Below are 72,089 nucleotides of genomic sequence, written 5' to 3'. Positions count from 1 at the left end.
GCATACTTGGATGAATCACAGAATATCTAGTATTTTAATGCAGGACCATGAAGTGACTAAAACACATAATATCTAGTAGGATTTAGGGAGGAACTAGCCGATAAATCACTAGGATTAATCTTAGCCTGGTTGTTAGCCTGCTCCGGAGCAGGCTAGCTGCAAAGTGTAAATCTCCATAGTAACTTAATGTAGATTAATTTAGCCTCCCTTCATGCAACCGAGTCAGGGCTATATTCAGCCAGGATAACTGGAAAATCCCAGCTTAATCCCTTATCTTGCTTTTGTGCAATACCCCGATCAGACTACATCTAAATACAACTTATATGAAATATATAAACCATAAACGAGTATAATAAGAATAATACGATTAAACAAAGTTCAATTTGAAGCAAATTATATTTGAATATCATATAAAAAGTGCATTGTATATACTCAATATATTTCTTTCAACAAACAGTGATTTATTTTTCCATAAAAAGTTCACGTTTATTTTCATAAACTTCATAATTTCATTTGCATCTGATTAATACTCCGAGATATGTCACAATGTTTATGATATCAGTTTCTTGATCTGCTGGATCTGATGTCATAAAGCACAACAGCGACAGTTGCCACGGCCACCAGAGCAGAGAGGACCAATCGGATCACAGCTTCAGTAGGACCACAGCAATGAACATGGACTTCTGAGAGAGAAAAAAGAAATGATACAATAGGATTGTGATGTTCAACAAGCTGGCTTTGTTCGGAAAATAAAAATACAGATTATGTCAATATGTCGAAAATAAGATCCATGACGTTGGTGGATAAAAATAAAATTAAAACAAGCATTATACGACCACAAATGCGGGAAATTAAAGCAGTAAAAGTACAGATGTAGCTTACAATGTAGCCTTCTCATGTAAAAGTTTTGAATTTTTTTTTTATAAAATCTACTTAACTACAGTAACGTGAGTATTTGTTATGTTAGGCTACTTCACACCCCTGCAAATTACATGCAACATTAATTTATTTAACTTACACCATGTTGTGTTGAGAAGTACACAATATGCGATGTTCAATTCATAGTAATTGCGTACTATGACACATGTAATGTGGAACTGCACCACTAGGGGCTCTAGAGGAAAATTGTTGAGTAATGCAGAAAAAAGAAAGAATAAAGTTAGAATGTTAGGCCCTGTCCCAAATGGCGCCCTTCATGTGGACTTTTGGTCTTGTGGACTTAAATTGCGCGTGCTCGCCGAGTCTACGAGTCCACGAGTCCGTAGGCCGTCCCATTCAGCATACAAAAAAAACTAAGTCTGGACTTTTATGGAGCTTAAAATATGACAATATGATTTGAATTTGAATTATGTAAATTTGAATTATTTACAAGTGAAATCTAACAAAATTTTAATTCAATCTCAAAAATTCAAACTCGAAAATTCAGATCTTACAGAAAGTAGCTCACAGGTCATCCACAGGGAAGAGTAAATGATCTCAGATAAGTCGAACAGAGCATTTTGGCTGCACTGCAGTAGTTTTCTGCCGCAAACGCGGTGGTGGTTCAAGATAATCCGTGTATCTTTCGTTCAGTCGTTTTTTAATTTAATATTAAGAGTAGAAAAATGAGAAAACAGCTTGAGTATTAGATTTCTAATATTCTAGTAATAATAGTGCTCCGCTGCTGCAGTTGCACGGAGCTTAGTAAACTTAACGCGTGTAGGCCAGGTGTAGGCCTATTGCAACAAGGCTACATTTCATTTTCTCATCAAACAACTAGACTAACGAATGGCTCGGTACAACAGAAGAGCCTAGACCAGCAGTTGGTCTGAATTTGCAATAACCTATAGGCTACTGTAGCCTATTTTTCGGACTGTAGGCTAAGTCACGTTTTATCATGAAACTCGCTGTGATTTATTCCAAAGTGACTCGGGCATAATGCATTTAAACTTAAATAATCTAAATGTTGACTTTCAAAAGTAGGCGCGCCAAGAAGGCTATTCACTGTATTTTGGTTCATTTTTGGTGAGCGCCAGCAAGATCTTGAAGGAGACCGAGACGCGCTAAAGCAGCGCATCATGTTGTTTTATTTATTTTTCAATGGCATGATATTTTGTAGTCATTTTGAATGTACACAAATAAAAATATAAATGTTACTGTTTCGAATGATGTCATATTATCTATAAATAACAGAGTATTAAAGGAGAACTCCGGTCAATTTTAACATTGAGCTAATTTTTTTGTACATTTGGAGTGCTGTCAATACAGAGAACAACGACAAAAATCGGTGTTCCCTACACCGAGTTATTCTATTTTTAAAATTTGCACCCTGTTGACTTCAATGGGGCAAGTACTAAACCTGCTTTTAGCCTCTTAACATCCTTGATGTGTCATTACAAGTGCACAGCTAATGTGAGTGATTCCTTCAGAGTGAACACGAGTGAATCTGACTGCAGTAGATGTGAAAGATATGAATAAAAATGATGTTATTTCAGCCAGCGCAAAAACCTGTTTACATCCTGTTTTCAGTTGAAATCCATAGTAATCGATTGCCGAGTTCACGCGCATAGGTTTAGTTACCTATGATCACGCTCGTGAACTCGGCACTTTAGTACTTGCCCCATCGAAGTCAACAGGGTGCAAATTTTAAAAAGAGGATAACACGGTGTAGGCAACACCGATTTTTGTCGTTGTTCTCTGTATTGACAGCACTCCAAATGTACAAAAATTTGAGCTCAATGTTAAAATTGACCGGAGTTCTCCTTTAAGTTATTTCCAAGCAGTGGAACAAATCCAAGTGATGGCGCAGGCGAAGCACAAACGAACGAGACTATTTTGGGTGAATTTGGAGCATGTGGGGGGGCTGAGTGAGCTCAGAATGACCTAAAAACATTCTTTTAATATCTAAAAAACCGAAACAGCACAAACTAAACTTTTTACAGCACAAACGATTGAGCATAGTTTGACGACGTTTTGCGTTGGGTGGGGGGCCAACTTCACGCAGGTAATTTACCTGTGTTTGAAGACCAATAAATTTAATAACAATAGCTTTAAAAGCATGTCAGTGGGCAGTATAGCATAAATTATTTGTCAAGCAGATAACAGATTCTAAACAGAATGAGGAAACATGTTGAAATGAATGATACACAGTACAAAATGGAAATGCTAAATGTTTCTGCTTATTGTTGACAATACACAATCACATATTCCAAACAGGAATGGCCTGAAATGAGAAATCGTTCAAGGATTATTTTGCATAGATGTTACATTTCAATCAAACACCAGTCTTTTTGTGTCCAGAGGTAAATTAGCAATTTATATATTAGCATTAAAGATTGGTTTCAGGCACTTGTTTTTGGCACTAATCAGGGCCGGGTTTCCCGATAACGATGTATCTTAGCTCTTAAGAGCGCTTTCTACGTGCAAGGTTATGAACGCTCGCAGCACTTCCACGAGCGTTTCCCAAAAATGCACTTAACATGAACGCGTGAGAACGTGCTACTTAAAGGGATAGTTCACCCAAAAATGAAAATTCTGTCATCATTTACTCTCCCTCAAGTTGTTCCAAACCTGTATGATTTCCTTTCTTCTGCTAAACACAAAAGAAGATATTTTAAAGAAGGTTAGTAATTAAACAGTTGCTGGTACCCATTGACATCCATAGTAATTTTTTTTTCCTACTATGGAAGTCAATGGGGTCCATCAGTCGTTTGGTTACCGACTTTCTTCAAAATATCTTCTTTTGTGTTTAGCAGAAGAAAGAAAGTCATACAGGTTTCGAACAACTTGAGGGAGAGTAAATGATGACAGAATTTTCATTTTTGGGTGAACTATCCCTTTAAGAGTCGCTGTCCATTCGCAAAGTTCTGAAATATAACCTTATATGGAATCGTATTCTGAACGTTTAGCCTTGACCTAATAATCGTCAATTGTGGATTAGCAATCAAAACAAGTCTAAAGTCTACATTCAGGCGGAGATAGCCTACTGACAAAATGTATGAACAAAAAAACAAACAAGAAAAGATACCTTTCCAAAAAGATGAAATTAATGTAGGCCTAATTTTATAGGAGATAGAGTGAAACAAAGATGTTATTTTTAACAGATTTAAAGGACACCATACAAATAAGGGAAAACAAAACATCTGGGTGGACATTGCAAACTAACTGCAACCCGGGGTGTTCAAAGATCAGGGAAGGTGGTCTACAAGAAATGCCCAATACATGGAGTCATTGACAGATTTTTTTTTTATTCATCCATATTTTGCCCAGTCTTTGAAGCATATTTCCCACATTGCTTCGTTCTTTTATGATTTTATTTTGTTAATTCATTTAATTTAGTTCCCTTTTTTTATTATTTAATTTATACATTCATTTAAACAAAAAACAAGAACAATAAAGTGTGCAATAAAAAAAGTACAATCAAAACCTTATATTTGTATTCATTTTGCAGTGTAATCTGTTAAATCTAGATAAAAGTGTAATCTGCCGGTTGTCCTGCAGGTGTCCTCTACGATGCACTTGGGGATGTACGATTACTCCAGAGCACTCGTAGATCTACGAAGATTTTCAAGTGCTACTTAAGCTACGATGTTTTTGGGAAACAGACCGTAATATTAAGATCAGTCGTATAATCGTTTTTACGATCAATTAGGCTTACGATGCTTTTGGGAAACGCAGCCCAGTTCAATTAAATTTAAATTGTTCACACTTGTCACCACCTACTGGCTTAATGATGCAAGTTGCGCAAACACAGACAAGCGGAGTGATACAAATGGTGAAAAGGCTGATACTGGTGAAATGTTCGAACACATTGGAGGACCATACAAAAAAAAATTATATATATAATCATTATACAAAGGAAATAATATTACAGATCTAGACAAATTGGGTTGCTTGAATGTCATGAACGATAATTTAGGCTAGATGTATATTTCACATTTTTGGCCACAAAATATATGTATATTTTTTATGACACTAGTCAATTTTGATGACTGCAATATTGATAAAATGTTAGAATATTAATAATGGAGAATGAGTAGGGCTACGCCAAAATGATTTGTGTTGCCTACAAAGGAATGCAAAAGCCCCGACATAGAGTTTTGACTCAGCTTTAATCTCACTTTTGATTATTTCAATACTTAATTGATGACAGAACACGACTGTACATGCTCTTAGTTTATTTTGCGTGATACAGGGCCCGCCGCACTTGCGCGTGATATTGAAGAGTGCGCGACACGGCATGAAGTTCGTTTTTCTGAGTTTTACTGAGTTTATAAAAAAAACACATATGTCTTTATTAAAGACAAAAAATTGATAAACATGTATTTGGAATGGAATTAAATAGCCCAAGTAGGCTTTGGGTGTCTTGTGCATTATATTTATTTTCATATAAAAGCAACAGTATTTAAATTCCATCCAGTTTATTAGCAACACTGTGCACGAGCGTGAATCCCGTGATATCCATCTTTGATCTCACAGGTGTCAGCATAGATATCATATAGGCTAATAAAGGATAGATGTCTCGTCCGCGCTGCTGGCCAATGGAGGTCGACGTCCGCACACGGCGGCCATCTCTCCACAGGGTGGGAGCTCGCTCACTCGTAACATGGTGCATGTTCTTTTAAATAACCATAACTTGCTCAATTTACTACCGATTTTCAAACGGTTTGGTTTGTTATAAACGTCAGAGATGTAGTTATGACACTGACTGCATACATATGAATAATTGTAACAATGGACTTTCATATGAAAGAATTATAGCCACGTTAATAACGTTTGTAAGAAACCAACCCGTTTGTAAATCCGTCAAGATTTCAGCGAGATAAGAGGATTACGACTCGACTACACTTCAGGCGAGGCAAGAAGCATCTCAAACAAGCATATAGTGAAACGCTGAAAACACCACGAGTGAGTCACGCGTGCTTCAGTGTGTGTGTAACGTTAGTGGAGCACACATTGAGCGCTCATTCCCAGACGCGTAGAACAATTACAGTCTCTTTGAGCTTTAACCCTTTCATGCATGAATTATGATATCCTCAGTCAGGATTTTTTTTCCTATGTGTTTTTATTGCTCTTAGGGCATGAAAAACAAGAATTGATTTTTATTTTGTTTTTTTACAAAATTTTCAAAGAGATCTTCAGATGTCCACTTGAGTGGACAGCATGCGTTTATGGTTTAAACTGAAGATATACTGTATTAAGTAAGACAATAATCAAAAAGATAAAGTATGTGAATTTAACAAACTAATCAATACAATTATATCAAATCATATGAAAACTATATATATATAAAAAAATATAAATGCAAAATATTGCAAAGGCTTCATACAGCTTCATACAAGTTGCACTTCGCGTATCTTTGATATCAGAACACGAGGACGTGATTCCATCAGAATTTTCTAGAGTCTGTCAAGGTACAACTGTGGAAACCACTCAGATGCTCCCTCCAGTGCACCAGAGTATGGAGATTTACCCTTATTAGCTGATAATTCTGATTATGTTCAAGATGGACATGCACATTTCTATCATAGCCCTCCTCTGAGAAAACCTAGCGATACGTTTTTTCAATCTCATCTGAAATGATCAGTGTTGGGGGTAACACATTACAAGTAACATGCATAACGCATTCAGATTACTTTTTTGATGTTACAACAAGTAAAGTAATGTGTTACAAGTAACATGCATTACCTAATCAGATTACTTTTTGATCTAACAAGTAATTAACTACAAGTAACATGCATTACCTAATCAGATTACTTTTTGATCTAACAAGTAATTAACTACAAGTAACATGCATTACCTAATCAGATTACTTTTTGATCTAACAAGTAATTAACTACAAGTAATGTGCATTACCTAAACAGATTACTTTTTGATGTTACGAGTAAAGAAACGCATTACAAGTAGCATGCATTACGTAATCATTACTTTTTGATGTTATGAGTAAAAAAACGTATAACAATAACGTGCATTACGAAATCAGATTACTTTTTGATCTAACAAATAAAGTAATGCATTACAAGTGTCATACATATGTAATCACATGACTTTTTTCTATGTCAATGAAAATTACTTTCTAATAATACAAATACATTTATTTACAGTAAAAAAGTCACTGCAGATTAAGTTTTTAAGTTTTAAATTTCAAAAACAATATTCACATTATAATTATGAATTGTATCTGAAATATAGCAGTTGATGCATGACGTCCACTACAGTGGACATGTGATTAATCAGAGTTTTCTCTCAATCTAAAATCAAAACTGGGAAAATTTTACTGTGATATGACTCATTTGATATTGCTTGATGCTCCAATATTTTTTTTTTACCTACAAGAGTCTCCTAGGATAGAAGGAATGGGTGGATATTCTGGAGCAACTTGGCATGTCTGACTGACCCTTGGCCATCTTGGTTTGGAGGGGGAAAAAATCGAAACACAAAGGCTTGCCACTTGGTTGCAGTTTATAGGATGATGCACCAGGGTCCAATGAAGAGATTGATGTGCAACTTTGCCATAAAAACCCGTGCAAATTCAAGAAAATGCTTTTTTAATAGCTGTCCACCGTAGTGACCACTATGTGTGAAAGGGTTAACATTCACAGACACTAGTCCATATCGAGATTTGATTCATTATAAAAGCCTACTTTTTATTTAAAAAATGGCCAAATTTCGTGACGTTCTGCTTTATACACCAAGTTCCATTTGTGACTGGATTCCGCGATTCGATCCGTCGCTTCGCAAACACAGACGGGGTGAATTTATGAATAAAAGTGTGAAAGTTCTGACACTAAACGAAGTTGTTACGTATCCTCACGCTTTTTAAAGTGGGTATACCGTATACGGAAATCCTTGGCCTTTCCTTGTGGGTAGGCTATACAACACCACTGCCTAAATGTATTAATAGAGCCACTACTGTCAATAAATGTGAAGAACTTAAAATGATCTCTACTCACCATAGACAGAAACATTGAATGTTTTTGATGACAGTTCAGATGCGATTATCTTTACTTCATAGAGTCCAGCATGTTCAGTTCTGATGTTTGTGATGGTCAAAGATCCAGTTTGATTGTCCAGCTTCAGTCTGTCTCTGAATCTCCCATCAGGAACATCATCATATGTGGAGAAGATTCCAGAATCTCGGTTTATTTTAGCTATCAGAGACTCTTCTGCTCCAAACTTCCACAGTATGTCGTCATGTGTGTGTATTTCAGTAACATCAGTGTGTAGAAGCACAGATTCTCCCTCCATCACTGACACTGACTGTATTTCATTTGTTTCAACAGCAAACACGCCTGAAGAACACGAACAAGAACTGATTAAGTCTATGTTGGTTTAAAAAGCCTGGCGTCAGTTTTGTAAAGTTTAAATGTGAACTGATACAAAAAGTGAAGAGAAATGCAAATTCATTATAGTCATTTCCATTATTCAGATCTCATAAGTTTAATTTGATTCATCTGATTCATTAATTTGATTCATCAGAACAATAAGTTTAATTTGATTCAAGAACAGCAAATAAACTAATCCTAGCTTGTTACTGATATTAAGCCATAAAAAAAATCATAACTTACAGATCATAAGCCACCAACACAAACAGAACAAAACACGAATTTGAACCATTTTCTTCAGTTGTTCAGTGAGAAGATCATCCACTGAAAACACTCAAGCTCTTCGTCTGATGTGTGAATCCTCCCATGACACACACACACACACACACACACACACACACACACACACACACACACACACATCACTTCCACTGAACTCATGTTATAAATGTAGTTAGGCGTCATAAATATTCTTCTGACTCTTATGGACTTCAACTTCTGAGAAGAACTGAAACCTGTGGTTTGGTTTCTTAAGAAATGTTTTTTTTTTTAATCTGTTAATCAAGATCAAACATCTTGTGCAGGAGAGTGACCATTTATGTATGTCTTTTGTAGGTGAAAGTCTTCTTCCTGTCCTGCTATTTATGAACATCACAGTTTGACAGCGAAATCACCTTCTGAATCATCAGAGCATGTTTGGCAAACAGTCAAATAAAAGTCAGAGGTCAAACTCTGAACAGAAGTATATCCATGGATGCTTTATCGGAAGATACAAACTGCAAAAGTTTTTCTTTTTCCATGTTCTGTTCTTGCATAACCCAAAAACAGTGTTTTGTGAGGAGTGATTAACTGATTACAAATGTGTCCAAGCATGGGTTTGACTTATGATGTCATGTTAACTTAAATCTTGAAATAGCCGAACTGAGACGGCGGCTGCTTTCCCTCGACTGTGAAGACTAGGTTGCTGATGACACTTAATGCTCATTGGCTTAAACAACCGTGATGTATTGTTTTTATCAAAAAAAAATATAATAATAATAATAACAAAATAACTCTATCATTTTCTTTGTGTATAAATTATGTGTGAATATTCCCAAACTCTGACAGTGTGATCTCGGATACAATACAATACAATATTTATTTATAAAGCACAACCAAGGCTGACCAAAGTGCTGTACAGAACAGAAAAAAATCACTAAAAATAAAACAACCAATAAAGAAACACAAAACAATAGATAAACAATAATCGTATCTGAATCAAGGAGTATTAAAAGCCAAAGAAAATAAATAAGTCTTTAAAGAAGATTTGAAGGTGGAAACAGAGGGAGCTAATCTTATGTAGAGAGGTAAACTGTTCCAAAGTTTTGGGCTTGCAGTCGCAAAAGCACGATCGCCTCGTTTTTTAAGTCTGGATCTAGGCAATGAATAGACAATGATCACTGGATCTCAGAGTTCGAGAAGGAGTGTATGGAAGAGCAGATCGGTCAGGTACTGAGGGGCCAATTTGTTTAGAGCTTTATAAAGAAATAATACAATTTTAAAATCAATTCTAAATTTGACAGGTAGCCAGTGCAGTGCGGCTAAAATAGGGGACATCGACTCATACTTGCGGGTCCCAGTGAGGAGTCGCAGCTGCGGTTTGCACTAGCTGTAGACGGGAGAGGGAAGACTGAGAGACACCAAAATAAAGTCTTGTCGAATTGTTACGAAAGCATGAATCACTGTTTGGAAGTTTCACTTTAGAGAGTTGGCGAAGGTGAAAAAAAGCATGATTTTACAACAGTACTGATCTGTTTCTCAAATTTTAGGTTGTGATCAAACAGAAAGCCCAGATTTCTAGCGCATATAGTTTCATATGGGGCAAGAGAACCACGGTCAACATAATTGCACACAGTTTTCCTTAGGCCCAAATAGAATTATTTCAGTTTTATTTTCACTTAAATTTAGAAAATTACTTGAAAGCCAAAGCTTAGGTTCATTTAAACAGGCTAACATGAGTTGTAAAACCATTTTTATCATTATGTTTTAGGAAAATATCATCAGGGTATAGATGCAAGGATACTCCGTATTTATTAAAAATGGAAGCCAGAGGTAGCATGTACAGGGTAAACAATACCGGCTCGAGGATTGATCCCTGTGGGACTCCATAGTTTAGAGGTACACTAGCTGTCTGGGAAACTTTCAGTTATTAGATCATTAGGGACCCGATGTCACACAGAGACTCACATCGGCCGAGTTATGTGGATCTCACGAACACAGACTCGTCAGTTCTCATCTTTGAGTCGAACACATTTGAACATTTTTGAGTCGAACCGCTCCATGCTTGTTCATACAAAAAAGTAGTTTTCTTAGTCACGATGCTACAACTTGCTAAGTCAGTGATAGACTGATACCAAAAGGTCCCACATGATGTGCCACATGCTCCTTTCATTGGGCCTTGTCACGGTTTATAAATATTCACTGTCTCCTCTCTCGTCTTGTTGTTGAGTGTGTGTGTGTGTGTGTGTGTGTGTGTGTGTGTGTGTGTGTGTGTGTGTGTGTGTGTGTGTGTGTGTGTGTGTGTGTGTGTGTGTGTGTGTGTGTTTGTGTGTGTGTGTGTACGGGCGTGTACGATTGTTGACTGAAAAGTATGATGTAATACAGCAGGCTCTTGTAATGAGTCATCAACTGATTATTATTCAAAAATGTGTCCAAGTGTGCCGACTATGGGAAGCCCTTTTAACATTTAAAAGCTAAGTTTGACTATCCGGAATTAACATTGAAGATATCAACAATGTATTTCTGACCAGTTGTAATTACTTTTTGGATAGTTGGAATTGTCATTCAAGATATCTGTAACATAATTATGACTAGTCAAAACTAATTAAATCTGTAATTTAGTTTGAGGCAAAACTGGATTACAAATATCTGTAATGACATCATTGAAAACGACACTCAACTCGTCACACATCTTAAAGCTGCCGTCGGCAAGTTTTTTTTAATCATATTCACTGAAACCAACACTATGCTCCGACAGAACAACATAAATCAGCTGGTTTCAGAAAAAAACCCTGAGCTGCTACCTCCACCTGGAGCCTGTTATTTGTTTTGCAAAAACCCACCGCTCCCGGTTCTTCTGGTCCAATCAGCGCAGGGCTGTGTGAGATCTGACTGTCAATCACAGTTCGTGCACACGCCACAGATCCCCCCTCCCCCCTCACACATGTTACAGTATCACATGCACACACCTGAAGTTCGCAGGTGTGTTGGATTGTAAGAAGCATGATGGCAGAGAGAGAAAATCTACTAACAAGCTTCCAATTGCTACCATTAGAAGATATAATTAGGAAGCATGTAATTAGCTTTCACTGTTATGCCGACGATACTCAGCTCTATATTTCTTCACGAATTAACGAAAACTACCAATTCACAAAATTAACGGAATGTATAGCTGATGTAAAAAACTGAATGACTAGTAATTTCCTACTTCTAAATTCTGAAAAAAAAACAGAGATTCTAATTATTGGACAAAAAACTTCCTCACGTAATAATCTAGAATACTGTCTAACACTTGATGGCTGCTCTGTTAAGTCTTCGTCGTCGGTTAGGAACCTGGGTGTGCTCTTTGATACCAATCTTTCATTTGAAAGTCACGTGTCTAGTATCTGTAAAACTGCATTTTTCCATCTTAAAAATATATCTAAATTACGTCATATGCTCTCATTAACAAATGCAGAACAATTAGTTCATGCGTTCACGACCTCAAGGCTAGATTATTGTAATGCTCTACTGGGTGGTTGCCCTGCACGCTTAATAAACAAACTACAGCTGGTTCAAAACGCAGCAGCTCGAGTTCTTACCAGAACCAGGAAGTATGACCATATTAGCCCGGTTCTGTCAACACTGCACTGGCTCCCTATTAAACATTGTATACATTTTAAAATATTGCTGATTACTTACAAAGCACTGAATGGTTTAGCTCCGCAGTACTTGAGCGAGCTCTTAACGCATTATAGTCCTTCACGTCTATTGCAATCTCAAAATTCCATCCAGTTGATAATACCTAGAATATCAAAATCGACTGCTGCCGGTAGATCCTTTCCTATTTAGCACCAAAACTCTGGAACAGTCTTCCTACCATTGTCCGGGATGCAGACACACTCTGTCAGTTCAAAGCAAGATTAAAGACACATCTCTTTGACCTAGCATTCACATAACACATTATAGACTTCTATAATTCAACGTTAGGCTGCATAGATAAGGCCAGCCGGAATCGGGAACACTTCCCATAAATCCTGATATACTCGTTACATCATAGGAAGAATGGCATCTACGCTAATTTTAGTGTCTTTGTTTATCCCGAGGTCTTCCCGCAGCCTGCCGGATCCAGGCCATATCCAGATCTGACGAAGGACCTTCGCCTGGACCCAATGACAACGCAGTGCTGAAGTGCCAACTAGTCTCTCCCTATGGAGGATCCCTTTACCACTCTACAGATAAAGCGTTGTCGGGAAAATTCAGTTCGCGTATCTACCCCAAATTGATTCAATTCTGTATCAAAAATGTTAAGGCCAGACAAGAAGTTTTTTAAAGCTTGGTTTGTAGGGAATTACAAACCTGCGCACATATATTCAAACGCGCATACCAATAGACTAAACTCGTAATACGCATGTGCACGCCATCAGCGTTCTCACAGGTTTCGCGTTTAAAGCCTGTGTAGAGTTTCCTGTTAAAACGGTGTCGTGTTAGCGGCCCCTAAGTTAATAACTAATGATCGTTGCGACGGAAGTGAATCAATCAAATTAACTTTAGCTGGAAAATAACTTTATTCAAGAACTGCTATAAAGCCAAAACAATCTCTGTTACTTTAAACTATCCTTGTATCACTGTAAAGCCGCTTTGGAACAATCTACATTGTTAAAAGCGCTATATAAACGAAGATGACTTGACAATTCCTTGGTTAACAACCAGAGCTAGGAGGTCCAAAACAACCAAGAAAAAGAAAATGATGCTTCGATTCTGAAGAGAGGGGTACATAATAATGCAATTTACTGTGCATGTCGTTGCTCTATTTTAGATATCCATAAATACGTAATTTCCCCTCCCCAAAATCAAAGAAGAACTGGGTTCACTTCCTTATTTCTATGAATGGAAGAAAAAAGAAGCAGTCATGGTGTTGGCAGTAATTGAAAAAAAAACACCAGTAAATGTTTCCATGTTTCCAGGTCTCTCAAAAATATTGGCAACATGCAATATTTGGCATGCATTTATATGTTTATGATCATGCTTAAAATTACCGTAGGTTATTGTTGACGTAAGATTTATGCGTGACAGAGATTCACACTAATTCACTTTAATAAAGATGCTGACATTAGGTTGCTATTCTTGCCATGGAAGTGCAATAACATTAACTTCCTTTTTTTCACAGTAAAAAGCCATGATAGCCTGTATTGATGGTTGAAACAGTAGCTAACAGCATGAAAAAGATGATTAAAAACTCCTTCGCCCTCTGGCTACTCCAACATGTTGCTAATCAGTGCTAATTACAAGTTAACAGTTAACAGGTGCTATGTGATTTTGATGATCTGAACAACAACACGCTCTGCTCCCGCCTAAAGTGCAATGCGGGCCTAATTTGCATACTTTCAACATCTTTTCGCCTAGTCAAAACTCTAATTTAAGATATCAGTAAATACATTTTGACTTGGCAGAATGAAAGTTACAGATATCTCAAATTTCAGATATCTCTAATCAAAATTCATTTCAAGATATCTATAACTTGATAATAGATATCTACAATTAAATTATGACTATAAAAACTATAATATGTAAAAACTATATGACAAAACTCCAGTTACAGATATCTACAACGCCATTTTGACTAGTCAAAACTTAATTTAAGATATCTGAAAAGGAACATGTAGATATCTTGAATTGAAGTGAATTAAAGATATCTTGAACTGGAGTTTTAACTGGTCAGAATCAAATTGTAGATATCTCAAACTGGAATTACAGATATCTACAATTCAGTTGCAGATATCCATAATTCACATAGTGGATATCTGCAACTGAATTGTAGATATCTGTAATGGAGAAAAAAAAGTAAAATCAGATCCAAAGCACACACATCCAAAGCAAAGCAATATGTTGCTCAAATTGTGTTCTTGACGAGAAAATTAATAAAAAAGGGGAAAAAAAGTCGGCACACCATGGCTCCAAAAATGTGAAAAAATGTAATAATAGACTCACACACATGTGGTAACATTAGTTATCTGTAATGATAAACCCCATACAAATGAATGGCAAAAGTGGCGTCATTTGTCCTATGAAGAATCCAGTTGCCGATATCTGAAATGTTCTTTTTGACTAGGCAAAACTGAATTACAGATATCTGCAACACATTTCCAGTCTAGCTGTTAAATGTTAAAATGGCTTGCCATATGCCGACTTCCTGTTGCCGTGCCAACTTGTGCCAAACAAACTGAGGCGGCGACTGCTCTCCCTTGACTGTGAAGACTATGATGATGGGAAATTACGTACTAACGACACAGTTTAACGCTCACACGCTTAAACGGTATTGTTCTTATCTAAAAACGAATTGATTTTGTAAAATGTTTTATGTTTAAGAATAAATATGGAGACAAAAAAGTGTTTTGTTAGTTTGTTCGTAGTTTCTGAGTTCCTCTTGCACGGTAAGACATAATTTATTTATTTATCTTTTTATCATCAGCGATTAAAAACAATGAATCGTTAATATAGTTTCCTGCTCAAACCAGATCTAGACAAAGACCTGTCAGTATGGCAAGCCGTTTTAGCTTAAATTGTACCCAGCGTTACTCGTCGTAATTGCATTTTTTATTGTAATTATTCAATTAGAGAGTTCTACAATTCAATTCTTAATAGTAGCAATTACAATTAGAGAGCTCTCTTATTCAATTATTACTAGAAAAATTACAATTAGAGAGCTCTACAAATTAATTTTTACTAGTCATATGTCTCTATTGACTTCCATTCATTTTTAATTACGGAGCTCTACAATTAGTAAGAATGCAGTTACAGAGCTCTGCAATTTTACATATATTGAATTCGTTTTTTTACTAGTAAAATTTTAATTAGAGAGTTCTCTAATTGGAATTGTTACTAATAATAATTGAATTAGAGAGCCCTCTAATTGTAATTTTTCTAGTAATAATTGAATTGTAGAGTTCTCAAATTTAATTCTTACTAGTAAAAATGCAATTACGACGAGTAACGCTGGGTACAATTTAAGCTAAAACTGCTTTCCATATGTCAGTCCAATATGCAATATAAACTTTTCATTTATGGAAGAACAACAAGCTAACAAACTTTAACTTTGAGCTCACAAAATAAAATAATTATATAAAAGTGTAAATAAAAAAGTAAATACACTTTATTGAACACTTAAATATTATTTTAGTTGTAGGCCTATATTTATGTCAGGTTGCAAATGAAACATGACTGTCGCATAGAACAGCCAATCAGAATCCATCTGCTTAAAAGAGTACGAGCATTTAAAGCGGCAGATGATAAAACTAGAGTGTGCTTAAAGGGGATGTGTAATGCTATCTCATGCATTCTGACTAGTTTACACTGTTTAAGAGTTGGATTCTCAATTTCTCATGCTAAACATGTCCAAAGTTTCAAAAAGTTAGTTAGATGTACGACTGAGTATTTCTATGTTAGGGACCGTTCGGTATTTATGGAAGGGGCCACCGGAGGAAAATAGGGGAGGGTCATGTCTTTTTATTCTTTGTTAAGGGGAGGGTCATCCAACTTTTTTTAGTCTAGGGGGAGGGTCACCCAACTTTTATATTCATGAAAACAGCAACATTTCAAAGTGGCTTGTTTGGTGCTATTTTTTTCCATTTAGCTCCATGTTGATCTCGCGTTATCAGCCCCCCTTCGATATCAGATGGGTCTGACCCAACAAAAATCCAGTTTGGTGCTGTTTGACAAAGTGCGCTTCAGTTCGCGCTTAGAAAAAGTGCATCATGTCAGAACAGAATGCCAAAGAAATGTTTACCCGGCAAAGCTTTAAAGCACGAGCAAATAATGAACTTTTGTTAAATGCACAGTGTCCTGTGAGTGTAACTCTACCGCTGCATTAACATGTGATGTGAACGTACGTCGAGTTTAACAGTATTGGGACTGAGGCGCCAGAACTGCTGATAGAATGTGCGCTGTAGGGCGATACTCCATATTTTAGTTTCCATTCTTATTTTGTTTCCACGATGTGTAAGATGTAGGGCTACCACATCTTTAAATTACTATTAGTATTATTTAAGTTAACATAAAATACATAGACCTACACCACAACTAGTTGAGGATAAATTCGTTAAAATTGGGCGATTCCAGTGAATGGACGTGACATTTGCTGTCAAAACTTAAAATAAAAATCCTACGTCTGAGTCAAGACATTAGAAAAATATCAGTCTACACATGCGTTTTATATTTAATATGAGGGAAATACATGTGACGTGACACAAAAAAATCTTTAACTTTTGGGTGGCAAAATATTTTTTAGTAATTCTATAAATTACACTGTGCAAACCAAAAGATATCCTATACCCACCGGATGAATAAAGATCGGCCTCCACAGAACATAAAATATTATATTATTTATATATTCGCATTTATGTGAAAAAAAAAACAAGCTCTGAAGCGACTTAAAAATTGCACAGAGACCTCAAACAGAGAGCACAAAGCCTTTCTTTAAAGTGAATTTCGTTTTTTATTAATTTTATCTTAATTTTAATCAATGTTTCATCTGGATTTAATAAATAAGAAGTAGGCTAGTCTAAATATAGTAGAAAATAGATAATCATGACACGGAGGCGCGGGCGAGTGAACTGGACTCTTGTCTCATAAATGAACCGAAACTCAGCGTAAGGTAGGCTACTTGCCTCACAGACCTGAGAAATATATAGAAAGCTTGAAATGTCTACTTTTAAACAGAACAATTCATAACGAAAGAAAACAGACTGCTTTCTCCTTATGAAATGTGCATTTCTCTCTGGCGCGTTCTGAGAAGATCGCGATGCATCGTCAACTTCATCTTTGCAGTAGACACAGAAAACACTTGTTTATTAATAGCCTAAACCGCTATATTTGTCACAGTGTCTGGTTGGTGTTCCCTGGTTTTCCCCTAGAGGTCTTTCTTCCCTATTCTATCATCCTTGCGTCATGAACTACATATCCCATAATGCCTACCTGGACTCATTTGATTATTGCATTCAGCTGTTCCCCATTACCTTGTTTGTATCTGTCTATTTATACCCTGTCTGTTTCAGTGCCTGAGCCGGTGATGCCAGTTCCAGTGCCTGAGCCGGTGATGCCAGTTCCAGTGCCAGTTCCGGAGCCGGTTCCTGAGCCGGAGCCGGTGTCTGTTCCGGAGCCGGAGCCGGTGTCTGTTCCGGAGCCGGTGTCTGTTCCGGAGCCGGAGCCGGTGTCTGTTCCGGAGCCGAAGCCTGAGCCAGTGTCTGTTCCGGAGCCGGTGCCTGAGCCGGTGTCTGTTCCGGAGCCGGTGTCTGAGCCGGTGTCTGTTCCGGAGCCGGTGTCTGAGCCGGTGTCTGTTCCTGAGCCGGAGCCGGAGCCTGTTCCTGTGTCTGTGTCTGTTCCAGTTCCAGTTCCGGAGCCTGTGTCTGTTCCAGTTCCGGAGCCAGTGTCTGTTCCTGAGTCTGTGCCTGTGCTTGTGTCTGTTTCTGTGTCTGTTTCTGAGTCGGTGGTGTCTGTTCCTGAGCCCTCAGTGACCGCGACACTGGCCATTATGACCACAGCCATGTGGTGTGTGTGGGCTACGCACACACTTGAACCGGTGGTGTCTGTTCCTGAACCGGTGGTGCCAGTTCCCGAGCCGGTGGTGCCAGTTCCAGTGCCCGAGCCGGTGGTGTCTGTTCCAGTGCCTGAGCCGGTGATGCCAGTTCCAGTGCCTGAGCCGGTGATGCCAGTTCCAGTGCCAGTTCCGGTGGTGCCAGTTCCAGTGCCAGTTCCGGTGGTTCCAGTGCCGGTGGTGCCAGTTCCAGTGCCTGAGCCGGTGGTGCCAGTTCCAGTGCCTGAGCCGGTGGTGCCAGTTCCAGTGCCTGAGCCGGTGGTGCCAGTTCCAGTGCCTGAGCCGGTGGTGCCAGTTCCAGTGCCAGTTCCGGTGGTGCCAGTTCCAGTGCCTGAGCCGGTGGTGCCTGAGCCGGTGGTGCCAGTTCCAGTTCCAGTGCCAGTTCCGGTGGTGCCAGTTCCAGTGCCTGAGCCGTTGGTGCCAGTTCCAGTGCCAGTTCCGGTGGTGCCAGTTCCAGTGCCTGAGCCGGTGGTGCCAGTTCCAGTGCCTGAGCCGGTGGTGCCTGAGCCGGTGGTGCCAGTTCCAGTTCCAGTGCCAGTTCCGGTGGTGCCAGTTCCAGTTCCTGAACCGGTGGTGTCTGTTCCAGTTCCTGAGCCTTGGCCACCCGAGGGGTCTTCTCCGCCCTGGCCGCCCGAGGGGTCGTCTCCGCCCTGGCCGCCCGAGGGGTCGTCTCCGCCCTGGCCGCCCGATGGACTGACGTTTCTGCCCTGGCCGTCTGCACAGCTTGCTTCGCCCTGGCTACCTGAGGAGAAGTCTCTGCCCTGGCCACCCGATGGACTGATGTTTCTGGCCGGGCCATCTGCACAGCCTGTTTCGCTTTGGCCGCCCGACGGTTCGTCTCCGCCATGGCTGTCCGAGGGGTCGTCTGCTTCGCCCTGGCTGCCGGCTAAGCCATCACCCTCTTTTCCTGTTCCCCTCCATGGACCTGGCCCCCCGTCCCTCCCCCTGATCCTTCGTTGTTTCACCTCCCTCCTGAACTTTTTTTTTGGGTCTTGGTGCATCTGGTAGCCGCTCCGTAGAGGGGGGGTTATGTCACAGTGTCTGGTTGGTGTTCCCTGGTTTTCCCCTAGAGGTCTTTCTTCCCTATTCTATCATCCTTGCGTCATGAACTACATATCCCATAATGCCTACCTGGACTCATTTGATTATTGCATTCAGCTGTTCCCCATTACCTTGTTTGTATCTGTCTATTTATACCCTGTCTGTTTCAGTGTTTGTCATGGAGTCCTTGTTTTATGTCACAGCACTTCTGAAGTTTGCATCTGCCCTGTTCATGTTTGTTTCTTGTGTTTTGGATTGCCTTACCGGATATTTGACCCTTGCCTGGACTAGTTGTGAGTACGGATTACCCAATAAATACTGCTCTTGGAACTTGCCTATTTCCCTGTGTGTGTGTATCGTGACAATATTTGACATATTAATAATCATTACTTTTGCCGGTTCTTTGTGACAGCTTTTAGATGCTTTATTCGCAACGCCACCCACATGTTGAACGAGTCACACTGCATCAGCACCGAAAATAAATTTATAAATTAAATAAAATAATTTTTCTTCTAATCTAAAATCAAATCTCGTGATACGAACCGAATCGTAGGTTTGGTCTATCGTTACAGCCCTAGTAAGATGAGAAAGCAAGAGTTTATGGCTTAAAAAACAAACAATGGCTATCTGAACATCTTTGCCAAGCGCAAACCGGTACAGAATTAGGCTAATCAATAAATTATCGGGGAGGGTCATGCCTTTTTTCACAATCATTTTGGAGGGTCATAGAAAAATGTATTGCTGGCGAAGGGAGGGTCATGTCTTTTTTGACAACAGATCTCAAAACTCCTCTGGTGGCCCTTTAAATAAATAACGAACAGTCCCTTACACTCCAGGATTCGTATAAGTTTCGGAAAGTTTTTTTCGAGTATGACCCTGTATGACGTCATAAAGGGTGGAATTCCTTGTATGGACAACTCTCCCAGAAGAGTGAGTGCGCACACACACACACACACACACACACACACACACACACACACACATCAACCAGGGGTGTGTTTCCCGAACAACGACGTAACTCACTGCCTAACTACCACAGTATGATGCATCGTTGAAGAAATCAACTAGCTAGTCACGACTGTTTCCCGAAACTGTATTGTCGCAAAGTGGTCGTTCAACCCGGTTCAACCACGTTGGTTATGACGTCATGCACGTGGTGGAGTAATACCTTCGTTTAATGAATCTGTTTGAGATCGAATTAACGCTAGATGTTTTTCTATAAATTACAGACATGCGTCTGAGGCATACCTGTCAACCCTCCCGTTTTTCCCGGGATTCTCCCGTATTTTACATTGCTATCCCGCTATCATCCCGTTTAAATATTTTCCCGTATTTCTCCCGTATTTTTAATCTTTCTATAATTTTTTAAAAAAAATCCCAAAGGGCGCAAACCAGTTAAGCGGAAATCCCGCCCTGCAGCTAATTTCAATCCCGCCCTGCAGCTAATTTCATTGGTTAAGGTTACAATGACGGGTAGGTTTAGGCATAGACATATGTCTATGGGTTTAGGGCTATTTTTTACAGTCTATGGTTTAGGGGTCAGTGTTTGGTGTAGACAATCAGTACTGTGATTCACATGACCAATAAAATCTTTAGAATCGGCTGCAGGGCGGGATTTCCACTGAAGTAGTTTGGGGGGAAAAATCGCGCAAAGAACAGCAGCATCCGAGGATGGATGAACATGAGAGAGATGGCATTAACACACGCAATTATGTCAAAATGTCCGTTTTGTCGAGTATCCTCATAAGAACAGTCTGAGCAGTCTATTAGTTAAAAAAAAAAAAGTCGTAAATGAAAGTAAAGAGTTGTGAGAGAATGAGACGCGTGTGAGATCCGTCAGCGGCTGTTTTTAAAGAGACAGTAGCCAATAAAGCTTTCTGTCAGTAAAGTTAATCAAAGAACAAAGGTAACAGAGAAAAGCACTCACTGCTCTTGACTAAAGATCTTTTTTTACTTTAATAAGGATTAATCTATGTACAATTAAAATTGTATGCAGTGCAAACTGTTTGATAACTTCAATTTCTGTATATTTTTCCTACCTGTTAGACAAATATTTAAAATATACTGTTTTATGTTTTTCTACATTAATTTGGAGATTAATTGTGAAATGATTTCATTATAAAATGTAAGTTTTTTAATGGCAATTAATCGTGATTAATTAATGTAGTTAATTGTTGCAATTGATAAAAATAAATAAAGAAACATGAATAAGTCTTATGTTTATTTTAATTGAATAGTATATATGTATTTATTTATGTTAATATCTGCGCAATTAATGTCTATTTAGCCTGCCTCTGCCATCCCCACCCCCCCCACCCCCCCGCGTTCAGATTTCCCGTATTTTGGTATCCAAATGTTGACAGGTATGGTCTGAGGACTATTTCTCATTTTTCTCAGTTATTTTGCTTTGTTTCCAGATTCAATTATAGGCTCGTTCTTGGATAGTGGAGAACGTTTGCACATGCGCACTCTTCAAAAACGGTGCTTTAAATCTCTTGACAAACTAAAAGAAGTAAATGACATTTGTATGTATTCTAAATAAAAGACACAGGTTGTACAGAATGTCAGCTTGCTTATTTTGCTCAAGATGAGGATTTATTAAGTCACATGTCACAAAGAAACTCTGCTTCTAACCACAGGTCGAGAGCTGTCGTTCCAACTACACAACTTTGCGATGCTGTTTGCGAATGTTCATTAGAACGATGGTTTCGGGAAACACAGACTCGTTGAACTATGCTGGTAACGACGGAACTTGCGAAGATAGTTGGCTAGTTGGGATAGATGTCACCAAAGAAGCGTGTTTTTGGTTGTGAGGGAAAGATAGCATTGTTCAGCTTTCCAGAGAACTAGGGCTTTAACATGAAATCGTTACACCAATTTGGCTTATCGCGATTCTGAAATCGCAAAGGCTGTGATTATTTGTTATGCGCAGCTTGTCGGCTCTGTAAACGCTGCTCCATCTGAAAGCACTGTGAGTTTGAGTCACTTATAACGTGCATTTGAAAAAGCAACACGCGTGAAACATCTTTCCAAACACGAGAAGCATTTATGAACCTCTTGTCCAATAAAAGACAACATTTGATAACATGCATTTACTCCAAACTCACTTCATAACGACAGTTGAGCTCATTCTTCTGTGAGATGATGATGTTTCTTACACAGAATGAGGCAGTCGTGTGTTTATTAGTCATGTTTAACCAATCAATGTGGCAGGGATTTCCTGAAATGATGTGTGTTATCGGACTTCTGAGGGGCATATTGGTGTGTGTGTGTGTGAGAGAGAGAGAGAGAGAGAGAGAGAGAGAGAGAGAGAGAGAGAGAGAGAGAGAGAGAGAGAGAGAGAGAGAGAGAGAGAGAGAGATGCCCTCCGGTGTTCAGATGGATGTGTGTGTGTGTGTGTGTGTGTGTGTGTGTGTGTGTGTGTGTGTGTGTGTGTGTGTGTGTGTGTGTGTGTGTGTGTGTGTGTGTGTGTGTGTGTGTGTGTGTGTGTTTGTGTGTGTGTGTGTGAGAGAGAGAGAGAGAGAGAGAGAGAGAGAGAGAGAGAGAGAGAGAGAGAGAGAGAGAGAGAGAGATGCCCTCTGGTGTTCAGATGGATGTGTGTGTGTGTGTGTGTGTGTGTGTGTGTGTGTGTGTGTGTGTGTGTGTGTGTGTGTGTGTGTGTGTGTGAGAGAGAGAGAGAGAGAGAGAGAGAGAGAGAGAGAGAGAGAGAGAGAGAGAGAGAGAGAGAGAGAGAGAGAGAGAGAGAGAGAGAGAGAAATACAGTTCAGTCAGAGAACTCTACTTTAGCAAACTCACTAACCTAATACAGAACTTCACAGCCATGACTGAAGTAGATCAGATGAAGATCCTGCTAGGAGAGGGCCAGACAGCAGCACTCGCTGCCAGATACGTGTGTGTGTGTGCTACAGCCTGAGAGACAGCAGGTGAATGTGTGTGTGATCAGGGGCGGACTTTACCATTAGGCAAAGGTCGGCAATTGCCTTGGGCCCCGAGCTACCTAGGGGCCCCCAAAATGCCCTATTAACTTATGCTTAAGTTTTTTTTTTTTTTTTTTTTTTTTCAAATTATATATTTCTAAAACTCCATTTGCGAAAAATGGCATCAATCATTAGTGTCGCAGACAGGAGGGGGCCCCCCCGCCTCACTACATTGGACTATTCCATTATCTCACTTTTACTGCGCATCTGTCAATATTATCTGCCTGCAGAGCCGGAGGCTGCATTTTCAGGACCCCACTTCTAGGACCGCATTTCTAGGACCCTAATTTTTTGTGACAGCGCCACCTACCGACTCGGAGAACCGCAGTCTCAGGAACGCATTTCCAGGACCCTACACTGTAAAAACTAAAGGAGCCTCAAGTATCCTGTCGGATACTCAAGGAACTTCAAAATGTAATTTTGGTGCCTCAAAGCTCTTTTTCCTATAGTAGGGTTACTGGAGGAGCATTGACATTCTTTGAGGTTCTTGCTGGAACTTATGGGATCCTTTAAGCACTTTGTATTTACTTCAGAGGTTCTGGAGTCACCTTTTCATTACCATGAGACCTCGAAGTGCTTTAGGGGAAAATAGAGGAACTTAAATGCGATAAAAGGGTTATTGGAAGATCTTTTAACATTTAAGTGGTTCCTGGAAGATCTCTAATGTTAAAGCCAGCATCTGGAGGAACCCAATGGTTCAGTGAGGCCCGAATTAGATTATTATTCTATTATTATTATTATCCTATTATTATTATTATTATAGGCTACTTAAGTTTGATTCAGTATACATACCCAGGTGAAAAAGACGTACTATTAAATGTATTAAAAATGTACTTGAGTGTGTTTTTAGTAGACCTACTACAATACAAATATAGCCTACTTTAATGCATTTTTATTATTATTATTATTATTATTATAGGCAAGTTTGATTCAGTATACATACCCAGATGAAAAAGATGTACTATTAAATGTATTAAAAATGTACTTGAGTGTGTTTTTAGTAGACCTACAAATCAAATATACTTTAATGCATTTTTAATACATTTAACAGTAACTATAGTCTTTTTCACTTGGGTAGCTTACATATATTTAGTATAGGCCTATTTTATTAAGTCATTTAAACCTTAAACAACAACACTAAATAATAATAATATTATATGAAGAAGAAGAAGCAGGAGGAGAAAAGTGTTTATTCTGTCACGAAACTGCTGCTATTCCTCTGCTGTCGTCGCTTCAGTGATCCTCGCGCTGCTCGCGCGCAACAGAGCTCAGCTGATCGTCATCAGGAAAGTAACGGCTCCTCTCATCAAAGCTTCCGCCGTTTATTCGGCTCTCCATTACAAGGTTTGTAAACTCGCCAAATAAATATAAATACAGAGTCTACTCACTATATATTTAAACACACATATATATATAAACTAAATTTATTATACATTACTACGTTTTTACAGTGTTTACCACTCGTTTATTTCACAGTATCTGGTATGAAGGTTTTAGCCGCGATGCTAACTACGTTGATCTAATGAACAAATGGATATGATTGACTTATTGTCTTAGATTGATTTAGTCATTCAATTCAACATATTTTGTACAACTGTGTCTTCAAATTGCTGATATAGCCTAACTAATTTAGAAAATTCTCTGATTCTTGGCGTTTGTTATGAATAACAAAAACAGGTTATAGTTTGCTCTGTTTTTGTTTAGCCTAACTTTACTACAGGTGCCCTCATTCTCTCAAATACCATTTTAAAGCCATTTACTGGTCAATAAATATTATGTTGTGAATAATCATCTTTGTTCTTTTGTTTCCCCAGAACAACCATTACATTTCTAAAATAATCTGAACATTTCAGTGGCAACATTGAATTACAGTAAGTTACCTGCACCACATGCAAGCGCTTTATTACTATGAACTTTCTCTGTGTGAAATTGTATTGTTTGACTGTGTACTTGTGTTTTTTAATCAGTTACTCTCTGAAAATCTTTTCTCATGATCTCAAATCTCATTCATGTTACTCAGAAAAATAATATCACAGGTTTGATTCACAAAAAATGCTATAGACATTTTAACTCTGAATTATAACTTCAAGTTTAGTCTTTTTCGGCAAAAAAATAAATAAATAGGAAAAAGCAATTAGGCTTCAGAAGACTTGCAACACAACCCATAACACATGAGTTGTGAACTCATTGATTATTTTTAGGATCTTTTCTGGGACATTTTTGGAGCTTAACCATTTTTACATAAATTGTTGCATTGAATTGAACTAGACAAGAGTACATAAGAATGGTTTCATGAATGATTTACACATTAGTTTTCTGCTTGTGTTTCATGCAGTGAAATTGAATGGTGACTGGGGTCGCATTATGCCTGAGATCTGCTTTTGGGTTCCACAGACAGAAAGTCAAACAGGTTTGGAACGTCACAAGGCTGAGGAAATTATTTAAATTTCACAACTATCACTTTAATAACATTACTAACAGTAAATTTTGTACTTTGCAGGGATCTCAGTAAGCTGAAATACAAGTTTGACCAAGAATAAAAATCCTCCTGTAGACCTGAAAATCATTGAAGTGCCTGGACCATCCACCAGAAAAGAGGAAAAACAAACGGAAAACGATGCTGTACTTTTTCACTTTTCCAACTCTTTAAGTACCTCACACCAACTTGGTCCCATAGTGACATTTTTGACCACAAACGAAATTGCTGATCGTGTGAATTCATATTGAAATGACTGAATTCACCAGTGAACATTCACAGAACAGATCATTTTACTGCACCTTAAATCTGTTTCGGGTCGAAGCCTCTACTTCTACTTCCTCTATCTTGTTTCATGAGAATACTCAACAACCATTTATGAACACTGTTGATTCAAGTCACACATTTAAGCTTTTCAAAAGCCATAGTGTACATTACAGTCTCCAGTCTAACGGCATCCCAGACTTAAACATTTTATGATTCAAAATAGCTGAATAACTAACCATCAGAGATTTCGGTATAGAGATAAAGGTTACAGCACAATGAGTGTATATTAGCACTGTTGTTTGTTTTTGGCATCTGATAGAGCTTTTGGACTTGGAAACAGTGATGTCAGACTAACCATCGGACTGAAACACAAATGTTTTAAAGTTAAGTATGATTGACATTTTTAATTAGTTCAAATGTAATTTTTTTACATTGATTTATTTAGTGGAACATATGTGTTTCCATGCATTTTGTTGAGATGTCTTTTCTTGTTTATCTATTGTATATACATGGTTGATTATTCATGTTGCTTATGCATTATACTATTTTTTTGTGTAGTCATTGATATTAATCTGTAGTTAGCTTTTTTCCCCATGTGCATGGAAGTGTATGTATAAAAATGAATATCAAATATGTAATAAACAATTCTTATTTTGTATTTGGTTCAATTTGTTTATTATAATAGATGTCAAAGGTAACCATAGTAACAACATGAAATTAAATATTTAAAAAAAATGAAATTTGGTTCCTGGAGGCACCCAAAGTGGTTCCACACAGTGCCTAATATAAGAGTTCCTCAGGAAACCTGTGTGGTTCCTCAGAGAACCGCCCCTTTTTAAAGGGTGCCTAGAGGATCTACAGACGGTTCCGCCGGTGTGGCGAAGTGAAGAACCCCAAAAGGTTCCTCCAGGCACCTTTTATTTTTACAGTGTAGTTGTGCCAGGCAGTATTTCCACCCACCCAGTTTTAACTACATTAGAGTTTTACAGTTTTATTACACCCAAATACTACTTTATTTATTGCAATTAAGCCTGGTTCCTAGGAATGTTGAGAAATTATTGGGTCTAGCATAATATAATTACTCAAGTAAAATAAACAAGGAATCATGTTATAGTCTTTTCAGTCACTAGATCGACCACATTTTCAAGTATAGAGGGAAGACAAGGATGACTCTCGGGGAAGATTGTGTATATTTTACAAAATAATATATCACACCTCAACTTGAACACACTAAATATTTTACAAAATAATATATAACAACTGAACTTGCACACATAAAATATTTTACAAAATAATATATAATAACTTAACTTGCACACACAAAATATTTTACAAAATAATATATAATAACTGAACTTGAACACACACAAAAACAAATTTGTTCATGATGTGGACCACAAACAGAACTTCATGGACAACATCATCACTGACTCCTAAGAGAGAGAGAGAGAGAGAGAAATGAATTAAATAAGGAACATTTAGTTGAACATGTTCTACTCTTTAATTTTTTTTTCTTAGTTACCAAACAGTGCACACATATCAATTAATGTTCATAATACTATTATTGCATACTGTTCAAAGATTAAAAAAAAAAAAAAAGGTTTTGATGTTGTGGGAACAAAGGTTCTAGAAACACTCATGTCAATAAAGCCCATCTCAATTGAGAAATCTGAATAGAAATAACATTGACACAACTTTTTTTCTGACCATACATATATATACACACATTTACATATGTATATAATATTTAAAGCACACATTATAAAACCATGTCAAAATGTAGAGACGCATGTAGACGCATACTACACATAACTTGTATTGTGGGTAACGTTAAACAGGCTGACTGTGAGCACGTGACAGTGAAAACATTAAGATTATTTTAACTGAATTAAAATGGAAGAACAATGAGTAATTAACAAGCTTTCAGAACGAACATGCTACAGTTTTATTGTGCTGTCAATAAGTCAACACATGTGGCTTATCACGCAACAGTTCCGTTAAATGAACGTGCTAACAATTCATTTTCAAGCATTAGAGGCTAAATACTATGGCTATGCATTCAAGACTATTTTTTTAACAAATCACCATCACGTTTGCTACGTTAACTTTCCAATTAAATGCATCGCAATTGTAAAAATTTATTCGCATTTGATACTCACACTCTGATTGTCATCCATCTTCGCTGGTCCTCTAATTCGGTAGGTGGCGCTGTCACTAAAAACCTAGGGTCCTAGAAATGCGGTCCTAAAAGTGGGGTCCTGAAAATGCAGCCTCCGGCTCTGCAGGCAGACCCTACTCGCATCTGTGAAAGTGACAAGGCTGTGCCAAAAAAACTGACGGAGAAAAAGAAGTGATTGACAGACAGAGTGTACATAGTAGACAGAGTAAAAATGAAGCGAAGCTAGCTACCCAAGCGGTGCTGAAAAAAGGAGGAAGCGGGAGGAAAGCAAAAAGTCAGAAAAAGTGCGTGGCGCGAAAGATAAACAACACGCAGTAACAGGAGGACTGGGAAATAGAGCAATTGATCCCCAGAGCAAGACGAGTCTAAACGCGAAAATTTAAAGTTTCGAAGTTACCCAAGCGGCTCAAATAAAAGAAAAAAAGTGAAAAGACGCTGATAAGTATTTGGGAACGCTGCCAAAGATGGCAAACTTTTTTATGGCTACTGTTGGGGATACAGATCAGGAACAACAACGTCCAACGCACAGAAAAATCGTGAAGCAAAGAGGACACGGAGATCGACAGACAAAACTGAGCAGTTTATGAATCATGATATTTAAAAAAATCTCAGCTCTCAGATTATGTCAATTCTATTACGAAATTCAAATACCGTTTTGCCGTTTTAATGTGACGTGACAGATTCCTAGCGGCACGTGAACTGATCATCTCTACCTAATAGTAAATAAACATGAATTAACAATGTTGAAAGATACCGTATAACTTACCGAAATGTATATTCCTTATTCATAATATCGATCAATAAGTGTTTTTCAACCGCGGAAAGAGGTAAAACAGCTGGAGAACAATCGTCACATAACATTTACCTCAGGAAAGCCATTTAATTGGCTAGAAAAAAAGAGCTATAGAGAGTATTTGGCTAAATATGTGTACTATAGGCCTATTACTTATTCTAACCTTAAATTATACCAGCTGATAGTTTTTTTTTTTTTGATAAAAAGTAACGCCTGTCTTGTGAAACGTTACCTAATATTTTTCCAAATGAGTCAATATTGAATCAAATCACAAGAATTGAATCGAAATGGTGAAATTTGCCAAGCAAAAAAAAAACAAAAAAAAAACCATAGCTTACCAGAAATTGTACCATGTAAACATTGTAACATGTTTCTGTTTAGGAGTAAAGAAGTGTTGCCTATGCAGGGTTTAAAGGGGACGTTTTTTCTCCTCTCTAATCTTCACCTACCCGTAGATTAGCTTTACCTCCCTATCCACCATTCAGTCGGTAGACTCGGTACATATTTTTTTCGTTCTCTTTTAAAGATTGGATGGGGGCCCATAGCCTACCTTCGCCTTGGGCCCCCGATTTGCTAAATCCGCCACTGTGTGTGATGTGTGTGTCTGACCTCAGTGTGTTTCCCTACTGTCCACCACAGTGACCTTCAGTGACGTGTGTGTGTGTATATGTTAAAACACTGTGGTGTAAAACGTTCACAGATATTATAATTTGTTTCACTGTTAATTTGTACAATTAATTTAAGTTGTTCATTTAGATTTAAGTTATGTTATAATATTCTATTTTTTTGTACTTTATAATTTTATACTGTATAATTATTCTATGTGTTCCAAGCTTTGGCAATATTGTAACATGTACAGTCATGCCAATAAAGCAATTTTGAATTGAATTGAATTGAGAGAGAGAGAGAGAGAGAGAGAGAGAGAGAGAGATGCCCTCTGGTGTTCAGATGGATGCGTGTGTGTGTGAGAGAGAGAGACGCCCTCTGGTGTTCAGATGGAGCAGCGTTTACTACTGATTAGCGGCTGCACTGACAAGCGGCGCAGAAAATAATCTCAGCTTTTGCCAAATCGAGTGCGGTTTCGATAAATCGAGCAGCTCTTCAAAGAACCCAGCGTAAGGGAACAGTGGATACGGTTCGTTTTTTCCGGGGAAGCAACAGAGTTGTGCAAGTGTATGAGAGGCCGTTTGAGACGAAACCTACTGAAACACTTGCAATACACATTGAAAACTTACGATACACACTGAAACACTTGTGATACACACTGAAACACTTGTGATACACACTGAAACACTTGTGCTACACACTGAAACACTTGCCCATATATGTGAAACACTTGCGCGTACATGTTAAACACTATATATATGTGCATATATATGAAAGACATGCGGTTACATAGAAACTCTTTGCATATACCCTGTAATCGCCCACATACTGTTGTACCTGCACAAAGACTGCACTTTTCAAACATTCGCGCGTGTGAGAGAGCACAAACATTTTCAGTGTGTCCGGAAGTCATTTCATTGCAACCGGAAGTTTGGTTCATTTGGAAACAGAAGCGCGGTTTATTTATCACTATAAAGATGTACAATTCTTAGTTTCATTCATGGTATAGTAACATGAAAAATGAGCCATAATCTAGTCATAGTGGAATATTGCTGCAATCTCCGGGACAAACTAACATGAAATTTTAACAAAAGACACTAGATTTCAAACATAGCCCACAATCAGACATCATTTCAATGTTTTTGTTTATTTTGTTTAGCTATAGTAAGTGTGAGCTAGTCATCAAGTGTCATACCATTTAAATTAATGGAACTTTTTTTTTATGTAAGAAAAGGTCAAGAATAATTTGTAACCTTTGTCCAATTTCGATCTTGTCACAGCTCCCTGAAAACTATCAACAAAACGGACAACATCTGCTATTCTTACTTTTGTCAGATATTTTATATATATATATATATATATATATATATATATATATATATATATATATATATATATATATATATATATATATATATATTGCCACTGTTGCCTTTGGCTTGCTCAGTTGGGAATATTTGGGGATATTTAATTTTATTTTATCAATCAATAAATTCCACTTGAAACAAACCTTGTTGTATTATTTTAATTTAATACTGTGAAGCTGCTTTGATAAAATCTGTAGGCCTATTGTGAAAAGCGCTATACAAATATACTTGACTTGACTTGACTTTACTTGATATTAATGACAGAGAAAACAAGCTGTCCACAGTCCAAGTTATGAGGATTTCAAAATCCGAGTGTTTCAGTGTGTAGCGCGAGTGTTTCAGTGTGTAGCGCGAGTGTTTCAGTGTGTAGCGAGTGTTTCAGTGTGTAGCGCGAGTGTTTCAGTGTGTAGCGCGAGTGTTTCAGTGTGTAGCGAGTGTTTCAGTGTGTAGCGCGAGTGTTTCAGTGTGTAGCGAGTGTTTCAGTGTGTAGCGCGAGTGTTTCAGTATGTAGCGTGAGTGTTTCAGTTTGTAGCGCGAGTGTTTCAGTGTGTAGCGAGTGTTTCAGTGTGTAGCGCGAGTGTTTCAGTGTGTAGCGCGAGTGTTTCAGTGTGTAGCGAGTGTTTCAGTGTGTAGCGCGAGTGTTTCAGTGTGTAGCGTGAGTGTTTCAGTGTGTAGCGTGAGTGTTTCAGTGTGTAGCGAGTGTTTCAGTGTGTAGCGCGAGTGTTTCAGTGTGTAGCGCGAGTGTTTCAGTGTGTAGCGAGTGTTTCAGTGTGTAGCGCGAGTGTTTCAGTGTGTAGCGCGAGTGTTTCAGTGTGTAGTGCAAGTGTTTCAATGAGTTTCGTCTCAAATGGCCTCTCATACAAGTGTATTTGTTTGTTCCCTGCATTTTGGTTACGATGGTTTTATTAACAAGGTCCCACTGATATTCCTGCTGATGTTCCCACTGATGTTCCTACTGATATTTCTGCTGATTTTTCTGCTGATTTTTCTGGTGTCACAGCACCTGAAAGCGGACCTGGAGCTGAAACAAGAGTTTTGTAGTGCGAGTCAGTTTGTCAGTCTGATCCATAACAAACACTAAACAAAACAAAACTTCTTTAGTCACATACTGTTTTTCGCCTACTAGGCTATAGTAGGCTATAGGCTATGTTAGGGAAGTATGCGATTCGGATGCAGCCTATGAGTCTGATTCAGTTTAAACTAGGGGTATGTTTACACGACAATGATTTACCGGTTAACAGTTCTTCCTTTGCGTTTTTCACGTACAGCAAACATTATCAAAACGATCCCGGTTCACATGGATCGACAAAAATGACTAAAAAATATTATTCATGTCAGGCCAGTAGGTGGTGATGTCACTAACACTACGTGCCTATAGACTGAACACATAATAGGACACATGCGCATGACACAAATTCACAAATTGACGTATTTTTATTTTTATTTATTTTTTACTATAACGGTATCGATTTCAAAATAGCTAAACATTAAGCCTAATTTGTGGTTAAAGAAATGTCCTTATTCATATACTTAGATTATCAACTCTGCTGGAATATTTTTTCTTTTTTGACCACATATTACACATGCATATGTAGGCTATAATATACACAGTACAATGCATTACCACATTAAAATATAACATTCTTCATTATAATAGGCTATTTAAACACTCTTTGAATAATGTAAACTCTTTCCATACGATCATTATACGATACAAACAATTACAAGTTGTTATTTAGCTAGGCGAATATCGAATATCGGTTTTCAGACCTTTAGAAAACACTTGAAAACGCTAGTATGGATGGAGATAGATTGTCAAGCCTGTTTATTTCTGCTTGATTTACACTGGTTTGGACTTAAAGGGGTACTTCACCTCTGTAAAGATGAATGTGTATTTAAAATAGGTCATTTAAAAGAAATGTGAAATTATTTTTGAATTTGGAGCCTTCTAGACTGAGAAAATCCAGAAAATGTATTTTTGGCTTATGTGGATGAAAGACAACAACTCGCAGAATGCACTTGCTTCGCTGCCCTACTAGGCCACTCCCAAGCCACGCCTACCAGTAAGAGAGCGCAGTTGAAAACAACAAGGTTAGGCTACTAGTGAGTCTCCGTGACGAGTTTGCCCGGGATTTCGAGATCGCCCAAAATGTCCGGGATTCGACTTTTGCGTTCTACAGTCGCCATTCATCATGTTTACTGTGGCGAGCAGGACGAGGCTGACGGCCGCGGGAGAACGGCGCGAGGCCGGTGGCGTCATTACTGAGACGTGCCGGTCTCGTATCTCTCACGGAGGAGCGGGAATTTTCTTAGCAATGTTAAAACTCACATCAACCGATCACTTGTTTAGCGTTCATGTAAACACTACATGCAGATTCACCAATCGGAATGAATTCAGTTAGATTGAAACAAAAGGTGTGCATGTAATCAATGAATGGCGACTGCAGAAAGCAAAAGCCGAATCCTGGACATTTTGGACGTTCTCGACAGCCGGACATGTCCGGGAAAAAGAGGATGGTAACCCCTAATACTCAGCTTTCTCCACATAACAAGAGCCTGCTAGCTTAGCTTCCAAAGAAAGATGGCTGACACTGTGTGTACATTCCGTGAGTGAGATCCCTCCCTCTGTGGGCGGGTTGAAAACACGTGGGACAGCACCTCCTACTGGCTGTAATCTTTAGCCTCTGGCCAGAAAATCCTCCAAAATTTTGCATCATCGGAGGATTTTTTCCAGACAAAAAATACATAAATCTCTCGTCTCAGGGGGATATGAGGGTGGAAAGCACGGTAATTCGAAAATACTACAGGTTTTCTACTGATACCACGCTTAATGCTAAATCCTGAAGTATCCCTTTAAACTTTGTTCACTGCTTGTGTGTTTTGCCTTGATTCAGAGAAGCTGTTTGCTGATCGCCTGAACTTTGCCTGTTCCTGGTTTTGAGTTTTCATTCAGGCCCAGAATTCTTTTGAAAATGTAAGATCAGCAAAAGCTTGTTGATTTTCGTGATGTAAAAGAGGATGGACGTGCGAGTGTAAACTGTGTGAGAGGTTACACAACCAGATAAATATCTCAGTTCAGTCATTCAGAGCAATCTGAGTGTTTCAGACATTAAGAGTTACTATCGTGGGCTTTTCAGTGAACCGATGAAGAAAATGTTCCTCAAATTAGTTTTGCTCTGTTTGTGTTTGTGGCGTCTGGATGGTGAGTTTAAATGTGTTTTTCTGGTTTCAGTTGTTTCTGTTCTGATGTGGTAAATTACTGGTTAAATTAGTCAGAAAGGATTAACATTCACTGTTATTCTCGTATAGAAACAAATAATGTGTGATTTTCCTGAGAGAAAACACTCTTATTTGAGATTATAGTTTAATGCAGTTATTGATTATATAAAACTGTTTAACTATTTCTCATTTTCATTCCTCATCCTTGTCTTTGAACTGCTGCAGAATATTATTCACTTCACATTTACATGATTAAAAGTATTTTAGTGAAGCTTCATCAAACCAACATCAAGTGATTTTAAAGCTTTAATCTGTGAAAAACTCTGTTCTTCAGGAGTGTTTGGTGAAGAAGTGTCAGTGTGGGAGGGAGATTCAGTCTCTCTAAACTCTAATCTTACTGAAATGAAGGATGATGATGTGATTCAGTGGAGGTTTGGAGATGAAAACACTTTAATAGCAGAAATCAATGTAACGGCCGACAGAATCACTGTATATGATGATGTTCTTGATGGGAGATTCAGAGACAGACTGAAGCTGGACAATCAAACTGGATCTCTAACCATCACAAACACCACAACTGAACATGAAGGAGATTATGAACTACAGATCAACAGTGAGATTAAGAGATTCAGGCTCCATGTCTCCACTCTCTTCGGTGAGTAAACCTTTTGAGTGATACGGTCCCACATTTAGGATTTGGAATGTTCAGTGATGATGTCACATAACTGTCAGATTCAAACTCTTCAGACAATTTGAACTGCGGCGCAAACAAACATGGCAAAGCCATCTCACATTTTAAATCAAGATCATGGCGGTTCGCCATGGAAACAATAATGGAGAAACGTTCTAAAATTAATGTCGCCTTGAAAAAACAAACCCAGTCAGAATCTAACTTTTGAAGCAACTCCATTTTTTCTTTTCATTGTTTTATGATATTGTTTATTTCAGTCACTCTAAACTCTGATCTTAGTAATAGTAGTTTATAGTAATCATCAGGATTTTTAAATGTATGCGATGTTTGATAGAGAGCAAACGCAGTGTTGACAGAGCCGGGCTAATATGATCACACTTCCTGGTTCTAGTAAGAGCTCGAGCTGCTGGAGTTTGCTTGATAACGCTTTAGATTACAGCCCGCACAGAACTGCGTATTTAAAACTAATTTACAGTGTAACTTTCTGTAATTATAGTGTACCTACAACATGTAAAGTTTTAGGAATAAAGGGGTAATAACCAGAAGAATTAACTAATTATTTATACTGTCAGTATTTTAGAACTAAGCGTTACTTATTCTACTATTATGATACAACAATCTTACATTTGAGAGCAATTTAGCGAGAACAGACACTGCAAACCGTTTTGTAATAACAGTATACCAATACATATAGGCTTTTTAAAAATTATAGGGTCCATATCTGTGAATTTATACAGGACTTTCTTTTAACAGAAGTGCACTGAGAACTAAAACTATTGCAACTTTTGCTTAAATACTGGAGAAATATACTCTTGTTCATGTAGTTACAGGGTAAGTGTGACTTCTGCGGGCTGGACAGTTAAAGGTGCTGTATGTAGGATCCAGCGGCCTCTAGCGGTGATGTTTCAGATTGCAACAACAGTGCTCGTGCGCGTGCTCAAACTCAAGAGCGCGAACTCACTACCAGCGGCCACACTGAGACTTTCAACACAACGGAGAAAGCATCACACAACATGCTGGAAACTCATGTAAACTCCCACTGCAACATTACCATAATAGGCTACTTTTATCAGCTTGACGTAGAACTAATGCTCCATGCTCGTACCATGATAACGTTACATTGACTGTATTTTGCCGACATGTGGTGTTATCTAGCATTATTTTACTAACTATTTGTGTATCTTTCACAATCAGCAATGTCAACATAGGTCAATGAATGAAAACGAAAACGGTTAGTCAACTAGACTGGACAATTTCAGTGTAACAATAAGACAGTAGGAAGTAATATTACTGTACTGAACATGTCTGGAAATGTGTATTATAAACAAGTCAAGTCAAGTCAAGTCATCTTCATTTATATAGCGCTTTTAACAATGTAGATTGTCTCAAAGCAGCTTTACAGAGATAAACGTATAATTTAAGGTAACAGAAATTGTTTCGGCTTTACAGCAGAGTTAAGTTATTTCCATCTAAAGTTAGTTTTAATTGATTTGCTTCCGTCGCAATGATCATTTGTTATTAAATTAGGGGCCGCTAAGACGACACCATTCCCTCTACACAGACTTTAAACGCGAACCTGTGAGAAACGCTGATGGCGTTCACATGCGCATTTAGAATGGGTTCTATAGTTATGTGCGTTTGAATATACGCAGGTTTGGAATTCCCTACAAGCCAAGCCTAAACAAAATACTTGTCTTTCCTCATAAATTTTGATAAGGAATTTTATTTTATTTGTTGCTTTGGGGTAGGACCGCGAGACGAATTTTCCCGACAACGCCTTATCTGTAGAGTGGTAGAGGGATCCTCCATAGGGAGAGACTAGTTGGCACTTCAGCACTGCGTTGTCATCGGTCCAGGCGAAGGTCCTTCGTCAGATCTGGATACGGCCTGGATCCGGCAGGCTGCAGGAAAAACCTCGGGATAAACACAGACACTAAAATTAGCTTAGGTGCCATTCTTCTTATGATGTAACGAGTACATCAGGATTTTTGGGAAGTGTTCCCGGTTCCGGCTGACCTACTATATGCAGCCTAACATTAATTTATAAAAGTCTATAATGTATTATGTGAATGCTAGGTCAAAGAGATGTGTCTTTAATCTGGCTTTGAACTGACAGAGTGTGTCTGCTTCCCGGACAATGGTAGGAAGACTGTTCCAGAGTTTTGGTGCTAAATAGGAAAAGGATCTACCGCCAGCAGTCGATTTTGATATTCTAGGTATTATCAACTGGCCGGAATTTTGAGATCGTAATAGACGTGACGGACTATAATGCGTTAAGAGCTCGCTCAAGTACTGCGGAGCTAAACCATTCAGTGCTTTGTAAGTAATCAGCAATATTTTAAAATTGATGCGATGTTTATTAGGGAGCCAGTGCAGTTTTGACAGAACTGGGCTAATATGGTCATACTTCCTGGTTCTGGTAAGAACTCGAGCTGCTGCATTTTAAACCAGCTGTAGTTTGTTTATTAAGCGTGCAGGGCAACCACCCAGTAGAGCATTACAATAATCTAGCCTTGAGGTCATGAACGCATGAACCAATTGTTCCGCATTTGTCAATGAGAGCATATGGCGTAATTTAGATATATTTTTAAGATGGAAAAATGCAGTTTTACAGATACTAGACACGTGACTTTCAAATGAAAGATTGGTATCAAAGAGCACACCCAGGTTCACGCACACACGACGACGAAGACTTAACAGAGCAGCCATCGAGTGTTAGACAGTATTCTAGATTATTACGTGAGGAAGTTTTTTGTCCAATAATTAGAAACTCTGTTTTTTCAGAATTTAGAAGTAGGAAATTACAAGTCATCCAATTTTTAATATCCGCTATGCATTCCGTTAATTTTGTGAATTGATAGGTTTCGTTAGGTTTTGAAGAAATATAGAGCTGAGTATCATCGGCATAACAGTGAAAGCTAATGCCATGTTTCCTAATGATATCTCCTAATGGTAGCATGTACAGAGTGAACAGCAGCGGTCCTAGTACTGAGCCTTGTGGTACGCCATACTGAACTTGTGATCGATGAGACATCTCATCATTTACTGCTACAAACTGATAACGGTCAGATAAGTATGATTTAAACCATGCTAGTGCATTTCCCGTAATGCCAACATAATGTTCTAATCTATTTAAAAGAACGTTGTGGTCGATGGTGTCAAATGCAGCACTAAGATCGAGTAACACTAATAGAGAGATACAACCACGATCGGATGATGAGAGCAAATCATTTGTGACTCTAACGAGAGCTGTTTCGGTACTATGGTACGGTCTAAATCCTGACTGGAAATCCTCGCAGATATCATTTCTTTCAAGAAAGGAACACAGTTGTGAAGATACTGCCTTTTCTAATATCTTTGACAGAAAAGGTAGATTCGAGATCGGCCTGTAATTGACTAATTCTGAAGGATCAAGTTGTGTTTTTTTAAAGGGGTGGTTGATTGCTATTTCACTTTTTTCATTTTAAATACTGTGTAATGTTGCTGTTGGTGCATGAACAGTATCTGCAAAGTTGCTGCGCTGAAAGTTCAACATAAGCAGAGATATTGTCTTTTAAAAATCAGGAAGTTGAATGCCTACAAAAACGACTCGAATGGGACTACAACGAGATACTTCCCGGGTTTTATACGTAACTAACCCATACATTTACATCAACCCTCCCTCCGGAACATGTTCTGCTGTCGAAGAGGAGGAGTTATAGTGGAGAGCTGTAGCCGTCAGGTCTTCTGTGTTCAGGCTTCCTACAGACGCTGTAGTTCGTCAACAATGGTTCAAATTTAAGTTTGATTATGTTCCTGACAATTACAATCGTAGTTTAGCTCTCTGTGCTGCGCATTTTACGGAAGACAGCTTCCAGAATCTACACGAGTTCAATGTCGGATTCAACAAGAAACTATTACTCCAACATGAAGCAGTTACAGCTTTAAAACCAGAGGCCACAACCTGCAAGTAAGATTTAATCATTTTAAATGTATTTGCCTGTATAATTTAAGACGTAATGTTTTACTTTTATCAAGGATGTAAAAAAATGCCAGCGCTGGCTGTAGATGCGTACAAACATTTTGGACCCGAATATGTAACTTATATGTACAAATTTTGTAAACGTATTTTCCATGTTTACTTTATGACGTAATTTTTTTATTTGATCAAGAACGCAAACCAATGCCAAAACTGTTTGGTTATAGTAGCTAGTTAGTTCGATGTTATTTTGTGTGTATAAGAAACGTATACAAACTTCAAAAATTATCGCAACAGCGAACTTCAGCTGCACATGTACACCTAAAGAAAACGACAAACTGAGTAAACTACCGGTAAGTTTTGTGAATAGTTAAACGGTTGTTCATTCTATCAATAAAACAATATCTTTAAAAAACGGTATTACTCAGTCATGTATTCAGTTATATTAAATGTTTAATCAGGGGGAAAGCGTAGGCTATCTCAAAAGCTAACAAACAGCAGTAGCATTTTCAAGTAACAGCGTATGGGAATTCTTTGAGAAAATAATAATTTAAAAAAATTACCATTCAGAAACGTTTAGTAAGAGCCGTGTTTGCGGAGGTTCTGCTTGACTCTCTTCATCACCGCTCTCTGGGTCTGATTCTGGCTCAAACTGATGAGGCAATATTGACACCATTACATTTGACCGGGTTCGGAGCACATGCAACTGTCGCCCGTAAAGGTAATGGGCGTGAAGATTCCGGACGCAGTTTAGCCAATTACAGCACGCCGGCCGAACTAACCAATCTGAGCTCATTGCCTGTTTCTGAGGGAGTGTTTTCATAGACTCAGGAAGTCAACCGGTCGTTCAAATGACAGAGGAGGACGCGGCTTACAATAAAGGTGAAATTTATGAAAAATAAGGCGTTTTTTAACAAACGAAACACGAAGACATGTTATATTGCAGCCCATAAACACAATCAAGCAAAGAAAAAAGGCAGTAAACCACCCCTTTAACAAGCGGTTTAATCTTAGCCAGCTTAAAGTTTTTTGGTACGTATCCTAGAGACAAAGACGAATTAATGATGTTAAGAAGAGGATCTATGACCTCTGGAAGTATTTCTTTCAGTAGCTTAGTCGGTATAGGGTCTAACATACATGTTGTAGATTTAGATGATTTAATGAGTTTAGTAAATTCTTCCTCTCCTATAGCAACGAATGAATCAAATTTTTCCTCAGGGAGACTACAATGCACTGCCTGATGCGATACTGTAGTAGACGGTTGCATAGTTATAATTTTGCCCCTGATATTATCAATCTTATAAGTGAAGAAGTTCATAAAGTCATTACTGCTGTGTTGCTTGGAAACTTCGGTGCTTGAAGCTTTATTTTTCGTTAGTTTAGCCACCGTTTCAAATAAATACCTAGGATTATGTTTATTTTCTTCTAATAGGGTTGAAAAATAAGCAGATCTAGCAGCTTTTAAAGCTTCTCTGTAAGTAATTGAGCTCTCTTTCCATGAAATGCGAAATACCTCTAGTTTTGTTTTCTTCCAGTTGCGCTCCATTTTTCTAGCTGCTCTCTTAAGGGCCCGAGTGTGCTCGTTGCAATATGATAGTAGTGGGATGAGTGACGTTAGACAGTAGATCTAGTACATAAAATAAAAGTTACATCCTAAAGCACCTGCTTTTTGTTATCATGGAACAGTCTTTTGTATTCATTTCATGTCTTATGTATGTTATATTTTACCTTGCTATTTCAAAACGGAGGTCTCTCCATAATTCAAACGCTCTGCCGATGTTGATCCGTGTTTTCGTCCTGAGTCGATCCGATTGACGTTTGTATGAGAGGCCGTTCAAGCCAAAATCCATTCTTCTACTCTCACACACATACATTCTCCTTTCACATACATACATTTCTACTCTCTCACACACATACATTCTCCTTTCACATACATACATTTCTACTCACACACACATACATTCTCCTTTCACATACATACATTTTACTCTTATGCAAATGTATTCAAAGTGTGCATTTATTATAATACATAAATAAATAATAAATGTATGTAAGAAGAAAATGTATGTATGTCTGAAAAAAAATGTGTGTATGTAAGAGAATAATGTATGTATGTGTGAGAGAAAGTATAGTGGAAACGGAAGGCGTATAGTGGAAACGGAAGGCAGGTCTGGCGAGCCGCGAGCCGCGGTTTGAAAATACAAGGTCAAGCCAGCCGCCAAAAAATGGATGTGCGCCTATTAAGCCGCCTTTCCACAGCACACGACAAACGATAGGACCGGAAGTCATTCGTTTCCAACGGAGAGTCGTACGGGAGCTGCGTGGAGTTCCGATGACATGCGAAAGTCTTGTGCAGTGGAAAGGCGGCTTTACTATGATTACGGTAAATTCAGGAACTGCAGCAAGATAACTTTTTTTCATCCGACTACGTAGCTACTCAGGCAGATGTCCGCGGCCGCGCTGTCGGATGTCGTGCGGGAGATCGCGACTTGACAATGTTTAAAAGAGATTCATTTTCAGTGCACTCAATGTTTTTGTAAAGAGAGTTTACAGTTATAAAGTTAAATAGCTACGTTAAGTGCTTGTATAGAGTTGGTGTATGTTAATTGGGCCTCCCTGAAATGTTAGGCCTATTGTTTTATTTGGTGGAATACACGTTTCATTTTCTGTGACCATACAGTTCAGATAAATGTGTAATGTGAGTTTACTGAAAGAGCGTTTCACTTTTTGACAAGAAGTCACACTACCAGCTTTTTCAATGCTGTGAAACAAAACGAATTTATTGTTGTCTTTGTTGAATTTGCAGATTGTACAGTGTGTGACAGAAATAAAAAGTATATGTGCCACCAGAAAAACAGCCTCTTCTGTGTGTGCAACAGGACATAACTGTTCTTAGACCTGATTCTTTGTCTGGATTCATAAGCAGTCCGCACTACATTTAAACATCCATATAATGACTCCAATGTATACTGCTGCTCTATTTCTTGAATCCTCAACAAATCTTGAGACTGACAGAAATCCACATAGGGTTTGAATGTGAGCACAGAGATCTCAATGCAGCCTATCATGCACAAAATAATCTGTTCTCTTTGCATTTGGTCAATACATTGGTCAGCACATTATTAAAAAAATGTCTGATTTCATGTTCATTGCTACTTACTCCAAAAAGTAAAAACTGTAACTGAAAAGAAAACAGGATTACTTTGAAAGTTGTGATGAAGAGCTGAGCAAGTCTTGCATGTATTTCTGTGTATGAGAGTGTATATGTATATATGAAAGGAAAATGTATGTGTGTGTGAGCAGAAATGTATGTGTGTGTGAGAGAGTAGAAATGTATGTATGTGAAAGGAGAGTGTATGTGTGTGTGTGCGTATAGAAATGTATGTATGTGAAAGGAGAATGTATGTGTGTGACAGTAGAAATGTATGTATGTGAAAGGAGAATGTATGTGTGTGAGAGTAGAAATGTATGTATGTGAAAGGAGAATGTATGTGTGTGACAGTAGAAATGTATGTATGTGAAAGGAGAATGTATGTGTGTGAGAGTAGAAGAATGGATTTTGGCTTGTACGGCCCCTCATATATAGTATATACTATCATAGTATATGATAATATATATATATTGGAGTCTGTGTTGTGCTGGAGGCAGGTCGTTTTTTGGTGTTATCAGACTCCATGTCGTTAGCTGCAGTGCAGTTGCAATAGACTGTAGGCTCGGGAGCGCGCATGCACGTCACATCCGGTGGATTTCGCAGAAAATCCGACCCGGAGACTTCACATAAAAATAGGAATACTGGCCTTCAGAGGTAATAGCAAAACACGAAAAGTGGATCAATGTAATGTGTGATTACCTTCACAGACGGGCAATAAAAAAAGGATTCATTTTATAAAAAAAGTTACATACAGCACCTTTAAGTGTTGCTTGTTACTCTTTTCCTCCATTAAGTTAATACTAACACTTTCTTTTCTGCTCTATTCTATCTATTTAAAAACTGTTGTGGTGTCTGGATGGTGAGTTTTAATGTGTTTTTCTGGTTTCAGTTGTTTCTGTTCTGATGTGATAAATTACTGGTTAAATTAGTCAGAGGATCAACATTCACTGTTATTCTCGTATAGAAATAATTAAACTGTGATATTACTGTCAGGTCATGTTTGAATTCAGCTCTAAACTCAGTTATCAGGGACAGATTCACTAAAACAAAATAAATAAGAAGCTCCAATACCCGACAGCATTAGTTTTAGTGTACTTGCTCTTTTCTGATGTCTCTTTTTTTATGTAGTTATTGGGTATATGTATATATATATATATATATATATATATATATATATATATATATATATATATATATATATATATATATATATATATATATATATATATCACCTACCTCAAATAATCTGTAAAATGTAAAAAAAAAAAAAAAAAAAAAAAATCCTGGAAAAATCTTTTTGCAAATAAAATTTTCCCAGGACATACAGATAACCATATGTTCATTACATTCATTCATAATATGCATACATTCATATGCATATGAATATAAATCAAGTAAATAAACATATGTCAATTCTAAACGGCGAAATTTGACAAAAAAAATGTTCTTTTCATTCAAATCTTGCATATCTAATCTTCAGACCAAGTCTGCAAAACTGCAAGCACATCATACGCTTTACACTCAGTTTGAAATTGAAAAACAAACTTTTTGCAGTTCTCTACATGCCACACTCATTTACTGATGACCTACACCCAACGATCATGTGTGAAAACACTTAAATTGATCACATAGAAATCAAAACTCAGTTTTGAGAAAGAAAGAAATTATTTTTAAATTTTTATATAAAGTGTAAATATATATGTATATATATTTACATATGTATATGTATTTATCTGTTTTTTATATATATATATATATATATATATATATATATATATATATATATATATATATATATTGTATATATATATATACAGTATATATATATATACATACATGCATAGATAAATACACATTTGTGTCTGTGTATATATATACATATATACACACACGTACACACACAGCACTTTAGAAACTTTTTAACTTGGCTTGTATGCATATTCAGTGTGTGTGTGTGTGTGTGTGTGTGTGTGTGTGTGTGTGTGTGTGTGTGTGTGTGTGTGTGACTGTGTGTGACTGTGTGTGTGTGTGTGTGTGTGTGTGTGTGTGTGTGTATTGAATGTACATACAAGCCACAATATAGATTGTTTCACAGCAGCTTCACATTAGTAACAAATTCAAAACAAATTCTCCTGTAAAGCAGCTCTAGAAGCCAATAGAGTGATTATTCAGCTCAAGTCACTTCAGTGTTGACTCAGTTTAGTTCAATAACATTCATCAGAATGCATATATACTGTAAACATGTACATGTGACAAACTCCTGTACACTCACTGCAATGAACGAGTAGATGAGTAGAGTAGTGTTTTACATGTTTCACACCTGTGTGTAGTTTGGTGTGTATGTGGCTAATCATTTGATGTTTGTGTGTAGAGTTACTACGCAAAAACACCATTTTTGGAAGAGTTTGATTTTGCAAGAGCTGTCTGATGTGTTGCATGTTGGGTGCGTGTTTTGTGGTTTTGTGTGAGTTTCCAAAACACTTGAGCCATGGTTTCAGAAATTGTATGTAGGCAATTTGAAAAACTGTTATACTACCGTCAGTCATTTAACACTTGTATTATAATAAATGGTCAAATATTAATTTAGCTACTTCTTACCTCTTTTTCAACTGAAGCATTGCACTGGAATATTAATTGTGAAACGTGCTGTAAAAGTATTTTGAATTACTTGATTGTTTTTGGCATCTGGTTGGTAAGTTTTAAATGTGTTTTAATAATTAGTTATGACTTCAGTTGTTTCTGCATCAGATTCATTGTTGGTCTCTCTAAATGTTGGTTCTATAAAACACTGAAGCTCAAACAGCATTAGTTTCAGTGTGACGTGATTCTCGTCTGAAGTAAAAGTGATTTCAGTGTTTGATGTTGTGTGGATCAGACCAACTTCATCAGTAAATGAATCAGTAAATTAATTTTATTCAAAATCATCTCAAAGATATAATTATTAATCGGTTTTGTAGTTTGTAGGTTTTAAAGTTATTTAAAAGTCTATCATTTAAACAGAAGAATCTTGCTGTGTTTGTACTTCAGGAGTGTTTGGTGCTGAAAGGTCAGTGTCAGTGAAGGAGGGAGATTCAGTCTCTCTAAACTCTGATCTTACTGAAATGAAGGATGATGATGTGATTCTGTGGAGGTTTGGAGATGAAAACACTTTAATAGCTGAAATCAATAAAATGGCCGACAGAATCACTGTATATGATGATGTTCTTGATGGGAGATTCAGAGACAGACTGAAGCTGGACAATCAAACTGGATCTCTGACCATCACAAACACCACAACTGAACATGCTGGAGGTTATATACTACTGATACTTTCAGGAAGATTCTCATCAAAATCATTCAAAGTTTCTGTCTATGGTGAGATAATTTATCCTGTCCTTATAATATTCTTCAAATATTGAATTGTTGAATCATTTTATAGTTTGAGATGACAGACCATATAAAACTCACTTAACACACTGAACCGAATATAAGATGGTTTATTAGATTTGATCATATTTCTGTTTATTTTCCAGCTCGTCTGCCTGTTCCTGTCATCAGCAGTAACTCTTCACACTGTTCTTCATCATCATCATGTTCATTGGTGTGTTCATCAGTGGTGAATGTGAGTCATGTGACTCTCTCCTGGTACAGAGGAATCAGTGTATTGTCCAGCATCAGTGCGTCTGATCTCAGCATCAGTCTCTCTCTACCTCTGGAGGTGGAATATCAGGATAAAAACACCTACAGCTGTGTGCTGAACAATCCCATCAGCAACCAGACCACACATCTGGACATCAACACACTCTGTCACACATGTGCAGGTACAACAGCGCTGATATTAGCATTTATTTATGGAATATTTTATTCTGATTGGTCAATCGCTGCATTCACATATTTTCTGTTAAAAGTCGTCGTACATAGCAACGCTGTATTTCAGACCACACATTCGGTTTAGGTGCGACTTTCTCTCGTATCACACCACAGACTTGCGCTCTCTTGATTCATATGTGCCGATATAGACCTTATTCACATCAGTGCCATCTTTGATTTTTAATGGGAATGAAAGTGAGGCTGAGGGATAGACATACTCTTGACATCTCTTCAGTGGGTTGTACTGTTATTTAATGTGTTTTTGGATTGTTCTGCTAATGAAATACTGCAAAAATATCTTTCCAAGAAATTTCAGTAGACAAGAAACTCCAGACATACAGCTTTTTACAGCAGATGCCATTGAAAACATGGTAAGTCTATTGCGTTATGGCGCTGCTCTGAATAAGGTCTATAGTGGGTGTGGTTTAGTTATTTGGAGAATCTTTAAGCAGTGAAGTGGCCTCTAGATGGGGTCTGATCATGTACGATGAAGCACACGGGTAGACGGCATTGTTTTGTCTGATAATTTTTTTGTATGGCCACAATGACGAGACACAGATGTAAGCACTGATAAGGGAGTCGGCCATTTTAAGCGCTCATAATCAATCACACAATCCTTCCAGTAGTGACGGGCGCTTTCTAAACACTCTTTGTGAAGCTTTGAAACCTTTGTGAATTATTTGTTTCTAACCAGTGATTCGGAGCGTGTAACAACCTTCCAAAGTCACGTGATTTCAGTAAACGAGGGATCGTTACACGCCATAACTGTTTCAAAATTATTTCAAATTTCAATGGTTCGCAGAAGGGCCTCATGAACCCATGAATGAACCAGCATCCATGTATGATTTTACCTGATTTCTGATCAATTTGAACAGTTCTTTCTATAACAGATACACTGTTTTTTTTTTTTTTGTTTTTTTTTTTTAAATGTTGGTTCTATAAGACACTAAAGCTCAAACAGCATTAGTTTCAGTGTGATGTGATTCTCGTCTGAAGTAAAAGTGTTTTCTGTGTTTGATGTTGTGTGAAACACTATCACAATCGTTATGATGAAATGGCAGCAAATGTCTGTCATTTATTAATTGCCATGCATCAGGGTTGTTTTTCTTTTTTGACTCTTTGTGTTTGTGTTACAGGAATCTGAGATGACGGAGGTGATTTACACGTGTTTCACCAAAGAACAATCATCAAACTCTCTGCGATTCTGTTTCCTCGCAAATGAAGATCTGATCACAACAACTGCATCTGTCTTTCCAGTATATTAATACATCTGTTTCAGATATAATCTGATTTGTTGTTTTGTCATTTATATTTCCTTTCAGTGATCTTTGAGTTTATTGTGATCCTGAATGATAAATACTGTAGATTAAAGATTGTTTTAAATATTTAGTATGACAGGTTTTTTTCTTCTGCATGTGTGTACTCTACAGGATCAAATAAATGAAAGTACTGGTTACATGATGATGTATCTAAGTGCTAAAGTGTGTTGCAGAAAAAAAGATCAGTAGTGCAGGTGAGGGAGGAAAGAGACCTCGAGGGAGAGACTCCAAGAGAGCAAGAGAGAGAGGCTGCATTGTAGGACATGAGCGAGATGACCGAGGAAAGGTGAGAGGACAGGACCAACAGAGCCGGATTATCCATAAGGACACTTGGACCAGTGCCCAGGGGCACCAACCATTCACAACCACTAGGGGGGCACCACATGACACAAGCTTTAAAAATATTTTTCGTAAATTGTTATATTATTAACTTGAAATTCTTGAAAGACCATACATAACTCGTTTATGAACACTAATTTAACAATAATAATAAATTATAAATAAATAAAGATTACATGACCACTATCACTCTCCCCCTCCCTCCCCAATCTGTCAGAGTTGAGTTGGTCCACAACAAGTAGCCTACGCGCAAATGTGTCTTTTTTTTTTTTTTAACGGCTACAGAAAATGAATCTAAATCCAAAATGGACAGATGTCAACTGAGTGGTTTTGCAGTTGTTATATATATGTGTTAAATATTTTATTTTGGATGTGTTCATTGTGATTATATTGGCTGGGTGGCAGGGCACCACACTGTCTTAATACGGCCCTGAGGACCAAGGAGAGACTACAAGAGAGCAAGAGAGAGTAGCTAGTGGTAGGACATGAGCAAGAGGAGGTGCGAGGAGATGACCGTGGAGAGGTGGATGGACAGGACCAAGGAGAACGACCAGGGACAACAACTACAGGACGACACAGGCGGTCTGGATGTCACCTGGACACTCAACACCACCAGGAGAGTGTAAAATCTCACTCCTCACTGATACAAGGTAAGATCCTGTGTAAATGGCCTGTTGGCATATTAAAGCTAGTTAACAATAATATATTGACATTCATTTTTAAACATTTATGCACAGGTTTTGTCAATATACATTTTGGTTGGTTGTATAGTTTAGTGGTTGCTTAATAGTTTAAAATTGATTGTGAATGATGATGCAGATACATAAACCTTCCCACAGAAACAAACTCAGTACTGGTTGCCTTTGAACCCGTGGTGCTTGAGCATGAGGCTGTAATAGGGGGATTTAAGTCACACCATCAAACGAGAGCAGGTACATCACACCAATTATCCTGCTTTGTTGGATTTTGCAGAGTATTTGGGGTGTGATTATTTCAAAAAGCTCAAGGTAAAACATACATTTTGGCACCATATTCAACATTTAACATAAACATTATTTTTAATTTATATTAATATTTGATTTGAACTTTTCAGATTGGGAAACAACTAACTAAACATCACATAGAATTATAGGTGGAGGAACCAATCCTCAACGATATCAATCAATCTGCACTGTAAAAATGAATACGCTATATCTACTCAATAAAAGTGTGGCAACAGATTACAAGCAATATTATTAATTAAATGTAACAAATTAGAATTGAGTAATAATCAATCAAATTAATTCCTTAAAAGTTAACCATTTAAAATGAGTAAAATTTACAAAAATATCTGAATAACAGACGTCAAAGATGAATTAAGAACTCTTTATTTTTTTATTGCCAACATTGAAGACACCTGATGTTAACAAGCAGAATCACTGAATGGGAAAAACGTAATTTTAAGTCATCATTATGATGATCAGTGTTTGTTTTAGTTGAGCTCTTGACCCTTACATCATTAACTTTAGATTTTGTTTGGCTGTTGTACCTGAGTTATAACAGCCAGATGAACAAATACAAAAGGTGATCTGATGGTGTTGGTTATTGTCACGGACCAAACAGTCTGGCAATGAGGAAAACAGGAGTTTCTTGTTGAAAAAGGGTTTTTTTTATTTACCCCCAAAAATACTAAGCAATAGAAACCAAAAAATTAACAACTAGGCCTATAAAAGAGGTAAAAAAAAAAGATATAACTATACTCAAAACAGCATACAAAAAACAGAATATGAACTGAACAACCTGACCTAACTGAATGAGACACAAAGAAACATATATAGTGGCTTGGCCAAACCAATTTACACAAAGGGAAAACCAAATGGACAACAAATACCAACAACTACAAAGCAAAACAAACTTAACCCAAAAATCCCCCTCCAACATGGCAGCACATGGTATGGCTTAATTGGCAGGTCACAGGATATCACAGCCCTCCACCCTTGGCCACGCCTTTCTTCCCCCAGGACAGACTTCTCTCCAACATGGTAACAAAGAAACAATGATTAATAGAACAGAAATTTACATAACCCTACAATGTAAAAATGTGTGCACTCCATTTAAACAGTGTATGGCTAAAGCAAATAAATGTATATTATACCTGAAATAAACTATGTGATCTGTGTTTTCAAATCATAAATTGTTTGGGGTGTGGCTAACTGAAAAAATAACTTTACTTGTGTACCTCAAACATGGCTTGTGTGCGATATTACCATTGCTGGCTGTTACCCTGCCTTGCCGGTTATTCATCCTGTGTGGCTTGGGCCATCACACACCCCCCCCCCCCTTCAGGACTCTCGCTGGTACTGCGAGAGAGGTAATCTGCAGCAGCGTTCACTTTGCCAGGGATGTGCTGGATGATGAAGCGGAAAGGTTGTAATGCCAGATACCAACGAGTAATCCGGCCATTAGTATCCTTCATTCGTTCCATCCACTGGAGAGCTTTGTGATCTGTCTCAAGGGTGAATTCTCTGCCCAGGAGGTAATAACGGAAGGAGTCGAGAGCCCACTTTATGGCCAGTGCCTCCTTTTCCACCGTTGAGTACCTCACCTCTCGGGGGAACATTTTCCGGCTGATGTAAGCAACTGGATGGCGGTCGTCTGGTGGTCCCTGAAGAAGCACTGCCCCCAGACCCCTATCGGAAGCATCTGTTTGCAGAATAAAATCGTCATCAAAGTTTGGACTATACAGAACTGGTTCCTTACTTAGTGATTGCTGGACGTCCTGGAAAGCTGCTACCGCCTCCTCTGTCCACTGGATGTGGTTGGGACACCGGGATCCTGTCATATCTGTGAGAAGAGCTGCTCTGTTGGATAACTGTGGGATGAAGCGGTGATAGAAGCCTGCCATGCCCAAGAAAGACCGTAGTTGCTTCCTTGTATGTGGCAAGGGACATGACTTTATGGCTTGGATCTTGTTGACCTGTGGCCTTATCACCCAATTTCCAATGATGTGACCAAGGTACTCTGTCTCTGCAGCTGCAAAGACACACTTTGATGCATTTATGGTCAGTCCGGTAGAATGGAGACGATCCAAGACAGCCTGCAGATGTTTCAAGTGCTCTTCCCAGGTGGTACTGTAAATGACAATGTCATCCAGATATGCAGCTGCAAAATCAGTGAAACCACCCAGTACCTGGTCCATGAGCCTCTGGAAGGTGGCTGGAGCCCCATGCAAACCAAATGGCATAACGGTAAACTGGAAGAGACCCCATGGAGTCTTGAAGGCTGTCAACTTCCTGGACCGCTCAGTGAGTGGAACCTGCCAGTAACCCTTACAAAGATCTATTGTGGTCAAGTACTTTGCCTTCCCCAATCGTTCCAGCAGTTCATCAATTCTCGGTGTGGGATATGAATCAAACTGAGAAATGGAATTCAGGTACCTGAAGTCGATGCAGAACCTTATGCTTCCGTCCTTCTTTGGCACCAGGACCACTGGGTTACACCACTCACTTTTTGAAGACTCAATGATCCCCAGGGACAGCATTAGGTCTATCTCCTTCTTCAGTGAGGCCAGCAGGCGTTCCGGGATCCTGTAACTAAGCCTCCTCACTGACGCACCCTCCTTAACAACAATGTCATGTTCAACAATATCGGTCCTCCCAGGATTCTCCTGGAATACTTCATAACCACAGATTTCTCTCACCTGAAGCTGCTTTTCTTCCGAGAGGTGGTTGAGGTTGTGGTCTCCTGGAGCCCCAGCTGAAGGCAAGTACTGTTCATCCACTTCCTCCTCCTCTTGCACACTTCTGATAAGCATCACCTCTTTTTGTTCAGGTCGCTGCACCCACTCCTTCAGGAGATTTATGTGAAGTGTCCTGCTTGACCGTGGCCGCCCTGGGGTTGCTACCTGGTATGTGGTGGGCCCAAGTTTCTTTAGAACTGCGAATGGCCCCTGCCACTTTGCGAGGAGCTTGTTGTCATCACTGGGGAGGAGCACTGGCACCTTCTGTCCCAGGTTGAAAGATCTCTGTCGGGCTGATCTGTCATACCAGGACTTCTGCTGTTGCTGGGCCTCCACCATATGTGATTGGGCGAGTTCAGTCATCCTTTCCAGCCGCTCTCTCATCTGAACAACATAGGATATTACATTAATTGATTCCCCTTTCCCTTTGCCTCCCTCCCAAATCTCTCTCAGCAACGAGAGAGGACCCCGTACTTCATGCCCGTACAGAAGTTCAAAGGGAGAAAACCCAGTGGAGGCTTGGGGTACTTCCCTGTAGGCAAAGAGGAGATAAGGCAGCCACTGATCCCAATCTGTACCACTGTCGTTGACAAATTTCCGGATCATCTGCTTCAGTGTCTGGTTGAAGCGCTCCGTCAGTCCATCTGTCTGGGGGTGATACGGTGTAGTTCTCAGGCTCCTTATACCGAGTAACTGATACACCTGTTTTAGCAGTGTAGACATAAAATTAGTTCCTTGGTCAGTCAGTATTTCAGAAGGAAAACCCACTCTGGAAAAGAACTGCACTAACCAGAAAGCCACTGATTTTGCTTTAATAGACTTAAGTGGAAAGACTTCAGGGTATTTTGTAGCATAGTCTGTTATGACCAGCATGTACCGGTTCCCTGATTTACTCCTTTCAACAGGACCCACAATATCCATTCCCAGGCGCTCAAATGGGGTGCCAATGATGGGTAGGGGTCGGAGGGGAGCTTTAGAGGGAGTTTTAGCCGATGTTATTTGGCACTGAGGGCAGCTTCTACAAAATTCAGCTACCTCTCTGCTTAGGCCAGGCCAGTAAAAATGGCGTTTAATGCGTGCTGTAGTTTTGTGCTTACCCAGGTGGCCAGCCCAGGGAACAGAGTGCCCCATGGTGAGTATGGTATGTCTAGTCGCTTGGGGAGCCACTAACTGCAACACTGACCCCTGTTGACGGTAGAGCATGCCATTTTGTAGAACATACTCCTCTCTATTGGAGTCTTGCCCAGCTCCTAACTCCTTCCCCTCTGCTTTCTGAAAGAGAGACACTAGAGATGGATCAGCTTTCTGCATTTCAATTAAGTTCTCTGGAATTTGAAATCTTACGGATAATTCGGGTTCAGGATGGGTTGGTGGTTTCACCACTGTATGTTGGAACTTCTCCTGCCGTCTCTCTCTGCGAGTTTTCCGAGACTTCCCGGGTGCGGTCTCCAACTCCTCATTATAGAAAGGCAGGATACATAGAGTCTCAGAGTAGTCATTGGATTTTGTTTTCTGTGCTCTGGTAACAACTGCATTACCTTTTCGACGTTGGTCTGACTCCAACAAATCAAACAGCACTGGAAGGTCTCTCCCTAGCAGAGCAGGAAAAGGTAAGCTATCGACAACCCCAATATTCAACAGGTAAATTTGCCCATCAACTTTTATGTACATGTCAGCTGTCGAATAGCTCTTTTCATCCCCATGTACACAACAGATAGGTATGGTGTCTTCCGTGCTAATTATGTTGGGAGGTACAAACTTCCTGTGAACAAGAGTCTGATCACTTCCGGAATCAAGCAGAGCCTTGAGCATTATCCCATTAACTTCAATATTTTTCGTTTTAATAGACTGGACCTTCTTAAGCTCAGGTTCTTCCTGAGTTCGCGGTACAAAGCACATCTGAGTCATGTTAACAGAGTTTTTGGGGCACATAGGTTTCGTATGGCCCTCTACTCCACAAAGATAACAGATTGGCTTTCTCCCTAAGGATTTTACTGGTCTGTTAGCTGGCTGGCTTTCCCTCATGGGAAACTTACCCACCCCGATGCTTGGATGGTGTGTTGATTGGCGAATGTCCCTTGCAGTTCTCCATGAGTTGTAGCTCCATGGTTGACCCTTCTTTCGGGCAGCCACAAAAACCTCAGCCAGTCTAGCAGCCTCCATGGCTGAATCTGGGTCGTGCTCTCGGACCCAGACCTGCAGCTCAGGAGACAACATTCTCAGATACTGCTCCAGTATTATCAACTCACCAATTTCCTGGATGGTTTTACTTTTAGGCTGTATCCACTTTCCATAAAGCTCCTTGAGCCGTGCATACAACTCCTTGGGGCTCTCATCAGGATTCACCTCTAGGGAACGGAATCTCTGCCTGTAGGTCTCAGGGTTAATGTCATATTTAGCTAGAATGGCTGATTTTACCTGATCATAGTCAAGGGAGTCATCAATGTCCATTTGCACATATGCCCCTCTAGCTTTGCCAGTTAGTAATGGAATCAACTGAAAAATCCAATCAGCTTTTTGCTACCTGCATGCTACCGCAATGCGTTCAAATGTAACGAGGAAATGTTCAATGTCATCACTATCAGTTAACTTGTCCAAACTGGGCTTATGTTGCAAACAAGACTGACCTGTAGAGGCCCCTGTTTGAGTAGTCATCATGGGCTCAGCTGGGTCTGGCAGAAGGTGCATAGTGGATGATTGAACCTCCCTATCTGGGGAATCAGAGTCCTCTGCAAGCGGATTTGGTGCCACAGCTGTTCGGGCCTGAACTTCTAACTGCAAAAGCTGAAACTGGTGTTGAAGAGCTTTATAACGTTGTTCTTGTCTTGCAGTTACCTCATTCTGCCTTGCCTCTCGAGCGTCCTGCTGCCCCATATGCGCCTGAAAAATGGCCATCAAGTCAGACAGAGTTGGCTCCTTCCCCTCCATGTCCTCAGCCCCTCCTGAGGCTCCACCTTCTTCCTCTTCACTGGCTTGCTTCTCCTGGGCCACGGTAGACCCACCAAGTCTTTTCCCACCTTTTCCCCTCATCATCTTTCTTCAGTGTTGGGGGATCAACAACCAAGGAATAGAAAAAAAAACTGGAGAAGAGAAAAAAAAAAAAAAAAAAAACCTGTTTCCTCAACTGGATAATCCCACCGCTGCCACCAATTGTCACGGACCAAACAGTCTGGCAATGAGGAAAACAGGAGTTTCTTGTTGAAAAAGGTTTTTTTTATTTACCCCCAAAAATACTAAGCAATAGAAACCAAAAAATTAACAACTAGGCCTATAAAAGAGGTCAAAAAAAAGATATAACTATACTCAAAACAGCATACAAAAAACAGAATATGAACTGAACAACCTGACCTAACTGAATGAGACACAAAGAAACATATATAGTGGCTTGGCCAAACCAATTTACACAAAGGGAAAACCAAATGGACAACAAATACCAACAACTACAAAGCAAAACAAACTTAACCCAAAAATCCCCCTCCAACATGGCAGCACATGGTATGGCTTAATTGGCAGGTCACAGGATATCACAGCCCTCCACCCTTGGCCACGCCTTTCTTCCCCCAGGACAGACTTCTCTCCAACATGGTAACAAAGAAACAATGATTAATAGAACAGAAATTTACATAACCCTACAATGTAAAAATGTGTGCACTCCATTTAAACAGTGTATGGCTAAAGCAAATAAATGTATATTATACCTGAAATAAACTATGTGATCTGTGTTTTCAAATCATAAATTGTTTGGGGTGTGGCTAACTGAAAAAATAACTTTACTTGTGTACCTAAAACATGGCTTGTGTGCGATATTACCATTGCTGGCTGTTACCCTGCCTTTCCGGTTATTCATCCTGTGTGGCTTGGGCCATCACAGTTATGTTTTAACATAATCATTATTTCACAATCATTTGACCTGAATCACTGAACTCATAGAGCCCAATTTCTGAGTTAGGAATACTTAATTAATTATAGCAGCAATGTCCTTGTGCAGCATATTTTTAACTTTTACAATGTAATCCAAAGAATTTCTTCAAAGTTTCTTGTATACAACAAAACATATTTATTCTAGTTTTTAGACCCAGATACATCAAGAATCAGCCTGTGAATCTCAACAATGGTGACAATTATAAAGCATGTTGCAGTGCATTCTGGGTGCCACCAATCAAAACTCATTCATGGCTCCCATCATGCATTGCTGCATGAATAAATAATAAGCTTATGATCAGAGGTGATCTGTTTGTCACCATTGCTGAGATTAATATGCTAATTCTTGATGTCTGTGTTTTTTTTTTTTTTTTTTTTTATAGATTTGATCATTTTGATTTCATTGAAAGGGCAAAAAATATTATGCTGTACAAGGACAGTACTGCTACAATTAATAAAGTAAACCTAACTCAGAAATTGGGCTCTATGTGTGTCACAGTGTCTGGTTGTGTTCCACGTGTATCCACTAGATGTCCTCCTTTTCTCCACGGTGTCATGCACATGAACTTCATCTCCCACAATTCCTGTCTGTGTATCACACCCATCACCAGCTGTCTCTCGTTTTTCCCCTCGTCATGCATGTATTTAATGCCCTGTTTGTCTTGTGTTCCTTGTGGATCAATGTTGTATGTCACGCCGCTACTGTTCTCGTGTTTTCCTGCCTTGCCTGTTTATTGTTTTGTATTGATTTCCTGGATATTGAACCCTGCCTGTCTTGACTTCGTTTTTGGATTACCCTATTAAAACTCATCTTGCTGCATTTTGAATCCCGTCTGCTTTCATCCTTGTGCGGTTCGTGACAATATGAGATCAGTGATTTAGGTCAAATGTGTCACGATACACACACGGAAAAGGTAAATCCAATTGCAGTATTTTATTGGGTAATCCGTATTCGTAATCCAGTCCAGGCAAGGGTCAAAATCCATACAGGCAATCCAAAAACAAGAAACAGACGAGAAGCAAGCAAGAACAGACCGCAGGAAGTGGTGTGACATTAAACAAGGACTCCATAACAAACACTGAAACAGCAAGGGTATAAATACACAGAAACTAACAAGGTGACGGGAAACAGCTGTGTGCAATGATCAATAAATAGACAGATCAGGATGATGGGTGTCTGGTGTCTGTTGCCTGTGCTGCCCATCGGCTTGCCCTGTCATGTAAGGATGCGTCAACATCGGTACCCTACATGGGAACATTTAGGGACCACCTGCAGAAGCTCCCCCGGTATTTCCGCAACAGCGCCAATAGGGCCCCGTTCACACCGCAAGTCTTAATGCTCAATTCTGATTTTTTGCTCAGATCCGATTTTTTGATTGGCTGTTCACATTACCTTTTAAAATGTGACCTATATCTGATTGCAGTGTGAACTGTTTGAGGTTTCAAACTAACCCGCATGCGCAAAAGAACAATAACAATGACATCAGACGCAGCACACGGTTGCATTAAAGTTCGGGAGGTTATGGAGGAAGTAAGCATATTCGCATTTATTTCAAAATGTCCCCGTTCTTCCATTTCGTGTGCAATTTTTTCAAAAACGGAGCGGTTACGGTAGGATCCTTCTAGTTTAGCTTGAATTGAAGTATCTCCCCATATACTAATTAGGTCTAACACCTCACTCTCCCTCCATTGACTCACTCCATCACTGTTCTCCATATCTAGTCAAGTTTTTAATGTTAGGCTACTGTCTGTGTCTGTTGTGTCTAGGGCTCCGTCGCATAATTGTGTCAAATGTCGACGTAGATTGACGTAAAAGTCGCATCAAATCCGCCGTGGTTGTTCACACTGCGGCCGCATTGAAAAAAATCAGATCTGGGTCTGATTCAGGACCACATATGTATGTGGTCCAAATCTGATTTGAAAAAATCAGATCTGGGCTAGATTTGAGTGTTCACACTACCTCTGAAGAAGTCTGACCTGGTCACTTGACCCCAAAAAAATCAGATTTGGGCCACTTTTGCCTGCAGTGTGAACGGGGCCTAGGACTGCTGCTCTGAAGATGGCAGGGCAGTATGGAAGTTTATGTGTAGCAATATTCAATTTGAAATGTTATATGCAAAATGACAATGCAATATGTAAAATGGCAATGCGTTTCTGATTTTAAATTTTAATTTCCCCATACATTTGTGCAACGTTTGGTGCAAAATGAAAATGAAAATTCAATTATATAATTTACATTTGCCATTTCATACGCTAGTTTTAATATGTAAATTGAATACATTTTAACGCTTTATAAGTTGCAAAATTAAAATTTAAATGTATTACAGAAATGATTAGATATGTTTAATATGTTCAAGCAAAAACTGTGGCAAAATTGTAATTGAAATGTAATTTTTTCTTAATTGCATTTACACTCACAGTTAAGACACTTGCGATTGCATTTCCATTAAGCGTCCCGCAATGAATGTAGCAAAATTCAATGTGCAATTTGAAAATGCATTCTGAGCCGATCACGTGCCCGGTTACCTCGACAACAGGTAAACATAGGCTTTGGTGCATATTTAGAGGTGTTGGAAGGAAACAGTGCGGCGGCAGAGCTGTTAAATTCACTAGCAGATGAAGTGGAGCGTGAACAGAGAATGGTAGTGTTTCCGAAGATTATTACGCGTCTGCAGGTGATAGAACCAGTACGATGTTGGACTGTCTGGGTCTGGGAGAGTGTTCTGCCCAGGGGCGTAGCAACCGGGGGGGATGGGGGGGACACGTCCCCCTCACTTTTAGAAACAGGTGATTCTGTCCCCCACATTTTTTTTGACCCGGTCCCAGCGCCAATATTTCCGACCGTGTTCTCTGATTTGTTACTTAGACTTGAGTGAACTAACATTCAGCCAAATCACAGCGCGAATCATCTCTTGGGCGTGTCTGCCATGAGCTTCAAATCTCTTGTTGCTCTCTTGCAGTGTTGCCAGATTGGGCGGTTTCCCGCCCAATTGGGCGGTTTTGCATTTGATTGTGCGGGTAAAAATTGGTTTGGGCGGGTGGACAAAATTTGGGCGGGTTTGGGATCAGTTTGGCGGTTTTCAAAAAAATTATAGGCTAATTATTTAACACAACCCAAGTGTGCATGTACTCCATCCAATCAGTCATTGTAATGTAACTAAACACACCCACTGCATACTCGGCTGTGTTGGTGTTGGTGATGTTGACAATTGACGGCTTGACGCCAACGTCACGAGTCACATCTCACGAGCCAATCGAGTGATAGCAGCAGTCAGGACTCAGCAGCACTTAGGCAGCGGCGGGAAATACAAATTAAAAAGATGTCGAAGTGGGCAAAATATAAAAAAACGTACTGAAAGGAGTGGGAGAGTGATTCGGACCTAAAGCCATGGATAACGCAGTCTAAATCGGATGATAGCAAAGCTCACTGCAAATTCTGCAACACCGACATAAGGGCTCACTTTAAGGATTTGAAGGACCACGCCGAAACCAAGAACCCACAATTAAGGCTTTCACAGTGAGTAAAGCTGGTTTAAGTAACTCGGCGTCCATTTGTGATGACCAGAAGCGCCGTGAACTGCGCATAGCAACATACGCTGCTTGTCACACATCAGTTAATGCCGTGGACGACTTATCGGACATACTGAAGGATGAGATCGGAGCATTCCAGATGCACAGGACCAAATGTACGGCTGTCATTAAGTCAGTTCTTGCACCATATTTTAGAGAACAACTTCGACAGGACATTGGTGACTCGCCTTACTCTCTTTACTTGGACGAAACAACCGACATTACTGTAAACAAGTTACTTTGCATATGTGTAAAATATCGTTCTAAGACACTCAATCGGTTTGTGAGCACTTACCTGGGACTTGTTGAACTTTTGGACGCTGATGCTAATGGGATTGTGGATGCTATCATCAGCTTTCTGCAAGCTAACGCGCTGGATGTAGCGAACATGGTTGGCATAGCAACAGATGGAGCAAGCGTAATGGTGGGGAGACATCATTCCGTGTATACGCTGCTCAAACAGAAACAGCCTAACTTACAACTAATCAAATGTGTATGCCATTCCCTGGACATCGTAGCTCACAAGGCAATGCAGCAGCTCCCTAGCAATATTGACTACATGATCAGGGAGACTTACAATTGGTTTGCACATTCATCTAAGCGTCAGAATGACTACCGAACTCTTTATGAGACGGTTAACAGTGGAGGATGTCCTTTGAAAATGCTTTCTCCAAGTTCCACCCGCTGGTTAGTGACAGCAGATTGCATTGACAGAATCCTTGATCAAGAAGATGCACTTACTTTACATTTTAGTGTAGCAGCAAGCTCTAAAACACTGCTATGCAGCGCGGCTTCTGAGTGAAATGTACAAAGACAAGACCAACAGCATTTACCTGCATTTTCTCCGTCCTTTACTGCTGGAAATCAAAGCTGTCAACAAGTGTTTTCAGTTAGAGACCGCTGATAGCCTTTTAGTTTTCCGGGACCTCAACCGGCTGTACATGTCAACACTGAGACGTATAATCAAGCCGAGCGTTTTACGTATGAATAACGAACAACAACTCATGGACTTAGACCTAAAATCTTCCAGTATATACCTCTCACCTAAAGATGCTGACCTGGGGACCACATTCAGTCAGAAGTTGGAGGCGAGCACTCTGTCTCCTGAGAAAAAGCAGGTGGTCTTAACACGCTGTGTAGACCTTTTAAAAGAACTCCTGGCCCAGTATCAAATGCGTTTGCCTGCATCCTTGGAGTTGCTGTGGAAGCTGGAACTCCTGAGTCCCGCTTCTGTTGTGTCAAACAAACCATCCTTCCGAGAGCTGCCTAAGGAATTCTTTTCAGGCTCACTAGATTTACTTGAGACTCAGTGGAGAAATGTTGCCTCAGCAGGGTTCTCACCTAATTTAACCATTGATGCGTTTTGGTTAGAGGTAGACTCTTTTCAAGATGCTGGAGGAAACCACTGCTTTCATGATTTAGCACTAGGTGCAATTAAAATCCTCACTCTCCCCATATCCAACGCTCCGGTTGAAAGAGCATTTTCGCAAGTCACACTGCTCAAAGATGACACTAGAAATAGAATGGGATTGCCGCTCCTTTCTGGTTTAATGGATGTGCGCTCAGGGCTGGCACGGAATGGATGGACATCGGCTACATTCCGTCCTCCTCAACAGTTGTTGGGGAAGTTTGACGCATCCATGTACTAGACAGCTCAGCCAGACTGTAAATAGTTCTAAAACGTTGCATTCAGATGTTCAGCTGTGTTCTTCAGCATCCTGTCAAGTTACAACCGACAGCCTGTTACTGTTCTGCATCTAACCTCCTGAGACCCAAGAGCTTGCCTGGTGTGCATTTTATAATTGTTCTTGCTATTTGGGATAAGTTGGACCTAATAAGTATAATAACTAAAATTTGTTTTTGTACTGGAAGTAGTTTTTGCAGAAAATGATGTCCTCATGCGAGGACAGTGGGTCTATGTTTTACCATATGATGTCCTCATGCGAGGACAGTGGGTCTATAATTTACCATTTTACTAGCAATTATGTGAAGTGTCAGTACAAATGAAGTGATAAACACTTGACAAAATCTGATTTTTATAATAGTACTGGTAATGGCCAGCAGGGAGCAGTAGAAGGCCACTTATTGGCTCACTTTCATTTTGAAATTCTTGATTTTTACCAGTTTTCTGCACTAAAGCAAACCAGTTTTTCCATGTTAACTCAATAATTCATGCTTACACACACACACACACACACACACACACACACACACACACAGACAAATGTTGTTTTTTCAATGCTATTGCGATCCGTCTAAAAATTCCCAAGTTTAGCTAAAATATAAGTTTAGCTAATATAATTTTACTAAAATATGTCAAATTTTAATCCCCATATGATGATGGAGAAAGTATTGTACATAAATACATTTGTTTCATTCATATAATTTGAATAGATTTTTTACCTGGGTCATTTTTCTTTCGGGAAGTGTTTTGCTGATATTTTGCTGATTTTCCAGCCATTTTCTTCTCACTGACATTGGTGTAATGTTGTTATATCACCACAAGATGGTGTGGGCAGTGTCCCTAAATGTGGCCAACATGTCTAAGATTTACAAATTTGACTATCATTGTGTCAAGAGGCAAAAATGTAATGTCCTCATATGAGGACACAGGGTCTCAGGGTAAGATATCTCGCTCTCTCTTTCTCACACACACACACACACACACACACACACACACACACACACACACACACACACATTCACCCGTTTATCAGGAGTAAAATGTAGTAGTACTACTAATAATAATTAAAATATATAATATAATTTAAATACATATATAATTTGTTAAATAACAAAATAAACTGGGTATTTAAATGATCGCAAAACATTTTAAATCTACACCGTGAAAGTGCATTGTGTGTGTGGTCGAAGAGCATAGATGTGAACTGGTTTTGTCATTAGGTTGTGTTGTGTATCAAATAGCACGATGCTGAAATCACATGACTCGATCCGTGCAGCTGTTTAACTTGCGTCTGAACTTGAACTGAGCTCGTTCCAAACCATTTTTATTGTCACCACAAGAGGGCAGGCTTTAACATAAAAACTATGATACCCACCCACATATATATTGCAGGTTGTGTTGTCATTTTGTTATTGTGGTCGACTGTTGCTGCTGGTGTTTGTCGTTTGTAGCTACGGTGTCAGTTAAAATAACTAAATATTGATCAAATATTTTGGGCGGTTTTGTGTGCGTTTGGGCGGGTTTTGGACAGGTTTTGGGCTGGAAACTATCAGCTCTATCTGGCAACACTGCTCTCTGTTTAGTCACTTTGCTGTTTGGCCGTCTGGGGTAAAATGAACCCCAGAAAAAAGCAGAGGACATTAGGCCTACATCCTTTTTTCAAACACGCACTGTAAGTATGTATGTCGCGATGACATGAATCACGCGTAAAGTTTCCTTGTTGATTTAACCAACTGTAACGCAAGACCGTATATGAGACCGTCTATGAGTAGACGTGTACGACAACAGAACCCGTATGGACCTCGTCACGTCACGCCGGATTGTGCCGAGTGTGTGTTACAGGGGTGCAAACATATGGCGGGTACTCCGTGCCAAAATCAAACATCCGAACGACCGACCGACCGATCGAACGTCTATCCGAACGTCTATCCGAACGTCTTGAACTTTCAAACGGGTGACCCACGTGACGACCTGACGTGACGTCAGCGTCTTCGAATTTTCAGCTTTTTAACCATACAAGTATACAAGCTGATGTGTAAAGGCTATAAATGGACATGATAGGCAACACATATAAATATTGTACCCCAAAAACAACTTTCCTGAATTCTGTGCTCGTGCGGCTATGTGCTTTACTTTCAAAGAGCAGAAATACTGCGTATAAGCTACAGACATTCAATAGTCTTGACCATATAATCATTTTAACTAGTTTTTATTGTTAATTTTATTGCCCAATGTACAAAGTTCCCACTGTCCATAAAAACACTCAAAAGTCGATTATTTTATTTTTTACTTTTTGATCCAGAAGGTTTTCATATTAGATTTATATATTTGGACTGAATGATCTAATGAATGCTCTGCAGTGTTTATGATATTGAGCTGTGTATGATCTGAAAGCATTGTTTGATTTTGAGCACAGATAAAATGGTTTTGAGTAAATTTCTTTATTTTGAAAAGCATCAGATGGTCTCTGAATGTAGTTTGAAGATTTGGTTTTGTATTTAAATTTTTGAGAAAGTGGGTGATGGTTCCAAGAAATGTATTTTAGCAATTCAGGAAAACTGTCCTATAGATTAAAAACATGCATTATTTTTTATACATAATATCAAACAAATAAAGTAGGCCTAATAAAAAGTAAATCTAATCAAGCATGATTTTTTGTTTCAAGAACTTAAGAGATCTCAACGCTTACTAAATTATCATAATCTTTTACAAATAATCATCATAAATGTTAAAGTGGAAAGGTTTATTAAAAACATATGTATAATAGTTCTAATATTACATTTAGACAAGATAAGCTGAATATATCTTATTTTGTAATTAAGGTTCTTTGATTTTCATGTCTGCAACTTATAAACAATGAGCCCAAAAAAATGTAATGATAATTTAAATAAAATCATATGTAACACGTTCCTACATGTGCTTACGTGTTGTTAACGCGTTCCCATGGCGACCGGTCGGAAGTGCGAGTAACTGATCGTCTTCCCAACGTGTTGTTTACGTGTGAAGACACGTTGTAACACGTTTTTTTATATACCTTAGTTTAACTTCTTATATTCTTCGATTGTATCCTAGTCTACATTTGATTACTGCAATCAATGACTGATTTAGAAAGTGATTTAGAAAGTTATGTATGGTGTAGTATTATTAAAGTTAAATAAAGTTAAATTAAGGCTAAATATTATTGGCAAACCTGACATGCTTAAACGGTTATTTTGGAAAAGCACGATATTCCACATCATTTTTCTCCATCTCCCATTAAATCGGGAATAGATCTTATTGAATAGAAATACGCTGTAGCGTATTCAAATGCAGCAAAAACTGCAATCAGTATACCATCTGCTTTACCCAAATATAAAAATAATAGGAAATGAATTATATAGGCTACATAAAATATGCTTACCTTTTATCAGACATATTGGCATTTCAAATACAAAGCCGGCCTATATGTTTACTTTATGATACCCTTAAGAGTGTAATGTAACCCAGACTTAATTTCATGAAGTCTCTCGTCTCAGGGGGACATGAGGGAGGTCTACAGGTTATCTAATAATACAAAGCTTAATGCTAAATCCTGAAGTATCAACAAAAAAGGTTCTTAATATGACAGTTTTTTCAACTTGTCACATTTGTTAGAAAAGTATTTTTTATTGTTTATGTTATAACATTTTCAGTAACAATAATTAATATTGTAGATCTTTCCCCCTGAAATATCCTGTAATTGGACCACTAAAGGTGCTCTACAATTCATTCACAGGTGACCCCCAAAACAGAAACCCTTATTCTCAGCATAACATAACACTTATTAACAAATGACAAATTTTATTCACCTCACAAAACAATACAAAAACTCTTGTAGCCCAAGAGTCAGCAGAGTCAGCAAAGTAAATTTCAGAATGAAGATGAAATCATGGTAAAAATGAACAAAGTAGCCTAGGCAATAGATTATATTGGATAATCTTAACTGTGTCTTTCTCAGTGTGTTATTACCATGAAAAGTCAATGGCCAACTAATGACAACATGGTCCATGGCATTGAAGACTTTGAAATTAAAAACCCTTTATCTTATAACTTTTAACTCTTACTTGTAAAACAATCAGTTTGACAAATAAAAAAATAAAAAAGGAAAAATACAACAACATTAATTAAAAGCATACCACTGTAGCCTATACAGTTACAATAGGTGAGTCTGGTGTTTGAAACATTATGGTCATGAAATACACAGAAAGTCATGATATAGCCTACAGGTGGTAACTTGTTCAGTTCATCACTTAGCCTACAATAGGCTTATTCAGGGAAGTGCAGGAAATGGTTGAGTATTATTTTAGGTATAACATCTGTAGGCATATTTAGTGCCTATCATGTCCATTTATAGCCTTTACACATCAGCTTGTATACTTGTATGGTTAAAAAGCTGAAAATTCGAAGACGCTGACGTCACGTCAGGTCGTCACGTGGGTCACCCGTTTGAAAGTTCAAGACGTTCGGATAGACGTTCGGATAGACGTTCGATCGGTCGGTCGGTCGTTCGGATGTTTGATTTTGGCACGGAGTACCCGCCATACAAACAGCGCGCTTTTCGGCGCCTCCCGCTTTTTTCACGTCAGTTTGGGTGACTTGTGTGAATCGTGCAGATCCGAAGAGTTATTTTTTTAGGAGGGGGGGAGGGGGGGGGGGGGTTGAGAGGGTCTGATTATAATTTAACCAACAGTAATTCTGGATTGCGTCCACCAACAGGTAAATAGGAAATAAGCGAATCAGAACCAGAACACTGCGCGCCAAACCAGCAGTATGTGCGCAAGCGTGAACCACTAGTGTTTCTGTCTCACTCTGGATCTGCCACTGCATCACATTTCTCTCTGCGTGGCGTGGAGTGTCCGTTTTTATGTCGGCTCTCATGTTAACTGGTTAGAGCTTGTGTTCGTCGTCGACACCCATGTCAACATTCTGCTGCGCTGCTGTCTGATGCTGGACTGTGTTGATGGTTTCGTTTTGTATAAAATATTGTCATTGTCTGATACATGCTTTATTCTTGTTAGCCTACTATTAACTGTAATACCCAATAATGTTGGAGGTCCTAGAGTTTTTCCTTACAAATGCATAGGCCTATTACCCTGTGATCACATAATATGACAAAGCTCCATTGGTATTCGGTATTAATAGCTACCGAAAAATAAATGTGACCACTCTTTATTTATTTATAACTGACTGTAATGTTCAATAAAGTGGCGAATGTGATGTGTGTATAATCATAAAATGAGGCAGACATATGCGAGTCCCTTTCCATTTTATAAAGCATATTGATAAGGTATTAATACATATGTACATGGTCACGGAATCTGACGGGTCAAATTCGTCGACCTAGCCTTTTTTGGGTGAATGTGGAGCAGGCTAAACAACGAAGCAGCACACGAAACTTTAACCGGCACAAACAAGACTATTTTGGGTCAATGTGGAGCAGGTAGGGGGGCTGAGTGACCTCAGAATGACCAATAAATAATATTTTAATATTTAAGAAACCGAAACAGCACAAAATAAACGTTTATCGGCGCAAATTAGAACAAACATGAGTCTATTTTGGGTGAATGTGGCCTATTTTGCCGACGTTTTGCATTGGATTGGGGGCGGAGCCAACTTCACGCAGTGACTGACAGGGCGGGGCGGGCACGTGATCGGCTCAGAATGCATTTTCAAATTGCACATTGAATTTTGCTACATTCATTGCGGGATGCTTAATGGAAATGCAATCGCAAGTGTCTTAACTGTGATTGTAAATGCAATTAAGAAAAAATAACATTTAAATTACAATTTTGCCACAGTTTTTGCTTGAACATGTTAAACATATCTAATCATTTCTGTAATACATTTTACTTATAAAGCGTTAAATTATGTATTTAATTTACATATTAAAACTAGTGTATGAAATGGCAAATGTAAATTTTATAATTGAATTTTCATTTTGCACCAAACGTTGCACAAATGATGGGAAAATTAAAATTTAAATACAGAAATGCATTGCCATTTTACATATTGGATTGTAATTTTGCATATTACATTTAAAACTGAATATTGCGACACATAAGCTTCCATAGGGCAGACCTTGGGCATCGATGATTTGAAAGTCAAGGCAAGTTTTGCTGAAAGTAAAACAACACTTGCATCACCAATTGTAGGTTGATTTGGATAAGAGCATCTGCTAAATTAAATTGTAACACAACTTATGACTTGCACCTTCTGGGCCTGCTCATGTTTTTATCTTTTTACGCATTAAATATTGTGTAGGAGGTGAAGGACACACGCTGGCTGTCGCAAGATGCAGCTATTAAAAACCTCCAGCGCAACCTCTGTGCAGTCCTGGCAGCCTTGGCTGAAGAGTCAGAGGTCAACAGGTGCCCATCAGCCAAGGGGCTGTATTCCTTCCTGGCAACATATTGGTTTGTGGCAGCAGTCTACCTGCAAGCAGAGGTGCTGCCACACTTAAGCTGCCTGTCCAAATTGTTCCAGGCACTGAAATACCAGGTAAGAATTTATTTTAATAGGATATTTCAGAAGCTCTCTGCAGCATTTACCACATTTAATCCCTGTCTTTATATTAGGTTCCTGTGACAGTGGGTACTCTGAGGAAGATTAAAGATGATGGAGACAATCAACCTCCTGGGTCATTTCTATCCCAGCTAAATCAAGACCTGGATGATCCAGCAAGACTGTCTGCCTTCAGCATTGTCCACGAGGAGGAGAGGGACCGGAGAGGGAGAGGACTCGAAGAAATGCTCAGCAGAGAACAGCTCTGGTCCAGATTCAGGAGCAAGGTAAGTGTTTGAAATGCTGTGGTGTTGTTGCACAGTTGTTGTTGAGTTTGGAGAAAAGGGAAATGCATACCAATCTCCAGTGTGAACTGTGAGTGACTTTTCCACACTGAAAAGGGTGATTTTAATCAGATCCATTATTCATTCATTAAGACATATTGACGTGATTTCTGTATACCTACAGCTCCAGGCAGACTGAAATCTCTTCATGCAGTGTTTGTATTTGCTTTATTTCTAGGTGAAGACAGACCTGAGGAATAAGCTACAAGGACAGCATCTGGCCATGTGCATGCGTGTCAGCATTAATGGAATTTTTATCACCAAACCAAAAGATACCGAACCCAAAGGCATAATGATACGTTTACAATCATACTGGTGTAAGAACTGTTTTTCCTGCTAAGACAAAACGCACCCCACAAAAAAGCCATAAAATGCACCCTGGACAGCAGATAGCAAAGACAGAGCACAGGACATCACCTGTCCAAACTGTCCTTCTTCCTTATCTCTGCATCCCCCTCTCTCCCTCTCTCCCTCTCTCCCTCCTCTTCTCCATCCTCAAGTCACTGAAAGTTCATTAAGAATGTCTTTATATCACATATGGTGTATCTTGTGAATATGTTGTTTTTTCCTTTTCATGTTTGGTATCATTTTAACTGTCTCAGTGCGATTGGTAAAATGGTCTTAATTTCATTGCAGTCATTGGTTTAATGAGAAAGATTGAGAACTCAGGAGAATCATGTATCTCTCTGGTTGATATCTCTTTACAGTATCTCAAGAAACCAGGTGCTACCCCCCTGGGGTACATGGATTGGCCCAAACAACTCTAAACAGCATTCGTATAACCCTTTTGTTCTGGTCTGGTATTTAAGGCGAGGGGACAGAGCAGTCTTTGGGACCCTTTACCAGGCATCCCTCATACAGTGCTGTTTCACTGTTTTCCTGTTGGAAAGCCCTGACACATTACTGTGTGTCTCTGTCAGGAATGCATTGCTTACTTTTAGAGTCATCTTTGAGGAACTGATGTTATGTATTTTATTATTTCTGAATTGGCTTTTAATCATTTACTTGTGTAATTGGCATGAAACATTTTTACCTGACAAATAAATGTTACATCTTGATCTATTCTGAAGTTTCCTGAAATCATTATTTTAGTAGATTATGAGGAGGCTGGCGCTACCGCAGCTCTGTGTCCAGGATAGGTCAAACTAAAGGCGCATATGAACTGAGCAGTAGGCACATCATCCAAAGACCTTATAATTTCTGTCTATCACTGACTTGGCAAGTTGTAATGAAGTGGCTAAATAAACTACACTTTTTTGTTTGCGTGAGCAGTAGGAAACCGACTTAAGAGGTATTAGCAAACCCTCTGCACCCTCTGACCAAGATCAGACTGGCGAGGCTGTGTCCGTGAAATCCACATAAACCCGGGGCGTGTGACTCTGTGCGGCATCGGGTCCCTTAGTGAATTAATAATTGAAAGTATGGGATGCTCAGAATAATCAAAGATCTAAATTAATTCATAATCAATATTTATGATTATTTTCTAATCCGAAGCACAATCTAAATTTGATTATCATTTGAAATTGGAGTCAGATTAAGCGTAGAGCTAAAGTAATATTGAAACTAAATTCCAAAAAATTAAGTAAACTTCACTAGAGCTCTGAAAAGACATACACACATTATTCCTTCGCCAGGCCGTTGGATTCCATCGTTGGTCCTTGCACTGGTCGGCTTTTATGATGTATTGCCTATTTTGAGATGGAACTTACTGAACATCTGAAATAATGCTGAGGTGCTGGACTAAATGTGCTTGATGCTTGATTTTGACCAGTTGAAAACTCGTGATGAGCTTAAAAAATTCACCTCACTGCGCATGCGTAAAACCTCACAAAAGCTCACTAAGATGATACAGACGGAAAAATAAATAAAGTTATCGCGGAATTCTTCTGACAAGATACTGATGCATTCACGTCGCACTCACTCACCATTGGTCTAAAAGGCGACTGCTCTCATGTATTGCCGCAGGACAGCAAATGTGAGTATATTTTCTGTCATCTTTGCAGGACTGTGATATGAAGAGTGTGCAAAGTAACATATTTTAGAACCAGTGTGAAAGTGAATAGCACATAACAGACACAATACCAGTATAAATATGGATATCTATTGGTACAATATGCACAGTGGCATAGCGGACAGGCACGCAGTGTGGGGGGGCCCCGCTTGTTGGAGGGCCCCGTGAAAACCCCTGTGCCAGATTGTGCCGATAGACGATGCTCAGAAGATACCAATCAGCTATTGGACTTCTCAAGAGGATTTGACATTTCCAATTTATGTAGGCCAATTACATTATTAACCCCTTAACGCCTGAATTTATATAGCTGTATATATAAAAAAAAAAATTATGTGTGTTTTTGCCTTTAAGTAGATGGTAAATAATGTTGAGATTATTAATTTCACTTTTGCACAACAAATAAATAGAAATTTTGGTATGTTGCAAATTTGCGACAACAGGCATTTAGGGTAATTTTTTTACAATTGGTCAAATTAATAAAACACATTTTCCCATCTCAGGTATGTAGATTTTATTCATGGCACAAAGTTGTTAGAACTTATAAACTTTAATTGACAAATTAATGAATCTTGACAACAGCAAGAAACAAAACACTCTCCTACTCCCTAACATTGACAGTAGTTTTTATACATTCCATGTTACACTCTGTTTAACTCTTTCCTTGTTTCTCCAGTGCATACATTATATATTCTTATATCCTAACATGCTATTTTTTGTGAAAAAAAAAAAAAATTTTTTTTTTTTTGTCTGAAACCATCTAAATACAGCATTATTATAATATGTAGCCATTAGCCCAATCCAGCCGTTATGGATCAATGTCGCAAATTTGCTACAAACAGAAATCTACTAAGTACGTAAAAAATATTCGTCACATGAAGTCTTTATGAATAACATAGCTATAGAAGCAATCAATAAGCTGGTACATATTTTTAACTTAGCAAAACTTAACTCATTTTGGGCAATTTCTCCACATTTGCGCCCTTGATATGTGGATTTTGCAAACCAAAATATTAACTTCGGTGAACCGGATGTAGTTCCCACTCCGACCGCTCCTACGAGAAACCAGTGTGTGCAAAATGTTCCTAGGTATGTATCGAATGTGCACAAACAGGCATTGGGGGAAAACACACGCTTTCTCGCCTGCAGTCTGAATGGAAGGGGTTTGTTGCAAATTTGCGACAGTGGGCGTTAATATTACTTTTATTATTAATTGCTGTAGGCTGTGGATTTACGCTACACCACTGAATATGCGTCACATGAACTTTAAACTTACGTCATCATTTTTAAATACCTCTGTTTTGACAGTGCAGACTACAACAGCGTTTTCAAATTTATCCACTTTGGAGAGTGTTTTCAAAAAACTTTGTTTTCATTAATAAAAATGCCATCTCCATGTGGATGGAAGGCCAAAACGGAGAGAAAGATATGCGTTTTCAAATGAAAACGTATTAGTGGGGACAAGGCCATAGTCTATATAACCATTAGGGAGTATAAGGAACACATCTTTTCATTGAGAGATCTGATTGCTGAATGAGGTCACTGTTGAAACATTCAGCTGACAGTCAGTGATGGACCCTAAATGAGATTGGCATGAAGTTTTTTTGTACAATTTGAACTATATAAGTTAAAAAAAGTACTATTTTATACTGCAGTATTTTTTGACTCATTTTCCAGTATAAAAATCTAAACATCCCTAAAACAAACAAGATGCATTTCTTTTTATTTAAACGTACAGTATGGAATTTTTCGCCGCTAGGTGTCGCTAACCTCTTTACAATAACAAAGGCGTAGTTTGATGACGCAACATTTGCTAAGAATTATGGATCTTGTCGTCAACGTCAAGCCGACTGATCTAATAATGTTTATGGATGACTGAATACATCAATGTTTTTATCATGACTGTGATATGAAGCAGTTCGGGATTGCTAAGAGACAGCTATCAGCTCTATAAAGTTACACTTTATAGACAACAGCTCCCACGGATATAAAAGGAATGGACATTTCATTCTACCGAAATACACACAGAATTACTACTCACAGGTCAGTTTATTAGACAAATAAAACTTGTGAGGTAACGCAGCGCTGTTTCATTGGTCTAACATTACACTAGCACACTAAACTGCATTTGAATGTGTTGAAATGTATGTGTTAGTTTGTCTGTATGAGACTAGCAGTAAGCTAGATCAACATTAGAATAACATACAGATCATATTCTAACATTTTATCATTGTTGAACTATATAACATTGATTAGTTTTATGTAAATGTGCTCACCTGTTTAATAAAGTACATGTAGGAGCGGTCGAAGTCTCAGACGTGGAGCTCTCGTTTATATACTGTCTATGGGAGCTCTAGGCATCTCGAAAACACCGCGCTGATATTGATTCTTGTTTTAGTTCTCCTTTTTTATCCAAAGTCTGCTTGCCATGGTCCATAATGTTTGAACGAAACAATAACAGCATGCAGATAGACATTACGAACTACACAGTGGTCCACGTCTGTCGTTTTGGTTACTATTAGAGGGCTCTGGTTGCTATGGCAGCACGAGCGGAAACCAGGGACAACGCGGATATGACGCCATTGACGGCGACAAAACGGAAATAAAGAAACGTGCCGTGTCTTCGAATTAAATTACAAATTTCTCCTAGTTTGAAAGTTGTTGGAAACATTCAGGATAATGTAAGTACACAACTAAAAAAAAAAATATATATATATATATATATATATATATATATATATATATATATAACATAGATATAGTGATTTTTGCTATTTTTAAAGCAAAAAAGTTACATATTGTGCCTTTAAAAATACTTTTTAACTAACTGCACTAGGGACACCAAAAGATCTTTTAGTTTGGATGTACCTTAACAGATTTGGCCCCAAAGTTACTGACAGTAGTTATGTTAAGTCCACCTCTTTGAAAATCAACAAATAACTTATGTGCATAGTGTAAATG

General features: G+C 38.7%; 2 protein-coding genes and 1 long non-coding RNA gene across 3 annotated transcripts; all 3 read left to right on the top strand.

The window, feature by feature from the left end:
• Positions 1–14,836: 14,836 nt before the first annotated feature.
• Positions 14,837–19,385, top strand: LOC308702125 (uncharacterized protein; the record flags this gene model as incomplete). The annotated part of the gene is made up of 3 exons (XM_081384793.1): positions 14,837–14,974; positions 17,594–18,168; positions 19,377–19,385. Exons 1-3 carry the CDS (start codon positions 14,917–14,919, stop codon positions 19,383–19,385), a joined length of 642 nt encoding a protein of 213 aa, XP_081240919.1. The 5' UTR covers positions 14,837–14,916.
• A 5,028-nt stretch (positions 19,386–24,413) lies between these two features.
• Positions 24,414–26,549, top strand: LOC308702313. The gene is made up of 4 exons (XR_014031573.1): positions 24,414–24,494; positions 24,965–25,021; positions 25,486–25,560; positions 25,651–26,549. It is a non-coding gene; the product is annotated as an uncharacterized lncRNA (long non-coding RNA).
• Positions 26,550–33,921: 7,372 nt separating this feature from the next.
• LOC308702306 (uncharacterized protein) lies at positions 33,922–47,173 on the top strand. Its single transcript, XM_081385042.1, has 5 exons — positions 33,922–34,040; positions 34,392–34,712; positions 44,885–45,211; positions 45,370–45,657; positions 46,843–47,173. Exons 1-5 carry the CDS (start codon positions 33,983–33,985, stop codon positions 46,848–46,850), a joined length of 1,002 nt encoding a protein of 333 aa, XP_081241168.1. The 5' UTR covers positions 33,922–33,982; the 3' UTR covers positions 46,851–47,173.
• Positions 47,174–72,089: the final 24,916 nt, after the last annotated feature.

This window comes from Scardinius erythrophthalmus (genome assembly GCF_964197995.2).
Source record: "Scardinius erythrophthalmus genome assembly, chromosome: 14".
NCBI lineage: Eukaryota > Metazoa > Chordata > Actinopteri > Cypriniformes > Leuciscidae > Scardinius > Scardinius erythrophthalmus.
Note: the sequence above shows the minus strand (reverse complement) of the source record. Positions and strands in the feature narration are given on the sequence as shown.

Excerpts from the sequence above, each read along its gene's own strand:
- LOC308702306 (XM_081385042.1), top strand. The coding sequence starts at position 33,983 with ATGAAGAAAATGTTCCTCAAATTAGTTTTGCTCTGTTTGTGTTTGTGG. Across the intron at positions 34,041-34,391 it reads GTGTTTGTGGCGTCTGGATG|GAGTGTTTGGTGAAGAAGTG; the intron begins GTGAGTTTAAAT and ends TCTGTTCTTCAG. Across the intron at positions 34,713-44,884 it reads CCATGTCTCCACTCTCTTCG|GAGTGTTTGGTGCTGAAAGG; the intron begins GTGAGTAAACCT and ends TTTGTACTTCAG.